Source organism: Acomys minous, assembly GCF_964271855.1.
Source record: "Acomys minous genome assembly, chromosome: 1".
NCBI classification, from domain to species: Eukaryota; Metazoa; Chordata; class Mammalia; order Rodentia; family Muridae; genus Acomys; species Acomys minous.
Genome location: NC_140483.1, coordinates 62,381,254 through 62,453,342, shown reverse-complemented (window position 1 = coordinate 62,453,342; position 72,089 = coordinate 62,381,254). Strand labels below are relative to the sequence as shown.

The window sequence follows — 72,089 nt, the reverse complement described above, 5'->3', positions numbered from 1 at the left end:
ACAACATTCATTGTATTTTGAAATCATCTTGAAGATGTGGAGGAAGGTTTTATAAAATACTCTAGTCCCAAGCACCATGAATACAGGCTATGCCATGAAAGTGTTAGTGACTCCCAGTAGTTGTTAAAATACAGCCAAAATTAAAACTTGCTGGTCCTCGTGGACCACTGTAATTATAGTGGAGATTCAAAAATTGCTTGTTGGCTCATTGAATGTGATTGAGATGAGCAAGGGTTCTGACACATAATACATCCTAAGGCTATATGTGGTTACTGGCTTCCTGTAAATTACCGAGTGGGTGGATAAATGAAAGAATAACTGGCTAGTTTAATCAGAGCATGTAGGAAACTAGAGGAGGTAGAGGTCAGTAGGACCTTGTGTATTTCTGTAAACAACTTCAGCAAGAGACAGTAGGTATGAACTGAGTGTAAGGTCAACTTTTCTTTGCCATAGAATATTCTAGAGTTTCGAGACATCGTGACTGGAAAGGCCATGGAAGCCATCCAGCACAGTGATTATGTACACAGACCCTGTAGAATTCAATGTATGTCAATGTTAGCAGTTTAAGAGAACTCTTAGACAATAATTTCCCCAGCTAAAAGCCTGAGTTCCAGCCCAACCTACCCAATGACTGTAAATAAAATTGAGGTCCAGAGAGAGAAAGTGACTATTCTGATCAGAATTCAAGTCAGGCGTGGCCGTGGAATTGGACCAAGCTTCCCTGATGCTGAAGGCGGTTGCCAGTCTTGCTTTCTATACTCACCCAGGACTTGGTTAGGAGGATGAATTTGTACCTCATTATATTGTGTTTCCTATTCCATTCCCCTGACTTCTCCAACCTCACACACCATAAAATTCCAATAGCTAATCTAACCCCACAGCTGTGCCACTTCATTAAGAAGTGGGAAATTGAAATTCTACCACGACTTCCAAATTGCCCATGCGCATGCCTGTCTGTGTGAGCAGAGTAGCAGAAAATGTCCTTACAGAAATCCATGTAATCTTGAAATGAGGACCAGCTTGTGGACAGAGCCCAGAGGGACATCCCACCCAGACCACAGGCAAGAGAAAAGAATACAGATTACATCTTTCCAGCTGTCAGGATAAGCAACCCTCAAAACAGCCATGGCAGTTAGCAGAGTCCAGGTGTCCATGACAAGATGCTGGTACAGAAAGCAATAGGGATGATGGAGATCAATGGATTCCAAAATTTGAGGAGGAGAACAAACCTGTAACTTCTTTCCTGAGCTGGAGTCAGTCTCTGGAGTTTTGTGGCAGAATGGGGCTGGCTCACCTAAATTCTAGGCAGGCCCATCTCTGCTTTGGAGAAGGCACTGCAAAGCAGGCATGTAGTACATTAGGTGGCACATCTCGGCCTGATGAGGCAGAACACGCTCATGAACAAGTGGCATCAAGCAGATATTTTACATAGAGGTGGACAACAAAGGACAAGAGAAGAGCTGCCAAGATGGCTCAGTTGGAAAAAGTGCTTGCCATAGAACCACGAAGAACTGAGTTTGATTCCCCAGAACCCACAGGCATGGTGGGAAAAGATTGCTGTCCCAGAGCTAGGAAGTAGATATAAGTGGATCCCTGGGATAATACTTCTGAGGAATGACATTCATGGTTGACATGTGTGCGTACATGTGAACATGTACCTACACACATATGTCCACCTATACATAAACACACACACACACACACACACTAAGACAGGACAACACCAAGATCTTCCTCCGAGCCTCAAAAAGACTCCAGGTCAGGCTGAGGCTCAAGTGACAGTATCCCATTTACACCACAGCTGAGCAACTCTCAAAGACAACCTACGCTTCTTTGACAATGAGACAGGTCAACTCCTGGCTACACCCAGCCTACCTCAAAGAAGATGATGAGCATCAATGAACCTCTTTTTGGAGATGGCTTTAAATGTGGCAAACAAGCCACTGGGCAAAATGTCCTCATTTCCGCTACAGACAAAAGTCTGTCTAAAAAAGGGCAAGCTTGGATTCAGGCAGAGTCGACGTCCAAACTCTGCTAAGACAGGGTAAGCAAGTCCTTAATAGTTCCTGCCTAATAAATATGTCTGTCAAATATATTGAGCCAGAAGGCTAAAGATGGCACTCCAGCATTATAGAGAATTTTGGGTGACTGATCAGGCAGCAAACTGTTTCTGTCATTTTCTCATTTTGGAAGCTGCTAACCTACACTCTCTATCTACTCAGATAATTAATTTTATTCCTTCTCAAGTCTCTGATGGGGTTGAAGAACAGATAATCTAGTTTTATAATTAAGCATAGTTGTTTAAGGGTTAAGGTCTTTTTATGTCTAGATAGATGTTTTAAGTTGATAAAGATTAGATATTGACATTCAGCATTTTAGACTCACCAAGATAGGAAAGATGTTTTCTTCAAGGTTGCCAAATACAAATAACCAAAAAACTATGAATGTAACATTTATATAATTCTTGATTGCTTCATGGTTCTTCTTGTTGTAGGTAGTTTATTGTATATATGTGTAATAATATAAGTGTATGTGTAAAAAAGAAAAAGAAATATAAATAAATAAAGACAACCCATTCTGTTTGCCATGGTTCATCTTCATTGTCAACTTGACTAGATTTAGAATCACCATGGAAACATACCTCTTCATTGTATCTATGAGGGGGTTTTGGAGTAAGTTCACTGAAGCAGAAGACCCACCCTGAGTGTGCATGTCACCACGGGTCGGAGTCCTGGCTGGAATAAAAAAAGAGAAAGGGAGCAAACACAGCCAAGCCGTCACCCCTCTGCTGTCTGACTGTGGATGGGATGTGACCATCTGCCTCCCACTTCTGTCATCATGCGAAGTATAGCCCATGACTTTAAGCTAATCTGGACCCTTCCTTCATTAAGTTGCTTCTGTCAGGCTCTGGGTCTTAGCAACTAGAAAAGGAACAAGTACACTGGTTATATAACTTGGAGGTAATCACTGGACTAAATTTTGGAACACAATCGACTTCCAAGGGAGCGGAAAATAAAGCCTTGCTCTCCTGGATATTTGCCCTTTTCTCAACATGCTGCATTCCCTAGGAGCAACAGGAACAAAGTCTGAGCTGTTCTAGGTTGTCCCCATTTTATCTCAGGAGGTTACGTCCCCAGCACATTCTCACTGCTCTGCAGGACTACATGCAAAAAAGGAGAGAACTGGGTCACATCGAGGTCACTTAGAGACAGTCCTACATGAACTTGCCCAGCATATCATCAATATTTCAAGGGAACCATAGTGACTTACCAGTGTGTTTCTTTCTTTCTTCTTTCTTCATCTTTGCTTCTGTGAGTCTCCTTAGGAATCAGGATTGTTCCAGCATCTCTACAAAAGAGATGGAAAAGGAGACCCAAACAAGCCACTGGGGTGTGCGTGAAGATGGCGACCAACTGCAAGTAACCTCATCTTCATTGGCACTTAACAGTATTGGGAGCCCATATCTTCTCCCACTTATGTGCACCTGTGTAGTTTACTGAGATGCAAGTGAGATATGACAGTGTATGGCTGTATCCTTAGCACTCTAGAGGCTGAAGTAACAGGGTCATTTGAGCTCCCAAGTTAGAGACCAGACTGGGTAACATAGTGGGGCTCTTTTTCAAAGTGGAAAAGACAGTACCCAAGGAAGAGAATGGAGAGGGAAGGAGGATAGGAAGTAGAGAAGAAAGAAAGAAAATATGAAGAGGGAAGAAAAGGAAGGAAGGGGGAAAGAAGGAAGGAAGGAATAGACTCATGGTTCTTCTTATCCAGGAAAAAAGTCCATCCTGAAGGAACATGGCAGATGGCCAATCATTTAACATGTCCTCCCCAATGCCTCTGACAACTCTGCAGGCCAATTACCCAGGATCCCTAGTCACACATCCTGCAGTAAAACATGAGAGAGGAAAGCTGTTCATGTCAGGGCAACTGGGAAAGAGAGACAGGAAGCAATGGATCACGGACAATGTACATCTTTCCAGGGCACACCCACACTGTTTCTGTCCTTCAACTGGGTACTACTTTTTACTTTCCTCCATTGTCCAATAATGCCATTATACTGTGAGTCCATCAAAGGGCCAGCCCATTGGCAATGTGACAATCCTCACATTCTAATCATCCCTCACTGCCTGTGTCAAACAGTCAGGGACCAAGCCTTCTCCACATGAGCCTTTCATGGACTTTTCATCGCCAAATCATGAAAACACCTGATACAACAACAGAAACTAATAGAGCCTTAGCCAGGTGCAGCCACTCTGCTGGATGGAGACATAAGGCTGCTAACTTCCCAGTATGCCTTACACTTAAAATGTCTCAGTTCCCAAACATGGCACTCCAGTGAAGTACACAATTTGACATGTGTTTAACAAGTAAACCTAGGTTCTAACAACTTGTTGAGGCCCTGAATACGTTGAATATCCCCCACCTCTCTGAATAGAGAGGCCAGCCGCAAGGTTCAGGAAGGAAGGCAAGTACAGGAATTATGTGGCATCATGGGAGACCAGCAAATGTGGAGAGCAGCCTGTGGTGGTTTGAATAAGAAGAGTGGTCCCCATAGGATCCATCGTCAGGGAGTGGCACTACTAGAGAAAGGTTCGGAGGTGTGGCTTTGTTGGAGTGGATGTGGCCTTGTTGGAGAAAGTGTGTTATGGGGGGGCAGAGGGAATGGGGGGAGCAGGGCTTGAGATTTGAGGTTTCAAAAGCCCAAGCCAGGCCGAGTGTTGCCCGTTCTTTCTGCTGCCTGCTGATCCAAATACGGAACTCTCAGCTTCTTCTCCAGCACCATGTCGGCCTGCATGCCACCATGCTCCCTGCCATGGTGATAATGGACTAAACCTCTGAAACTGTAAGCCAGTCCTAATTAAGTGCTTTTCTTTTGTAAGAGTTGCCATGGCCTTGATGTCTCTTCACAGGAATAGAAGACTGACTAAGACAGTTCATATTTCACCCGTCAGAAGTAAAGCCTTAGCTCACAATTCTGCAAGTGGGTGAAACTTTATCAGGAGAATTTAAGTAGTAGGGAGCGTAACTAGTGGGGCCTCCACTGCTGGTAAGGCTCCCAGAGCTCACTTACCATGACAATTTCTCTCTACTGGACTAAGGCACACAGTCCAGGCAAGCTGTTGCTTCACATACAATGGTCAAGGCTAGGAGGCCAAAAATCTACCTGGTAAGCATCCTAAGCCTTTTAGATGGGATATGGGAGCAGCCCATCTAGTTTAGAGGTGTCAGCAGCCTGCCCTATGCCTCCCTCTTGCCACCAACCCCTCCCCCAACTCTTTATCATCTCTCCAACAGCAAAGTTGTCACATCTTGAGTCAGGGTATTCCAAGCAAGCATAATTTCGTGTAGGTTCTCTTTCTTCCTCCTAAAATGTTCTCCCCTAGAGAGATGGCTTCACGGGCATCTCTGCTTTGTCATATCAAAGGCCATCAGAGGCCATCTCCAAGGCTGTTAGAAGCACCCTGCTGTTTGAGGTTGCAGCCATCCCTATCTGGATAGTCATTCTGAGCTCAGCATTAGGTGTGGGACTCCCTCTCCCCAGCAGGGCCTCTCTGCCTGACTCCATCTGCAGAGTGTCTTTAGACATAGACACCCCTGACCACATTTGATATAAGGTCCTTGACACAGCCCCATGCTAGCTCTCCCCTCCCTGCGCCTATATGATAATTGGGTTCTGTGTTCCTATTCATATGATAGGAACACGCTGCCAAATGTAAAACAAGCATCCTAAAAGTGCCTGGTTTCAACCACTTGTGAACACCTATCCTGGAAGCCCCCCACCCACCCACTCCCCAAGGGATATATACATCCTTTGTTCTCCCTCAGTAAAGTTGAACAAGCTCCCTGCAATGGTTCCTGGAATGTGTGATCTCCATCATGCTTATGGCCTTCCAAGCTCTGCCAGTTGTCTTCTGCTCCTCCTGCCTTAGTGGGCAGGTGGCCAACTGTCCCTCAGAAAGGAGGAGAACCACACAAGCCCATGCTCCTAGAATGGGTAGTGCCCAGCAATGTGTAGCTTCGAACAGTGGAAGCCAAACTTGTGGCAGTGACTTGAAAACTAATATAAGGTAGTACATACATAAGACTAGTAGGTGTGCATTTTAAAACAATGCTGAGGAAGGGTGGACCAAAGGTAAGCTTCTACACTGCTGGTCATTTCTCAAGGAAACTGAAAGGATCATCATATGACTCGGCTACACAACTCCTGGGAATTTACCAAATCTAGCTTATTGCAGCAGTAGTCACAATAGCAAAGCCAACCTAGGTGCCTATCAACAGAGAAATGGACAAAGAAAAAGATATATGTTTATTATAATTATTATATTTAACATCTAATACAACATATATTATAACATATGTGTTATGATACATTATAATGCATGTGTGTTATGGTATATACATATATGACATATAACATTTATAATATATGCCATATGTACATTCAATAAGAAACAAAACTGTCATTTTCAGGAAGATGGACATAGCTAGATAATGGTATTAAGTAAATTATCTCAGAAAGTTAAATATGGCATGTTTTGTCCCATTTGTAGTTCCTACATATTATATAGACACATAAAATCATGCATAATATGAGAATAGAACTGATGGGGCTGGAGAGATGGCTCAGTAATTAAGAGTATATACTGCTTTGACAGAACCCACATTGGACAGCTCACAACCACCTGTAACTTCTGCTCCAGGGGATCTGATGCCCTCTTCTGGCCCCCACAGGCAACTGCACTCATGTACACATGACTATCACGCAGATGCACATAATTTTTTTAATTTAAGATTGATTTTACAATCTTAAAAAGTAAATGTGAAAATATTTAGGAAACAAAGAGGACTAACAGGAGGAGAGAGAAGAGAGACAGTAGGAAGGTTTGGAAAATAATGTACTCAAGGGAATATATATACTTCTATGAATTTTTTTAATTAAAAATCTTTAAAGCAATAACCTAGAATTTTTTTTAAATTAGAAAAGACTCAATAACTTCCACAACTAAAACCACTGGAGCAAAGGGCATAAGGATTGGGAGATCCCTGAGTATGAATTCTTTTGCAGGTTCGGCTGGAGCACGATCCTTCCAGAAGGCACAGCTAAAAAGGAAAAACAAATTGACAAACTAGCGGCAATCATAGATTTCTCAAATCCCTGCAAATTGCTATCTAGCCTTAAGCTGGAGGATATTCCGCAGAAAATGCAGTTATCCTTGTAATCCTCTTTGCATAGTTTGTTCCAGCCACAAACAATCACGAGGAGGCATTGTCAGGCTCATTTCCTCATTCATCTGGATAGTTCCAGAACCTTCCTTTTACCACAGTGTTCACCCAGATCTTTATCTGATATTTATCTGATATGCATGCTAGCAATAGACTAATTGATATGGGCACCTCAAGGAGATCTCCAGGGACAAAGATATCAGAGACATCTGAGGCTCCCGCTGGCTGCCCTGCTGATAAGGATGCTGAGAGCATGTCTGTGAGGGCAAGAAGCCTCATTAGACATTCTGCACTTTGACTAATTTCCATCCCAGTGGAAAGGACCTTGCAGAAGGACAGACCACTGGCTTGCTGCAGTTTACAGGCCATAGCTACACCATGCCTCCCTGGCATTTAAATAGGGAAGACTCACATATAATAATTTTCTCTCCCTGAATAAGAATGAAGATCCATATTAGCCAAAAGCAAACAACCCTATTCTCATGAAGGAGTTTTCTTTTACATACCTTGCAGTTGCTAGGAGAGATATGAGCCAGCACCTCAGGTCCAAAGTAAGCCAGGATCAACAAGCTTCAAAGACAGATACTGAGGAATGCTGATCTTAGCAGACACTAGCATCAATTATGTGGTGTCTCTGGGTTCTCCAGAGTTACAGGCATCTGTGCCAGGACCTTGCTAAGACCCAGGGAAGCTGACATGTAAGAGAGCGAGAGCGAGAGAGCGAGAGCGAGAGAGAGAGAGAGAGAGAGAGAGAGAGAGAGAGAGAGAGAGAGAGAGAGAGTGAGAGAGAGAGGGGGGGGAGGGAGGGAGGGAGGGAGGGAGAGAGAGGGAGAGGGAGAGAGAAACTATATATATGAATATGTATGAATATGGCTATAGAGGCCAGACGTCAATGCTGAGCATTTTTCTTTTTATTTATTCTTTTCTCATATATTATATCCAGACTAGTTTCTCTCCCCTCTCCCTGTCCAGTCTCTCGCCCATACTTCACCCCGCCCACCCCCTGCCCCAATCCATACCCTATTCCTTGCTTCATCTCCTTTCAAAGAAGAGCTTCCAAGGACATCAACCAAACACAGCATAACAAGATACAATAAGACCAGGCACACACTCTCACATCAAGGCTTGACAAGGCAACCAAGTAGGAAGAAAAGGGTCCCTAAGACAGGCAAAAGCATCATAGACAGTCCCTGCTCCCATTGTTAGAAATCCCACAAGAACACTGAGCTACCCAGCCACAACATATATGCAGAGGCCCAAGGTCCATCCCATACAGGAGCCCTGATTCTGTGAGCCACTTAAGTCCCAGTCAGTTGATTCTGTGCACTCTGTTTTTGTGGTGTCCTTATCCCTCTGCCTCCTCCAATCCTTTCTTCCTCTACTCCTCAGGATTCCCCAAGCTCCTCCTAATGTTTAGTTGTGGGTCTCTGCATCTGCTTCCATCATCAGTTGCTGGATGAAGTCTCTCTAGTGTCTCTGATGATGACTATGCTAGGCTCCAAGCCCAGCACATCCTGCTTACAGAAGATGGCCAGTTCAGGCCCCATGTGCCCATTACTAGGAGTCTTCCCTAGTACCACCCCCATAGAATCCATGGAGTTTCTACTCAGGGCTGAGCATTTTGCTCAGTCGTTCTCCACCTTCTGTTTTCTAGACTGCTTGTTTTATTTTCTGGATGATTTGCTCGCATGTGTGTATATAAAGCACACGGATGTCAGAGGTGGGTATGAGATTCCCTTAAACTGTGGTTACAGGAGTCATGAGTGCTGAGAACTGAGCCCAAGGCCATCCCCTCTCTATCCTTGACACAGGATATCTCACTGAACCTGGAGCTGCAGATCCAGCCATCTCTGTGGACCTGCCTACCTCCATCTTCCCAGCACTGGATGGCTTAGGCTCCTGTTGCTGTGATAAAGCAATGTGACCACCAGCAACACAAGGAGGAAAAGGTTTATGTCAACTTGTAGTTCTACGTCACAGTCCACTATCCAGGGAAGTCAGGATAGGAGCTCAAGCAGGAATCTGGAGAAAGGAGCTAAAGTAGAAGCCACTAAGGGGTGCTGCTGATTGGCTTGCTCCTCATGGCTTGCTCAGCCCGCTTATTACATCCAGGACCACCAGCCAGGGGTTAGAAGTGCTCATAGTGACGTAAACCCTCCCACATCACTCTCCAATCAAGAGAATGACCCATAGGCCAATCAGGTGAAGGTATTTTCTCAATGGAAGTCCCCTTTTCCTGAAGGACCCTATCAAATTGGCATAAAACTACCCAGAACACTGAATGTAAAGGCATGGTTCACGGAACCTGGCTTTTTAAATGGTTTCTCAAGGATCCTTGTGCAGTAAGCAGTGTACTGACTGAGCCATGACCCCATCCCAGAACATTCTTATGTACTCTAAAGGGAACAGTCGCAAATGTGACATGTGACCCGTGTGTGTGTGTGTGTGTGTGTGTGTGTGTGTGTGTGTGTGATATAGGCATGCGTGTGTCCCATTTCAAGAAAATGAATGTGGGAGATTTAGATGTATGGGACTAAGTAACAGGGCCATTCACTTGCTTATGTGCCAGACAGAATGTCAGCCCATCCTCTCTGCTCAGGCTCATGGGTTCCTAAGAGCCGAGGACACAAGGGAGCTGGTCCACCTGGCACACTCAGCATTAGCATGGCACAGCTGTCGAGTCATCAGCGCCTCCCGTCCCATCCATCCTATTCCTCCTGTGCAGCCTCAGATAGAAAGAGAACAAGGCTGCTAGCAAAGCGACACAGGCGAGGGTGGGGCTTCATGGACTGAAGAGCTGCCGAGCCTGGGACAGAAAGGTGCGGCTCAGCTACTGATCCACTAGAAATCAATGCAGAATGAACAAAAAGCAAGGGGCCCTAGAGAGAATGAAGCTCATGGAGGGGGTGAAGGGTCGCAAACGGGGAGCTGCTACAGGAAGCTACAAGTTCAAGAGTCTTCAGGAACTCAAGAGCCAAGTGTCAAGTGTGCTCCAGAAAGTGATAAGCGAAGTGAGAGACAGAGTAGAAGGAAGAGAAAAGGAGGAGAGGAAGGAAGGAGGGAGGGAGAGAGAGCGCAAGCTCTCGTCTGCTTTCTATTGCTGTGATAAACACCCTGATCAAAAGCAACAACTTGGGTAGGAAAGAGTTTATTTCATCTTAGTTTCTAGTCCATCAAGAAAGGAAGTCAACGCAGGAAATCAAGGCAGGAACCTGGCCGCTGAGCAATCTTAGACCAGATGAGCCATATAGCAGAGACTCTTCAACCTGTTAAATTTCTGGCAAAATTGTTCAGTTGCAGCTCTCATGAGTCATTACCCATGCTGGATGGGCTGCCTGTGATGCAGAGACCTTTCAGGGGGCCCTGCTTCTTTAAGTAACCTCCCATTTCCTGTAAGCGGTTTCAATAAACTCATTGCTTTCCAAGTTGAACTTTAGTGATATCATTACCTTAATCTGCTGTTGGCTTCCTATCTGGGGCAAGAAGACATGTGTTCAAATCTCCCCAGAAACAGCATCTCATGAGACTGTGCCCCAGTTTGAGGGTCAGCCATTTCTCCAAGGAGACCTGCATTCTTTCATTGGAAAGTAGTTAAAAACAACAACAACAACAACAACAAGTTCTCAGGTTGGGAAGATAGCTCAGTCAGTAAAACACTTGCCTTACAACCAGGATATGTTAGTCCCCAGAGGCAGTGAGAGTACACACTCAGTGCTGGAGGGGACAGAGACAGGTGGAAGCTGAGGTTTACTGGGCAGCCCCTGGAGCCTACTTAAGAGATCCACGCCAGCGAAGAACCCTGTCTTTAAAACAAGGTGATTCACACCTGTGGTCATTTGAATGAGAACTACCCATCCCCTGTAGGCCCATGTAGCTGAACATTTGGTCCCAAGATGTGGCACTGTTTGAGCAGGTTATGGAATCTTTAGGAGAAAGAGCCTTGCTGGAGGAAGCAAGGCATTGTGGGTAGTCTCTGCCGCTCTGTAGCCTGGCTGCACATCCTGAGCCTTCTCTTTGCTTCCTGTGTGAGTATGAAACTATGATCAGCCAGCTTCTTGCTTCTGCTGCCATGCCTTCCCTACTTGTCACTAGTCCCTTCCCCCATCATACTGGAGTCTGGAGCAGCAATGCAAAGCACACCCAGTCTTCCCTAAGTTGCTTTTTCGGTCATCATATTTTATCACAGCACCAAAGGAGCCACAGAATTCATGAAGCACCTACAGAAGACTGGCAACTGAGGTTGTCCTCTGGCCTTCACACACACTCACACATATGTTCCTGCACATACAGGAACACACACACACACACCAGAGTTTAAAGAAGAAAAAATATATTTCATTATCACAACTACATATGTCCCTCTTGTCTCCAAACTAATGTGCTTCAAAGGTTTAAAGCAATCCAGGAAAGACAGCAACCTAAAACCTGCCGCAGGAGCCAGAGGGTGGAGATCCCTTTCCCCAGAGGAAGAGAGCATGCCTGTGAGCAATCCTTGGATGATGCGAATTCTATCATAAGAAAGGAAAACTTAGAAGTGGGACTAAAGGTTGGCTATCAGAAATCTGTCCTCTGCTTTCTGGTCTTCTGCATCGTTGGAAGCAGAACTTTAAAGTCAGACACCATGGAGGAGTCTTCATGAGCATGGGCAAGTGACCACTTGTTCAGAAGGCAGGCCAAGAAGGTCCCTGCTGTCCAGTAGAAAGGGAGGGTCTGTGTGTAGATCCTTGGGCTGATTTATGTTGAGAACCCTTCTAAAGTAGCTGCACACACACACACACACACACACACACACACACACACACACACACACACACACACACCCCTATCAAAGATAACTAATTCTTGGCTGTACAGTGGAAAAATGGAGAATCTACACAAACACCTTCCCTTGCTTGGAATGAGGAAAACAAGGACCCCCTCAGCTCAGTGGCCTCCAGGTGAATGGTGGCAGCTGAGGGTGCCAACAGAGCCCATCAGTAGCAGACCCACCCAGGTACCCAGTGAAGAGGCAAAGGAGCAGAGCCCACCTGGCCAGGGGGGAGTAGACTAAGCTTGCATTTCCCCTGTGCCAGTGCTTTCTGTCTTCTGCCCATCTTTTTTTCCTCTGGGGATCAGCAGTAAAGTTTTTAAAGCAAGCAATGGATCCTGAGTTTTTCTCTGATGCTTCAATAAAAGGGTACAAAAAATTAAGGGGAGCACAGAAAACTGTTCATTAGCTTTTGGGGGTGGTGTCCCAAGGGCAGGGGAGGTGGCAGTTTCTCCACATCAAGTAGAAACAGCAGGAAGAGGTGCTGGGTATGATCAGACCTACCGCCTCATCTGAAAAGAATGAAGAACTCTCTCATTCCCCTGTCAGAAACCTGGGCTTTCACATCTAACACTCACTTATTAGCTGTGACTTGGCAACTCATCTCAGAGTCTCGGCTTCCTTACCTTTGAGATGCAGCCACTGCCAGGCTATTATTAAAGATAATTGGGAGGAAATAGGCAAGGTATTTGAATCAGAGTGCACACTCTGCAAAGGGCCTTATCAAAGAATATACTATTTAGTACCTGCAAAAAGTCCTACCAAGTGCATTCTGGAGGCAACACTGATTTCTACCTCCCCCTGGCTCTCAGTGTGCGTGGGGACAGGGATGGGGTGCACATGTGTGTGAGTGCATAAGGGTAGAAAACAAACTTGGGTGTCGGTCTTCAGACACCATTTACTTTAGTGGGGTTTTTTCAGAGTTGTTGTTGTTGTTGTGAGTCTTGGTCTTCCATTGTTCAGGAACTTACCATTTATGCTAGACTGGCTTGCCCATAAGCCTGAGGGATTCTCCATCTATGTGTTCCCAGGACCAGAATTATAAGAAAGTGAGGTTCTGGGGATTAGAACTTAGGTCCTCAGGCTTGCACAGCAAGCACTTGACCAACTGAGACATCTCCCCAGCCCTCACTTCATCAGTACTCCTTTTCATTTTTACATTTATGTATTTATTATGTATCTATCTATGTATTTATGCATGTGTGTACACACACGCCACAGTGTGCATGGGAAGATCAAGAGGACAATCTGTGAGAGACAATTCTTTCTTTTTACCAGGTAGCTTCTGGAGTGGGATTCATGTTGTCTGACTTGGCAGCAAGCACTTTTATACGCCAAGTAGGCTTGCTGGCCCTTCGTCAATGCTGTTGGTGGCATCCTGAGATAATAAGAGAGAGACGAGACATCTGCCAGTTTTTCCAGAATACTGGATGGCCGATGATGAAAAGGAGCCTTCCAGGGGGCAAGATGCTCCTCTGCTGTAACAAAAACTCCCCTACAATACTTAACAGCTATAACTAAGATGCTTCCAAGCCCCTCCCTTCTTCTTTAGCCCCTATTTGGTCAGTGACTCCAGAACCGTACAAAATGAAACAAGTGTTTTCCTCTGCCTTATTTCTGACCCCTGCTCAGTGTGTGTTGATGGACAGTTACTCCTTCTTTCTTATGTTGCTTCAGTTGTGATGACAGGCTTTCATCCCAGACAGCAGCACAGCACACCTGTGTCCAGAAAGGGTGAGGTTACCCCCTGCCATGGTCCCACATGCTGGATTCTCAGCCTCCCCCAGCCACCCACTGTCAGCTTGTGTCTGCAAGCAAAATGGATCATCTTTGGCAGGACTCATGAGCCACCAATTTGTCGACAGTCTTGCCTTTGAAGGAAGGACGGCGAGGGTGCGGAGAAGAAACACGAGTTCCATTTTTCAATCCTCTGGGGTTTGATGTCTGTTTCACTGCTGTTAAGATTTTTTGAGAGATAGCGAGTGCCTGAGAAAAATACTGTGGGCTCAACAGAACAGTACAAGCCTGTTTCCATAGCAACTTCTCAGATAAGGATGATGGTTCTACCCAGCCTAGAGGGAAAGGCAATAAAAGTGAAATATGCTCAAAATAAATCCTTTCATGGCCGTACTTTTTCCTTAAGTATTTAATTTTTATGTAACTTGTGCCTGCTTATTACACAGTCCAACTCTTTACATTTGTTTAATCTGTGGGCTCATTCTCGTGTGTGAGCGTGTGCCCCCAAATGCCACTGAGCGTGTGTAGAGGTCAGAGAACAACCTTGGGTGCTATCCCTTCCCACCTATCTACTTTGAAGCAGGGTCTCTTGTTGGCCATTACATACACTAGGCTCCTGCCCACAGCCATCTAGGGACTAATCCTGTGCTGAGGTTAAGTGTGCACAGCACACTACCACATGCAACTTTTATGTGAATTCTGAGGACCTGAACTTGGGTCTACGCTCTTTTGTGGCAAGGGTCTTACCCACTGAGCCATCTCCCCAGCAAGCGTAGCTTAGCTCTTACCATGGGGGTAATAACATCACACAATCCCTTATTTTTTAAAGAGCTTCATAAAATGCAAAACTACACTCTAATGCACAACACTATATTGTGGTAGTTCCCCATGGAAAGAGATATATGGAGACCACCAATCAATGCCTTTTGGGTGGACAGTGGTGAACTGTATATTCATTGCTTTTTATATACAAATAGAGGTCGCCAAACAATAGCAAATAACAAAATAGGACAACTACAACAATTTGCTGTGATAAAAAGATGAATATAGTCTCTCTAAATATTTGTGTGAGTGTGTGTGTGTGTATATATATGTGTGTGTATGTGTGTGTGTGTATGTGTGTGTATGTGTGTGTGTGTACATTTGAATGCTGATCTCACAAGCCTAGCCTAAATGGCCAATTGGAGACCTTGTCACACACAAAAAAAACCTGGACATTATCTGAGGGACATCCAAGGCAGTTCTCTAACCCTGAGATGTTTGCACAAACACATGGACATGTGCACACATAGTCACACACCTCATAAATGTATGTTTCATGAATATTATGTCTTAAACATGATAGTGACAACAGCAATCATCTAAATGTATGCATAAGCATGCTTTTTTTTAAAAAAAGAAAAGTAAAATGAAAGACAGGTGCTATCTCAAAGCAGTCCACCCAGGTGGACACATGTGAACACTTGTCCCACATACTTGGACATCTCAATTAGGGTCTTTGCATCAAAATAATTCTCTCATTTAACTGTAGAGTTCTAGTTAGCTTTATGATGCTCTCTCATACTAAAAAAAAAAAAAAAAAAAAATCTAAAACATGACCCTTTTCCAGCCTGGCCTGCCAAGATCTACTGACATGAGCTACTTACATAGAAAACTCCAGGCCACCATATTTGATCACTTCGCCTTGGTGGGGAGGCCTTGGTGGGGGGTGGCACTCAGAGGAAGGATGAGCAGGCTACCAAGATGAGACTTGATAGACTGTGACCATATGGTGGGGGGAAGAGGTCCCCTTCTGTCACAGACCTAGGGGAAGGAAATAGAATGAAAGAAGGAGGGAGGGAGGATTGGGAGGATACAAGTGAAGGGATAACAATTGATGTGTAATCTGAATAAATTAATAAAAAAATTTTTTAATTTTTTTTAAAGAAAAAAGAAAAGAAAACTCCAAGCCAGCCTGAATCCCTTATCTCTTCACTGGCCTCCCCTCACCACCACCACCACCACCCCGCCCCTGTGACCTTCATCGGTCTTCTTTGTTTTCAAAAGGCATTGTAACAAGGCTGGCAGGTCAGAGCCAGACCTGCACAAGGCATCGTTGTGTTTCTGACTAGGAGCCCTGGCATCTCCACGTGGCCACAGTTGTCCTAATGAATACAGTTGAATTTCCACCAGGAAGTGTAGAGCTCAGAGACCGAGGCAGACAATTCAAATGCGCACACGCACAGTAGTACATCAGTGAAGAAAAACTGCAAGACACTAGACCCATGTGCCCAGGACTTCAACGACTGGAAGCCCAACCTAGACCCCTTATCTTTTTGTGCGTGTACACATGTGCATGCATGTGTGTCTGCAATCCTTTGTAAGTGCATGTGTAAGACCAGAGATCCACTTCACGTGTTTTCTTCTGTCACTCCATACTTTATATTTTGAGAGCCTGTGACTACTGGCTGTGGCAGTGGGCTAGCCTCGAGCCCCAGGGATTACTCTGTAGCCGCCTTCCCTGTGCTAGGATACCACACTGGGCTTTTCTGTGGGCTCTCTGGGATCAGACGTGGGCCCCTGTGCTTGAACAAGCTCTCTCCACACACACTAAGCCACCTTCAGCGCATCACCTCTCTGTTGATTCCAACTTACAGCATGTGGTCTTTGAACAAGGCAATTTAGGGAAATGATCAAACAAGTCTGTTGTTTCCCTGAGCTATAGAACTTAGCAGGATTACTGCAGTTCTGGGGAAAGAAAATCAGTTGCTATGACCTTATTTTCCCCTTTCCTGGAGCCCGAAATCATCCCTACTTCCTACCTTTTCCTCTGTGAAATAATTTAATCCTGTATGGGCAAAAACTACCTTGTTAAAACCCCAGCACTTGTAGGGCTGATAGCTCCTGTGGGGGATTAGACACAGGCAGAGGAGCTGTTTATGCCCAGCGAGTGGATTAAATTCCTGTAGCCACAAGCAATCCTTGAATCAGCAAATTCGGGTTCAGCAGCTGTCAGCTGGTAAAATGCTTGTTAATTGGATGACCAAAACCATCTGCAAAATGAATTTGCTTCAGCTAGGCACCAAAGCCGATGCCATTTTGGAAGAAAACTGTTGATTTTATTTAGGTTGCTATCTGTATGCTAAGCCTGCTCCCAGGCTCGCATTTAAATTTTTACATGATAAATTCAGGCCTGATACATGTGTACAAGCATACACTGCCTCTCTCTCACACAGGCTCTTCATAGACACCAGAAGTTATTCAGAAACTGAGAGAATTCCTGCTCTAATTTCTTAGCTAAAAGAAAACAAGTTAGGGGGCCCGGCAAGATGGCTCAGTGGGTAAAGGTGCTTGCTGCCAAGCCCACCAAGCTATGTTCAACGCCCAGATCCCACACAATAGGAGAGGACTGACTTCAGCGATCAGTCCTCTGACTTCCAGAGGCATGTCAGGCTACATGCATTCACACACATAGCATAAAATCAAGTCCACACAGTCATGAAGCCACATAGACAACTGATCGTGACGCATCATTTAAGAGGCAGACAAAGGCGCATTGGAACAGAAACACTGCTCGTGGGTGCATGGTGCTGGAGAGGCACACGGGGGTCTCATCACGTTAACTAACTTCTTCCCCAGGAGACAGACTCACCCAGGCTCAAGGAACATCCTGGGATGCCGCTCATGGAAGAGGCACCAGAAAGGATGCAGAGGAGTGGCGAGTGCTGGGAAACCCTGCCTTTTGGACCTAACATGGAAATCACAATCATGAGCTCACACAAGTTGTGTACCTGCACAAGATCAGGCCAAAGCCTGCCAAAATTCCCAAATGGGAATGGGTAAAGAGTGGGTCAGACCCAGTCCTGCTGCCCAGAAAGAAGTCAGCTCTCTCCATCCCTTAGTCATCCAACATTTATTGACATCTTATCATGTTACTGGTGCAGTGTGGGAATTCAGCAGCAACCAAAGATTTAGAAGAAGAGGAGTGTGTGTACACACATGTAAGTTTAAACTTACATGTGAATGTGCAAGTACGTGAAAGAAAAAGATGGTACATTAACAAGCTGTCTTATTACAATATAAGGAGCGGTGTAACGGGGCCAGGTGTGTGGCTCAGTTGGTAAAGTGCTGCATCAGGCCAAAGCCGTGGGCTCTGTCCCTAGCAGCATACAAACCAGGTGGGGGAGGGGGTGCACACCTGCAGTCCCTGCACTTGGGAGGTAGAGGCAGGAAGGTCAGAAGGTCAGGATCATCTTTACCTGCATAGAAAAGTGTCCTATTGTGAGAGCACACCAAGAGCTGCGGCATCAAAGAAAGGAGTGATTAATTCTGCCTGGAAGAGAGGGAAAGGTCTGAGGCTGTTTCTTGAGATTAAAAAAAAAAAAAGTAGCCTGAGCACAGTGAAAAAAGGAGACTGGGAGACCAAACTCACAGTTCTTTTATTATTATTATTATTATTATTATTATTATTATTATTATTATTATTATTATTATTGAAAATATATTTTCTCATACCTGCCCCTAGTGTCCCCTTCTTCCACCCTTCCCAGTTCTTCCTCACCTGCCCTACCTTCCAGATCTACTCCATTTCTGTCTTTCATTAGAAAAGAACAGGCTTCTAAGAGATAACAACCAAACAAGATAAAAATAAAGTATAATAATTTGAAACAAAAAATTCATATCAGCCAGGCATGGTGGTGCACACCTTTAAACCCAGCACTCAGGAGGCAGAGGCAGGTGGATCTCTGTGATTTGGGGCCAGCCTGGTCTACAAAAAGAGTCCAGGACAGCCAGGGTTCTGTTACACAGAGAAACCCTGTCTCAAAAGAAAGAAAAAAAGAAAGAAAGAAAGAAAGAAAGAAAGAAAGAAAGAAAGAAAGAAAGAAAGAAAGGGAGAGTGAGTTTCATATCAAAGTTGGACACAGCAACCCAACAGGAGGGAAAGAGTCCCAAGAGCAGGCAAAAGAGTCAGGGGCCCACTTGTTCTATAACCAGGAGTCCCATAAAATTTCTAAGCTAATAGCTATAGTACATCTGTAGAGAACCTGTTATAGACCCATGTAGGCCCCGTACTTCCTGCCTCAGTCTCTGTGAGCTCATAAGCACCGTGCTTAGGTGGCTCAGAAGGCGGTGTTCCCTCATCCTCCACCCCCTCTAGTCCTTACCTAGTCTTTCTGTCTCCTCTTCTGCAGGATTCCCTAGGCTCTGAGGGGAGGCATTTGATGGAGAGCTCCCACTTAGATTCTCTCCTCATAGCGTCTGTCTGTGTGGGTCTCTGCTTCTATCCCCTTCTGCTGCGGAAGGAAGCCTCTCTGATGATGACTGGATAAGGCAATGATCTATGAATATAAATATCATTAAGAGTCATTTTATTGTTTTGCTTTGTTGTTGTTGTTTTTTTTTAACCAGTTGTATTTGGTTTTACTCTAGGTCTTGGGGGCTATCTAGTCTCTGGTTATCAGTCACCCAGGCAGAGTCAGGTATGGGTTCCATCTCCTGGCGTAGGCCTTAAGTCAAATCAAACATTGGTTGGCTACTCCCACAAAATCTGTGCCACCATCACCCTAGCATGCTTTTCAGGCCAGACAGATTGAAAGAAAGTCAAAGTTTTTGTGATTGCTTTCTTGTCCATGTTTCTTTTTTTTTTTTTTTTTTTGGTAGCCTGCAGAGTACCATCCCACACCAAAGAGACATAGAACACAGGGGTGAAGGCTCTAATGAGCTGAGCTGTGTGGATGGTGACCTCAGCAACGAGGTCCCCCATTTGGCAGAGAGAAATCTTTTGTCTTAGCATCACCCTGGGTTGTTTGGAGATTTCCATGGGACCCCCTTGGCCAACAGTTCAATTGAATTCAAGCCAGACCCGCCACTGCAAGACTTACCTGGCTCTAACAGATAAGCAGTTGAGACACAGAATCCCCCCATCATTAGGAGTCCTCATTAGAATCACCTCCATAGATTCCAGGAAGTTTCCAGCAACCCGGTGGCTGGGCTGGTGTCCCAGTCCTACCACTGGAAGCCTGGTTACAGGAGGAATTCTCTCTAGGGTCACCCTCATAGGCTCCAGAAACTTTACACTGCACTAGGTTTGCACAAGGCTCCCCGAATACCCTACAGTTCGTCTTTGCTTCCTGTACTCTTTCCCTCCATACCTCCTTCCCCCACCTGATCCCTACTGTTCCCATCCCCACCCACCACCAGTAACCCACAAAATCTATTCTGTTTCCCTTTCCCAGGGAGATCCCTGTGTCCTCACTAGAGCTCTCCTCCCAGAGCCCTCCTTGTAGGCCTCTCTGGGCCTATAGATTGTAATGTGATTATCCTTTATTTAACAGCTCATATCTACTTATAAGTTCATACATACCATGTTTGTCTTTCTGGGGCTAAGTTGCCTAGCTCAGGATGATTTTTTTTTCCCTAGTTCCATCCATTTGCCTGCAAATTTTATGATGTCATTTTTAACAGTCAAATAATACCCCATTGTGCAAACGTACCATATTTTCATTATCTGTTCTTTGGTTGAGGGACTTCTAGGTTGTTTTCAGTTTCTGGCTATTATGATTAAAGTTGCTCAGGAACGTGCATAGTTGAGCAAGTGTCCTTGCGGTAGCAAGGAGTGTCTTTGAGTATATGCCCAAGAGTGGTATAGCTGGGACCTGAGGTACATCGATTCCCAATTTTCTGAGGAACTGCCATTAATTTCCATATTGGTTATACAAATTCACACTCCCATCAGCAATGGAGGAGTGCTCTCCTTCCTCCAAATCCTCACCAGCACGAGTTGTCATTTGTGTTTTTTATCTTAGCCAATCTGAAAGGCATAAGAATCTCAAAGTAGTTTCGATTTGCATTTCCCTGATGGCTTAGGATGTTGAATTTTTCTTCAAGTATTTCTCAGCCATTTGAGATTACTCTACTTAGAACTCTCTGTTTAGATATGTACCCACTTTTATTAGAATTATTTGGGTTTTTTGATATCTAGTTTCTTGAGTTCTTTATATATTTTGAATATTAGTTCTCTATCTGATACAGAGTTGGTAAAAATATTTTCCCATTCTATAACATACCACTTTGTCTGTTTGACAATGTCTTTCACCTTACAGATGCTTTTTAGTTTCATGAAGTCCTATTTAATTGTTACTCTTAGTGCCTGCCCTATCAGTTTTCTGTCCAAAAAGTTGTCTCCTGTGCCAATGTGTTCAAAGCTAATCTCTCTCTCTCTCTCTCTCTCTCTCTCTCTCTCTCTCTCTCTCTATCTATCTATCTATCTCTCTATCTCTCCCCTCTCTCTCTCTTGTATAGCCCAAGCTCTCCTGGAACTCTCTAGACCAGGCTAGCCTTTATCTCAGAGATCTGTAAATCTCTGCCTCAAGTGCTGGAATTAAGACGTGCACCACTACACCTGGCTGCCCACTTTCTTTTCTATCAGGTTCAGTGTATCTGGTTTTACATTGAGGTCTTTGATCTACTTGGACTTAAATTTTGTGAAGGATGCTAAATATTCATCTATTTTCATTCTTCTATGAGCAGACATCCAGTTTGACAGCACCATTTATTAAATATGCTGTCTTTTTCACGTGTGTATTTCCAGCTTCTTTATCAAAAACTGGAAATTCATAGGTGTTTGGGTTTATGTCTGTGTCTTTGATTAAACTCTGTTGATTACTGTGTCTGCTATTATGTCAACACCATGTGGTTTTTATTACTATAGCTCTGTAGTATACATTGAAATCAGGGAAGATGATGCCTCCAGAAGTTCTTTAATAGTTCAGAACTGTTTTAGTTATCCTGGATTTTTTTTAAGGTGAAGTTGAAATTTGTACTTTCAGGGTCTGTGAAGAATTGGGTTGGAATTGTGGTGGGGGTTACACTAATTCTGTAGACTGCTTTTGGTAGGATGGCCATTTTCACTATGTTAATCCTATTGATCCAGGGGCATGGGAGATATTTCCATCTTCTGGTATCTTCTTTGATTTCTTTCTTCAAAGACTTGAAATTTTTGCCATACAAATTTTTTTTGCTTGCTGGGGTAGAGTTACCCCAAAATATTTTATATTATTTGAGGCTGTTGTGAAAGGTGTAAGGTATGGTTTCCCTGATTTCTACTTCACTCTTTCACATCATCTGGCAACAGCGATGCTTTGACTTCTTCCTTTTAAATTTACATCCCTTTGACCTTCTTTAGTTGTCTGGTTGCTTTAGCTAACATTTCAAGTACTATATTGAATAGATATGGAGAGAGCAGACAGCCTTATCTTATTCCTGGTTTTAGTGGAATTGCTTTGAGTTTATCTCCATTTAATTTTATGTAGGCTACAGGTTTGCTATAAACTGCCTTTATTATGTATAGGTGAGCCCCTTGTATCCCTAATCTCTCCTAGGTTTTTATCATTAAGGGTTGTTGGATTTTGCCTAAGGCCTTTTCTGCATCTAATGATATGATCCTGTGAGGTTTTTTTTTTTCCTTTCAATTTGTTTATATGATGGATCACATTTACTGGTTTTGGTGTATTGAACCACCCCTGCATCGCTGGGATGAAGCCTATTTGATCATGGTAGATGATGTTTTTGATGTGTTCTTAGATTTGGTTTTTGAGTATTTTATTGAGTTTTTTGTTTTTGTTTTTGTTTTTGTTTTTGTTTTTGTTTTTTTTTGTCAATGTTTATAAGGAAGATTGGTCCGAAATTCTCTTTCTTTGTTGAGTCTGTGTGGTTGAGGTATCAGGGTGACTGTGACCTCATAGAATAAGTTTGACAATGTTCTTTCTATTTCTATTTTGTGGAATAATTTGAAGAGTATTGGCATTAACTTTTCTCTGAATGTCTAACAGAATTCTGCTCTGAAACAGCCTGGCCCTGGGCTTTTTTGGTTGAGAGACTTTTGATTACTACTTCTATATCCTTAAAGGTTATGGGTTTATTTAAATTGTGTATCTGGTCTTGATTTAACTTTGGTGATATGTATCTTGAAAATTAACTGTTTCTTTTAGATTTTCTAATTTGGTGGAATCTAGGTTTTTAAAGCATGGTCTTATGACTCTCTGGATTTCCTCAGTGTCTTTTATTATGTTTTTCACTTCTGAGTTTTTAAATTTTGATATTCTCTCTAGGCCTTTTTGTTATTTTGAGTAAGGTTTGTCTCGTTGATTTTCTCAAAGAATCAACTCTGTTCCATTGATTTCTTGTATTGTTCTTTTTGTTTCTACTTTGTTAATTGTAGTTCTTGGTTTGGTAATTTCTTGTAATCTACTCTTCCTGGGTGTGCCTATTCCTTTTTGTTCTAGAGCTTTCAGGCGTGCTTTTAACTTGCTAATATGAGATCTCTCCAGTTTCTTTATGAAGACACTTAATGCTATGAACTTTCTTCTTAGCACTGACTTCTTTATGTCCCATAAGCCTGACTGTGTTGTGCTTTCATTCATTTCCATTGAATTCTAGGAAGTCTTTAACTTTTTCTTTATTTCTGTCTTGACCCATTTTTCATCCAGAAGTGAGTTGTTCAGTTCCAAGAGTTTGTAAGCTTTCTGTAGTTTCTGTGGTTGTTGGTATCCAGCTTTAATTTGTCGTAGTCTGTTAGGATTCAGGGAATTATTTTAATTGCCTTGTATTCATAGAAACTTGCTTTGTGTTTGAGTATGTGGTAAATGTTGGATAAAGTTCCATGAATTACTGAGAAGAAAGTATATTCTTCTGTGTTTGGGTGAAATGTTCTGTAAATGTCTGTTAGGTCCATCTGAGTTATAATATCTCTTAGTTCTATTATTTCTCTGTTTAGTTTTTGCCTGGATGCCCTGTCCATTGGTAAACATGGAGTACTGAGGTCACCAACTCTCAGTTGTGAGGGGTTAATATGTGATTTAATCTGTACTAGTGTTTCTTTTTATAAACATGAGTGCCATTGTGTTTAGGGAATATATGTTAAGAATTGGTACTGGTGGATTTTCCCTTTGATGAGTATGTAGTATCCTCCATCTCTTTAAAATTAGTTTTGGTTTGAAGTCTAGTTTTTAGATATTAAAATAGCTAAGTGAAATTGCTTCTTTGGTCCAGTTTCTTGGAATATCTTTTCCCAACCTTTACCCTGAGGTAATGTCTATCCTTATATAGATGTATTTCTTGGATGAAGCAGAAGAATGAATCCCATTTTTGCAACCATTCTGATACCCTGTGTCCTTTTATTGAGGAATTGAGACCATTAATATTGACAGATATTTTTGTTGATATTTGTGGTGGTAGTTTTGGTGGTGGTGGTGGTGGTGGTGGTGGTAACAGTGTGTGTGTGTGTGTGTGTGTGTGTGTGTGTGTGTGTGTGTGTGTCCCTTTATTTTGTTTTGCTGGTGTGAGATTATTTCCTGTGTTTTTATGGGTATAGTTTTTCTCCTTAGGTTGCAGCTTTCCTTCTAGCTCTTCTGTAGGTTGGATATATATAGATAGTGTTTAAATTTGACTTTGTTATGGAATACATTACCTCGATCTATGGTGATTGAAAGTTTTGCTGGGTATGGTAGTCTGAGCTGGCATCTGTGGTCTCTCAGAATCTGCAGCACATCTGTACTGGGCCTTCTTGTTTTTAGAGTCTCCTTTGCAAAGTTAGGTTTAATTCTAATAGGTCTGCTTTACATGTTACTTGGCCTTTTTCCCTTGTGGCTTTTTAATATTCTTTCTTTGCTTTGTGTGTTTAGTTGTTTTTTATTATTACTATGTGGCAAGGGGGCTTTCTTTTCTGGTCCAATCTATTTAGTGTTTTGCAAGCTTCTTTTACCTTACATTTATCTCCTTCTTTAGGCTAGGACATTTTTCTTCTATGATTTTGTCAAAAATATTATAAAGGCCTTTGAATTGAAAATCTGTTTCTTAAGCTTGGTATTCTCATTATGTTCCAAATTTTCTCATTGTTTGTGATAGGAACTTTTTATATTCTACATTTTCTTTGGCCAATGTATCTGTTTTTTCTGTTATATCTTCAATGCCTGATTCTGTCTTCCACATCTTGTATTCTGCTGATGAGGTGTGTCTCTGTAGTTCCTGTTCTAATTTCTAAATTTCTGCTGATGTTGGAACAGAGAGACAGGAGAAGGTGTGTAAACAGCCTACTTGGTTTTTTGGCAGGTGTGCTTGTGGTTTACCAGGAGGTACTTGCTTAAATTGGGGGCTGGGGTACAGTGACAAGTGGATGGACAGAGATTAGGAGGCAAGGTCTGTGAGATCCACAGATATCAGAAGGGGAAGGGAGGCTTCAGCTGATGTTCTGTTGTAGTGCTAGGAGTGAGACTGAGGGACTGGGTCTAGAGAAGCCTCCCAAACTCACATTTCAATTCAGGAAAAATCCATCCAAGCAATCCCTAACCCTTTCCCCAAGATGGAAAAGTCCTTTATTTGCATAGATTTCATAATCCATAAACCTGTCTTCCCACACTAATCTTCCTGCCCACAGCCTCACCTCTCAGGTGAAGGTCAGCAGAAAATCTCAGGTTCTTCAAAGACAGAGAATTGCCAAAACACCACAATATGGTCACAGATGCTTTCCTTTTAGCTCCCAGGGAGCACACAGCCAGGTAATCCCACATAATACCCTATACTCTGATTCAAAGTCACTCAGCTCCCATCTGTTTGCCACCTAGGGTCAGGAGGCCATGTCCAACCTCTTCTTAGTTTCATTTTCTACCCATGACTGCTCTATGCGAAAAAGTGGCTGTTCTGGGAACCTAGCCAGAGAGTTGTCATGCTATTTTTTTTAAGGTATAGTAATAAAATATAACAAGACAAACAAAAACAATCAAGGTTAGACAAGATAAACAAATGGAAGGAGAAAGTCCAAGAGAAGGCATAAAAATCAGAGACCCACCCAAGTTTCCGCACTTCCAAGTGCTATCAGCTAATTCAAACAGATTAATTAAAGACAGTACGCATGTGGACTGCTTTTGTTTTCTGGCCATATTTAGTTTGCTGGCCGTATATGCTTTAGAGGGAGCTGAGACGCACCCTACATCTTGGAGAAGCTGCACCCCTCATTAGCGTCGATTTAGCAGTGTATCTTGTGATAAAGAGAGACACTGTGGTGATGTTCTCACAGGGAAACCAAGCAGGCAAAGTTTCACCTTCAGAGGCTACCGTGGAGAATAGAGAAAAGATACTCGCATGGAGAACAGAGCGATGAGATGGTGACCTGTCTGTCAGACGTAGGAGTTCCCTCTGGCCATACCACCTAGAAACTGAGTTCAGCTGAATTCCAGTTCCAAGTGGCATTGAGTAGCTCTGACTGACTCCCAGCATACATTTCACCTCTTCAGCCCTGCTTAGAAGATCTGTTTTCTCTTCCCACAAATTCTGATTTAGATATTCCCAGAACTTAATCCTTGACATGATTAAAAATTAAACGTTTTTTATCTTCTGTGGTGATTATTCTTGGAGGTCAGCTTGGTGGGATCTGAAATTGGCTAAGAGACATTCTTCTGGGTAGATCTGTGAGGAGAATTTCCAAGAATTCTAGACAGAACTAACTGAAGAGGGAAGGCCTTTCCTTTGTCTCATGGTTGCCCAGTTATAAAGACACCCAATGAAAAAGCAACACTGTGCTTGCCTACCTTCACCTCTTGTTGGTGGTAGCATCTGCCACTGCTGCTACTGCTCTACCCTCTGATGACTGCAGACTCCAGCTGTTTTGACCTTTCAGCATGGACTAGACCACTCAGGAATCCTTGAGGCCTTCAGTACTAGCACTAAGCAGCTACGCTGTTCTCAGTCCCTACTGTGTGCAGCCGGCCACTGTTGGACCGCCCAGACCATATCACATGAGCCAATCTAGAACCTCTCTTTGTGATAGACAGCCACTCATCAGTTGTGTTCCCCTAGAGCACCCAAGCAAGTACAACTCCTCTCCCCATCCATACTTGCTTGCTGTCACCCACCAGTGCTCTTCCAGCCTCTGACCTTGGCTGCTCTCTTTGCTGAGATGGACACTTCTGCCTCTAGGCTTATCCTTTACACCAGATTCAGAGAAGCTCTTTGTATGACAGTGTTATTTATTCTTTGAGAATTGCTTCATGAATTTCATACATTAATAAAATAAATTTCAATCATATGCATCTGCCCTTGCCTCTCCAGCTCCTCCCACACCCCTTCCTTAAATGCATGCTTTCCCTTGTTTTTAATAACCCACGTAGTTTGACTAGTACACTCTATACAATGGGTGTCAGGCCTTCCAGTAGCGCATGAGATACTCATCATGGGAGTTCACCCCTAAATACATTCTCCCTCTCCTAGCAGTCATAAACTGTCCCTGGTTCCTCAGCTAGTGGGAGATTGGAGCTAGTGTGCTTCTCCCTGTTCAGGACAGGATGCTGACTGACTTGATCTCCTGCAGGTCCTGTATAGGCAAGCACAGTGGGGGTGATTTCCTGAATGTATTTGGCCAGCCACATTGAGAAGACACTGTTTAAAAGTCCTCAGCCCTCCTCGACCTCTGGCTCCTCACAATTTTTTCACACCTTTTCCCTGGATGTTCCCCCAGTAAGCCTTGGAGGAAGGAGGTGTGATACAGATGTCCCCTCTGTGACCATGCATTCCACAGATGCTCTGCAAGACTCTCTGCAAGTTAACCAGTTGTGAGTCTCAGAACTAACTGCCGTTCGCTGCACAAATATGCTTCTTTGATGGGCTTTGAGAACTGCATGAATCTATGGCCACAGAAACTTACATGCATTTAGCAGGCCATCTGATATATTGCATGCATCTAGCAGGCCATCTGATATTACATGCATCTAGCAGGCCATCTGATATTACATGCATCTAGCAGGCCATCTGATAATACATGCATCTAGCAGGCCATCTGATATATTACATGCATCTAGCAGGCCATCTGATATTACATGCATCTAGCAGGCCATCTGATATATTACATGCATTTAGCAGGCCATCTGATATATTACATGCATTTAGCAGGCTATCTGATATTACATGCATTTAGCAGGCCATCTGATATATTACATGTGTTTAGCAGGCCATCTGATATTATACGCATTTAGCAGGCCATATGATATTACATGCATTTAGCAGGCCATTTGATGTATTACATGCATTTAGCAGGCCATCTGATATATTACATGCATCTAGCAGGCCATCTGATATATTACATGCATTTAGCAGGCCATCTGATATATTACATGCATCTAGCAGGCCATCTGATGTATTACATGCATTTAGCAGGCCATCTGATATTATATGCATTTAGCAGGCCATCTGATATATTACATGCATCTAGCAGGCCATCTGATATATTACATGCATTTAGCAGGCCATCTGATATTACATGCATCTAGCAGGCCATCTGATATATTACATGCATTTAGCAGGCTATTCGATATTATTTGCATTTAGCAAGATAATAGTATTCGGTTCACCCTCTAGCACTGATGCTCTTGAAAGCAACATTCTACTTGACCATGAAGACAGAAGTCTGTGCCCTTGCAGTGCCCTGGATTTTGCCTCTCTCGCAGCCTTCACTGTGCATTCACTTGTCTACTCAGAGCCCCTTAGAAAAATGAGTGGTTCTGCATGCACTGCAGCTTCTTTGGTATCTAGCCCTGTACCTTGTTTAGTAAATAACTGTTGAATAAGAAAATCTAATTAGTGACAGCCATTCATTCATCTTTGCTAAACACGTATAATCAACCTCCGAAGATCCTTTGTCTTCATTTCCTTCTGCTAAGCTGGGCTCATAAATCAATGACCCGCCACTATATGTTCTCTCCCAGTTATTATCCCGTGATGTAATTTGTGCATTGGAGCAAAACTTGTCTGTGAGGATTTTCTTGCACTCAGCCTGTGCCTCCTGACAGCAGGCTGCCGGCTGAAGAAGAAATGTTTACCTGGAGAGGGAGGAAAAGGTTACAATTTAATTCAGTACCAAGTAGATTTGCTAGGATTGAATTCTGCTAGACATTAGACCTTCCTTAACAAGAAGGCTTCTCTGTGTCCATCCAACCCACGCCCAGCAGCCTCCTGGTGTGGCTGTGCATCGATCCGGTTCGCACTTTCATGAGAATGGACCTTTCTGTCGCTCATTTCCAGCCTCCAGCCCCTTATCTCTGATTGTCACCTCATAGAGCACTGGTCTGGGTATCTTGCTCTGCCTGCATGATGACACATTTGCAATGCATTGGCATCCTGAACCTGACCTTGGCAACGGGACTGGAGAGTGAAGGTGAAGATGAATGTGACAATTATTTCTACAAGGACATATAAACAGCCTGAGTTGCCTGTGTTAACCATGGCTGCAGAACTTGTGGCTGTCTTTGCCCCGAGACGCTGCTCCTTGAATTTTGAACAGTAGCAAGTAAGTGGAAAGTATTCTGTGAGATAATCATTTATAAAATTTACTTACAGAAGCAAGTCAGGATTCATCTCAATGGCATCACAAAATGCAGGCAGCATTGGAATCTTCTGAAGAAAATATAAAGAAGGGATAACCTCCCCCAAGGTCATAGGTCAGATGCTAATATAATTATGGGGAGGCTTGGAGCCTTGATTTGCTTGTCTGTAAAGTGGCAATATTCATAAGAAGGATTGTAAACTGGATACATGAAATAAGATTTGGCTGCACTTATATTGACTAAGAATTCAACCCTAGAGAGGGATTACATACACACAAACACACACACACACACACACACACACACACACACACACACACACACACACATACACACACATAGCAGTGTAAAAGTTGTAAGCCTGGTGTAAAGCCTTCCAAGGCATGGTCTGTAAAGAGAAAGTTTAGGAAATGAGAGATATAGACTTCTTTGAAAATCAAAATGAGGGGAAAATATTAAGCCCCACAAATAAAGGAAAAGAAGATTGAGGCGCTATCAGCGATCGTAATGGAGACGGAGACGCCTATGAAGCTTCCGGCAGATGAATCAGACATTCCCCACAGAGAAAAGTACTTAGCAGATCTCTAGGCATGAGAACAGATGAGTAGAATTGGAGTGTTTGGGGGCCTGGGGTGTAATTACCTTCCATTTCCCATGAAACATCAATAAACACTGTGCACACAGTAATCTGGTGTGAGTGGCACATTGCCAAGGAGAGGGAAGGCAGGTGACCCATGGCTGTGGGCGAACAAACAATCTGGGCAGCATCCTAGCATCCCTGAGGACGAGTTATCATCCCAGCATCCTTGAGGACCAACCAGCATCCTAGCATCCCTGAGGACCGGGCATCATCCTAGCATCGGCAATGACCAGGCAGCATCCTAGCATCTCTGAGGTCTGAGCAGCATCCTGATAACTCTGTTGAATCCTGAACCTAGGAGCAGTAGCAGAGTCTAGCAATAAGCTTCAGAGTTCCCTTACAAGGACCGTAAAACAGGACCCATCATCTCACTTCCCTAGCTCCAGGCTTGTCTCTGGAACTGCTGGCGAAGCCCATCTATAGCACATGGGCAATGTAAGTTCTCTTACTTTGGAGGTTCAAAGGATTAGTGAATATCTGAAAATCTGGAGGATCTGTGCAGGCCTGGGTTTCAATGACATCTTGTGGAATCCTCCTACACATCTGTAGGAGTATTAAGTTGGCAGTAAAGATTCACCCTCACTGGACGGCACGAAGGAGGAGGAAAACAGATACCTAGTTCCTGAACACAAGCAACAGGGAGCCTGGAGAGATGGCTCAGTGGCTAGGCATGCTTGCTGCTCGTGTTGGGCAATGGCCACATCAGACAGCTCTCCAACGCCTGTAACTCCAGCTCCAGGGATCTTCTTGTGGCTTCCTAGGCACCCACATGTGCATATGCACACTCACATTCATGCAAATAATAGAAATAATAAAATAAATCTCTGTTTTTAAGTAAAAATAGATGCACAAACTAAGCACAACCTTGACCAAGTCCCTTAGCTCATATGGGCTGACTTTCTGTTACTAAATAATAAATGTGTCTGCCCTGTCCCATTTCCCTGGCTACACTGTGACAAGGGGAGAGTGAAGTCACACATGTGCAAACCCGTCAACACTATAAAACAAGGCATGTAGGGAAGAGGGAATTCTTGGGCCAGCACAGTGGCTCAGAGGGGTTTGCCACCAAGCCGGATGATAGCAGTTTAGTCCCCAGGATCCGTATGGTGGGAGAGGGAAGTGATGCCTGCAGGTTGTCCTCTGACATCCACATACATACCATGGCATGTGCACACTTACACACATACATGCACACATGTACATCAAACGAGACATCAAAACAGAACTCTGACCACACTTGCACCAGCCCTCCCAGAAGCCATCACCTAGGTGTGGGCAACCAGCCTGCTTGCTAGCAATCAGAATGCTGCCTCTAATTACTGCTGCAGGAAGCCAATGGGTCCCATAGCAACTGGCCTCAAATCTCCAGCATTTGACTAATAATTGACAGCTTCCCTAATCATGGCCCCCACTTCTAGCTTAGGATCAAGCAGAGAAATTAAAACATGCTCTCCCAGCCAGTTCCATTAGGCTGCCCCATTTGTAGTTAGCCTGTCCCAGCTTCCCCAGGCTAGGATCTGCCAACCAGGGGATGCCTGAAGCCTCCTTACTTTACTCACTAGATGGTGCCCACTCTCATGCCTACCTCTGGGTCTCCTGTGAAATGCAAGTGACAATGGCTGACTCCCCTTCCTCAGCACACTGTGAATAAATAACCTTTCTCTGGTCCTGCCTGGTGAGCCTTCATTAATTTCTACTCTCCTTTAGCGGAGCTCTGCTACAGGGCTCTGTAAAACTATAACTACGGAACATGACATTCCAATAATTAGTAAAATATAAGGAATTACATTCACTCTCAGTGGCTAATGTTCATACAAATCATTCCATCAAATTCAAGGGAAGCAAAAGAGATGGTCTCGAGGCCCTGTGTGTTTAAGCATGGATTTGGATGGACAGCTGAGAGAAATACTTTTAAGACACATTCTAATACAGCTCTCTCAGTTTGGCACTCCCTGCCTCTGGGCTTCCAGATGCTGGCTCTTGGAGCTTCAAGGAGGGGCTGCCTCTCAATAGGGCAATGTCAAAATCAATCCTGGTTTAATAAGCGGCTTGAAAACCCAATATTACCCACCAAGAAAGGAGCATCCAAATGTGGCTGAGCATACCAGGAATGAAGACAAGCAGACAGGATGGTGGGATCCCCTCCCCCAGCATTTGTGGGGAGAAGGGACAGAGGGCTGAGCTCAGGCGCAAAGGGGCCCGCTCTTCTCTGGAGAGGCAGGCAGTTTAGAAACATCTAGATAGACATGGAGACAACAAGGAAACAAGACACTGCATCCAGAGGCATGGATGTGTGCCTCCCCATGGATGTGATATAGAAAAACCTATGTCTCCAATGTGCTGAGTTGACCCATGCCCAAGGTGCCTATCCTTGGGTAGAGACCATTAAAGAGCAACAAAGGTTAATGGGTGGTAGGTACAACCCTACTGTGACGCTTAGGGTTTCGGTTTTGGTTCTCTTGTTATTATTTATCAGCACAAGCTAGAGGCATCTAGGGAGAGGGAACCTCAACTCAGAAATTGTTACCATCAGACTGGCTCATGGGCCTGTTTCTAGGGCATTTTCTTGCTTGATAATTGATGAGGGAGGGCTCAGCTACCTGTGGGCGGTGCCATCCTCGGGCAAGAGGGTGTATAAGAGAGCAAGCTGAGCAAGCCATGGGGCCCAAGCCAACAACAGCGTGTTCTCTGCTTTCATTTCTTTTTGTTTGGTTGGTAGGTTTTGGTTTTTCCAGACCAGGGTTTCTCTGTGTAGCCTTGGCTGTCCTGGGTTCCCCTTTGTAGACCAGGCTGGCTTCAAACTCACAGAGATCCACCTGCCTCTGCCTCCCCAAGTGCTGGGATGAAAGGCGTGCACCACCATGCCCAGCTTCAGTTGCTACTTTGAGTTCTTCTCTGACTCGCTTCACAGTGGGCTCTAAGGTATAGGATGAGCTAAACCCTTTCCTCCCCACGCTGTTTTTGGTCAGGCTGTTTATCATACTTTGAACTATTGCAAGCGGGAAGGATGGTCCCCCACCATCTGCAAGGCTCATCTTCATTTGTACCCACTGACATGTCCTACTAGGCCTTAGAGAGTAGGCTCGTCAGCCACGGTGGCCCAACACAAGTCCCATGTCCTGAAAGTGAGTCACAACTTTAAAATTGGATTTAAAAGGTGAGCACCCAGGATGATGATGTAGCTCAGCTGCTGGCTTGAACAAAAATTTCAGTTTGCTCCCCAGCACTGTATAAATAGGGCATGGTGGTACAGGCCTGTAATCCCAACACTTGGGAGGTGGAGACAGGCAAGGTCAGAGAGTTAGAGAACATCTTCACTGCATCATGAGTTCAAGGCCAATCGAGTCTACATAAGATCCTGTCTACAAATAAATAAATAAATGCCTCAAATTCAAGATGAAAATGAATTAATGTAGGAACCTATATCTGCAGCAGTGAAGACCAGCATTTCACACTATCTGAGCACTTCAATGGTTCCTATACCAATCTCACATATACTAGCCCCCTGTCCCATTGCACTAGTGGAGTCACTAGGGATGAGAGAGGCCAAGGCTCTCACTTTCCAGAGCTGTACTTCCCTAAACTCGAAATCGTGTGTGTGTGTGTGTGTGTGTGTGCAGGTACACACACATGCGCACATACACATGCACACACACGTATACACACATGCATGCACACACACACACGCATACACACACGCATGCACATACACACATACACACACAGAACAACAGAAGTAGAAAAGGAGAGCTCCATCACATACAGGCTCAGGTCAACATCACCAACCTGAACTGCATCAAGACCCTTCTGGTGCTGATGATTCCTAAGGCCTGGGTCTCCTAAAAGAACCTAGATGCAAAATACACCAAATCAGGAATATGCATTTCTGAGCACATCTGAGTGTGGCAGAGATAACACCTCACTCTGGTGGATCTCTGTAAGAGCACATGTCTACACACGTGTGTATTCATCCCTTAGGGGGAGGGAGAATCATTTTATTTTTAATGTACGGCCAATGGTAGTTTTCCCACACTCTCATGGACAACCCTATATCCACATATATATGGGTAGCACTAGCTTTGACTTAGTGGGTTAGCAGAAAAAACAATTATTTTAAAGAAGCCTTATTGGGGAGGGGGGAACTTGCAAGGAACTGAGGGGATGGGGACTAGATGTAACCATGTTTCATTGTATACATGTTTCAACTTCTCAAGAATAAATAAAAATTATTATTTGAAAAAAAATAATTGCCTAGCTGATTAGGGCACAAGATCGTCTTAGATTAAGTTAAAGAAGTTAAGCTATTAGAGTTGAGATAGGATAGATATTGAATTTCATTTGGGAATTTAGACCCAACAAGACAGGAAAGACAATTACTCCAAATGAGACGAATGCATGTAACGTGTATGGAACTCATTATTCTCATGATTGTCACATGGTTCTCCCTGCTGTATGTAGTTTGTTTTATACATGTGTAATAAAATAAAAGTATTTTAAAAAACAAAAAAATAATTGCCTCTTTCACTTAGAATTGGCCAAGGAAGAATCTGATGCTATTCTGCCAGCTGTACCCAAAGTTTTCATGCTCTGATGACAGGGTCTGCTGGAACCCACCACACTCTCACTTGTCACTCAGCCCTTCAGCCTGTCAAAGGTCCATCTCATCTCTGCCTACCTCCTGCTCCTTCACAGAAGAAACCCTCACTCCCTGGGGACCACTCTACCCACACACTGATGGCAGACCAGTCATTAGTGTACACTACACCTGTCCTCTGTCCTGTTGCTAGGACCATGTGATATGGAGCCTTGTGAGAGAAAACCTTACTGCATCTCAGAACTGGCAGAGTGGAGAAAAGAGATTGAACAGGCCGCTCCTGTGGCCATGCTGTCTGTCTCTTCACTGCGGTTTTGCTTTTTCAAAGCAGCTGCATGCACTTTTCAGCTACACAGGAACAGAACTGTCTCTTGGAAGTAGGCCTTGCCAGCATTAGACAATGAGCAAGCATTTATAGACTCTTATGCCTAGTGGAGCAGGAAGATGGCCCTTGGGTTCCTGGCCTCACTTTGGCAAGATCTGTCCCTGGACCCAACCTCGGGAGCATAGCCATGCTCATCCCTATTTGACTTCATGGTCTGTTCCTGTAACAGAATGCCTGAGGCTGGGTGGTCATATAAAGTCGTAGGGTGAAGGAGAGAGATGGCTCAATTAGCAAGTATGAGGACCTGAGTTCAAACCCTGGTACCTACGTGGGGAAGAAAAGTGGCAGGCACCTGAGGACAGCACCTGGGGCTAACCCCAGTCTAGTCTCCCTACATATGCACACATACCTATTTATAAGTGTACTTACACATAAATATGCAAATATTTACTCACACATAAATATATACATAGAGATGATTTTAGCCCATGGTTCTGGAGGCTGAGAAGTCCAAAAGAGGGTCTCACAGTGCTTAACTACACAGCAGAAAGTAGAAAAGCAAGCAGGAAGTAGATGTGGTTTGGGTTTCTGGTTTTGCTTTGTTTGTTTGTTTGTTTGGGGTTTTGTTTTGTTTTGGGGGACAGAGATTCTCTATGTAGCCTTGGCTGTCCTGGAACAGGCTTTGTAGACCAGGCTTGCCTCAAACTAACAGAGATCCTCCTGCCTCTGCCTCCCCAAGTGCTGGGATAACAGGCGTGCACCACCACCCCAAGCTTAGATATGTTATTATAACAACTCAGTCTCCAGAAAACAAATCCAGTCTCGGATTAGTGAGAACTTACAGACCCTATCACCCAAAGTCCCTCTTAAAGTCCCACCTTCCAGGACTACCATGATGTCAATCAATTTTCAGTGAGACTTGCGGTGGCTAAACCATGTTCATACCTTTCCTAGTTAGCTTCAATTGTCAACCTAACATATCCTAGAGTCATCTGAAGAGAATGGAGCCTGAGTTGAGGGATTGCCTAGATCAGATTGGTCTGTGGGCAGCCCACTGTGGGCAGCATCATTCCCTGGGAATAAGAAAGCTGACTAAGCATGAATCTAGAAAACAAGCCATAGAGTGAGCCTCCTCCACGGGGTCTGCTTCACATTCCTGTCCCAACTTCTCCCAGTGATAGAAGGCAACCTGGAAGTATAACCAAATACACTCTTTCCTCCCCCTAAGTTGCCTTTAGTGGGGGGGTGGGGTTATCATAACAACAACAAAGCTCGAATAATGCCATAGCAACCCCAAGAGGCCAGGGGCACGATGGGATAATCACAGTGTATCAGAAACCAGAGAGATTTGGTGACCAGGGGCTAAGTGACCATGTCAAAGACGAATGAAGACAAGAGATGGAAGACACCGTGGGAGCCTAGCAATGGAGTTTCTACAGTTCGATGGGAGGTCAGTAGAGGTGGTGTGCAGAGCAGCTCAGGGTACATTCACTGGCTCTGGCTCTGGTCTTCCTGCCTTGTTTTCACTTCCATGGCTCCATGCAGGGTACCAAGGCAGGGCCATGAGTGATGACCCCTTGGTACCTATCAGAATGACAAGGATGACACATGGAAATCCAAAGCAGGCTTTGCAACTATGGCACTTTTCCAGGCTGGAGAAACAGTTGGTGGCTAACCACAGGCCCATGGCCAAACAGAGACACCTGTCTCTTCTAGATGACACAGCCAAGTGCAGACATGTGGAGCCTATACCATCTCCTCAGACAATGTTCCATGGCTGCCCTGTCCAACAAATTAGGCAGCAGCCACGCATGGCAATTGGAATTCATTAACATCCAATTGAAAATGGCCAGTGTTAGATTTGCCTGGCTGCTCTGTACAAAACAGCTCTGGACAGCTATGTCACCAGGGGTGACTATACCACACAGGACCAATCCAAACAAAATATTTAGCTATCCATGACAGCCTAGGAACTATCAGTTTGGGCTTATAGTATTCTAAATATGGAAAACATAAATTCTTTTCAACTTTAAAGGCATAAAGAAACTAAGAGCTGGAAAGATGGCTCAGTTGGTAAAGTGACTTCCACACCAGCACGGGGAGGCACAGACTGTGGATGCGGGGCCCGCTGGCCTAATTGGAAAGCTCCTGGTCCAGTGAGAAAACGTGTCTCAAAAAAACAAAGTGAAGACTGATTGAAAAAGACACCTGCTGTTGATGTCTGGCCTCCATGTGAACACACACACACACACACACACACACACACACACACACACACACACATGCACACACATGTACATATACATACCGACACATGAAAAAAATCATCAAGCAAATATTTTAAATGGCTATAATATAAAAATTAACAACACAGCGGGAGAAACTTCAAGTTCAGGGCCAATTCAGCTGATATTCGTGTCCCTAAAGAAGTTGACTCGGCTTCCTTGATTTTTTTTCCCACTAAAGCACATGACGGATATGATGGGGACACGTGTGGGAATCACAGAAACAGCATCCCCGTCCTCAGGAAAGCTTTGAGCAGCCATTGCCTTTTTGTTTCTAGCCACAGTCTATACAGAGAACACAGTTGGTCATCTGTAAGTGGCGCTTGAGTAGCCTCTGCGGTAGCCTCCAGGCATCGCTCCCTCCTATGCACAATCCTAAATGTTTTGATAGCCAGTTGACTGCACTCACTTAAAACAAGGAAGGTTATCACACTGCCACAAGTGGAGACCTAAAATGTACCTGTCTTGTTTCGTTTCCATAAATCAGCCCTGAGGGGAAAAAGTTTTGGAACTCTGATGCTGGCAAACAACGCAACAGAGAAATGGCAACGGTTTGCACGACTCTCCCAGAAGCCACCTGGAGCTCATGAACAGGATCAGAAGCCGAGCATCAAAGGCAATCACGAAGAGCCTGCATCAAAGAAAAGGCAGAGGGGAAGATCTGGTTAGCTCTTGACTCTCTCCTCATTGCCTGTTAACCTCCTGAAACATGTATGTTCATGTACACACATGCATTTGTGCAAAGACACTCATATGCATACTAATAACTCACCCTGAAGCGCTCTCTCTCTCTCTCTCTCTCTCTCTCTCTCTCTCTCTCTCTCTCTCTCTCACACACACACACACACACACACACACACACACACACACATACACACACACACACATACACACACACACACACACACACACACACACAAATGATGTGGTGGAAATAGCTTGCACTCTCAGTCACTTCAAAGGACTCATAGTTGTCCATCAATCACCAGCTCTGACTTGTACATTTCTCCTGTGAATGAAATGATTCATTTGTCTAAAGCCGATTCAACCCCTTTGTCACTATGTACCTAACAATGATTGATTCAGAGCTCCAGGCTCTGGGCTGCATGGGCCTCTTTTTTGGTGGCAGCTTCCAAACTCCACCCCCAAAATGCAGTTAGTTGGAATTCCTGTAGAGGATGGTGCTCTGTGAGCTTCTCTTGAGGGTAATAGGACAACAGCGGAAACAAAGAAACGATACCACCCAAGTGTAGTTTGGTGAAGCAATGAGTTTCAGTGGGGTTAGTTACGGGAATCTAAGCAACTTACGGGCAGCTATACTGCTGAAGAAACGGCCCCTGTCTGTCTCTCTGTCTTTCTCTCTGTCTCCCAGCAAATGCTGCCGGTTTATAAACCTCTCGGGAGGCAAGGATTGTGAAATTGTGAGGTTTCCCTAAAGTTCTTTTCTTTTAATCTTCCTAACAGGTTTTAATTGGAAAGGTAGGCGGTTATCAAATACTCTACCTGAACTCACAGAGCTAACCAAGTGCTGGAATCAAAATAAGACTCCTGGTTGAACATGTCTTCAATAATAGAATATATTCTCCCAAGAAAGGAAAAAGGGAGGCTGAAATGTAGCTCAGTTTGAACAGCATTTGCCTAGCATGCATGAAGTCCTGGGCTCTGCCCACGGCACCACAAAAACCAGGCTAGGATGTCACCCACCTGCATTCCCAGCAGTGGGGAGGTGAAGTAATGAGGATCAGAATGAGAAGTTCAAGGTCATCCTTGCCTATAGAGTGAGTTCGAGGCCAGCTGGGGCTAGGGAACCCATCTACGTGAAGTAATGAAGGCACCCACGGATGGCAGGAAGAAGGGGCGGGGCGAGAGGAAACATCCTGTTTGTGCTTTCCCAATATCCGTCGAGTGAAGGGCATCTTCACGCCTGAGTGGAGAACGGGCTCCGCTGTAGACTTTAGAATAAGATCTCCTGTGCCTCGCTGCAGGCTGGACGACCTCCTGGGTTCCTCTGCATGCTGCAGAGCCTCTGCCACGACGCCAGGTGGGCAGTATTGATCACATTATTACTGGGTAACAAGCAGATCCATGAAGCAAGCGCCAGAACTAATTGGGTCTGGTTTGCTATAGATCTGAGTTTTCTGGCTGAGCAAATTGCAAATTGAATTAAGCCAGAGATGTAAGATGTTTCTGGAGTCCTTGGCGCAGTTGTGTTTCTTGAGATCTCTGTCTGTGAGTTCTGGGTCAGGAAGTTACCGAAGAGGTAAATTCTAGGTGCTTATTAATATGGTCTTTCCTTATACTAATAACACAAAGGGGACGGATGGGGCAATTAAATCAGAAACAAACAGTGCAGCCAGTCTCATTGGAGGCCAAGCACCCACTCATACTCCACACTGTCTATCTTTTCTCTCTGCTGTCTATTGGCAGCCATTTTTTGTTTTTTGGCTTTTTAACTCTTTTTACAGTGAATAAATTGATGCCAGTATTTGCAACTTGACATTTGCTTTCATCAAGCAAGACTACTCTTGTCAAATTCAGAAGGCAGCACAGGGTGATTTAGAAACATCTAACAACAAGGCATGGAGAGAGGCTTCCAGAAGCAATTTTGCACACAATTTTGAAGAACTTCCTAGAAAAATAATTGGGGCTGAGGGGGCTGAGGGGGCTGCAGGGAACAGCCACATGTACACACCCACTGAGTGGCTAAGAACCTGCCCACTTTTTCCTGAATGAACCCAGACATTGGGTAGGAGTGTCAATACGCCCGCCTAAACATTTGGTTTCCCTGCTTGACAGAGGCAATCATGCGCAGAAACTTTCACAGGAATTCTGAGTAAACGCATACTTTCTAAAGGAGGATATGAATGCTGCAAAATCCTGCTTTTCTGTATTATTCTGTCTTAAATATGTACGCGATGTCTGGAGTGGCAGCAGCCATCTTATAAGCATGAGACAACAAAATGAAGACCAGGAAAGATCAAGCACGTAAAGACGTTGCCCAGATAATGGTTGTTTTTCTCATTTGCATCAACAGCCACTTCTACATTAATGGGCCCTTCATTGGATTGAGCTTCTATTACTGGGTTTTCTATTGGCTTCATCACTGACATACACAGGAGACTTCCTGGATGGAGGAGGGTCTTATGTTGATTTTGCTTCCTTTTCTTCACTTGGCCCTTGTCACAGTACTGAGGAAGGTAAAGATGTGTGGGCAGAATCAATAAAAACAGGCTAACCCCTACAAGCCCTGCACACTCCTATAGGGAGCAATCTAGCTTAAAATGGAGACAGGTGGCCGGAATTGGCTTTCTTAGTTTCAAAACAATAGGAAATGGGTCCAGAGTAGCATCATCAAACAGAGAACCAGCTGGCTCCTCTGTCTGTTAGCTGAGGGCCTTCCTGGAGTCCTAGAACTGCAGCCACATCACCATTCTGAACTGTGTTGGTGTCTCACTCAGAAAAGCTTACTCTGTCTTCAGTGCAGTCTCCTGGTTCCAGTCTTACATCACTCAAGCTCTCAGTGTCACAGATGGGGAGAAACTCCTACCACACAGCCTCCAAGAGCAGCATATGCCACTCTGACACCTGTCAACTGTCACTATCAGGTATCCATAAGGCTACAGACATCCACTTAGCTGGGCTAGCATTTGCTTCTTAAAAATCACCCCAAACGGCTCACAATTAAACAGAATTCTCAACAGAAGAATATTGAATAGCTGAGAAACACTTAAAGAAATGCTCAACGTCTTTAGTCATCAGAGAGATGCAAATCAAAACAACTCTGAGATTCCATCTTACACCCATCAGAATGGCTAAGACAAAAAATTCAAGCGACACCACATGCTGGCGAGGATGTGGAGAGAGAGGAACACTCCTTCATTGCTGGTGGGAATGCAAACTAGTACAACCACTTTGGAAATCTATCTGGCACTATCTCAAAAAACTGGGACTAGAACTTCCTCAAGACCCAGCTATTCCTCTCCTTGGAATACACCCAGAAGATGCTCTAGCACACAAGGACATATGTTCAACCATGTTCATAGCAGCCTTATTCACAATAGCCAGAACCTGGAAACAGCCTAAGTGTCCCTCAGTAGAAGAATGGATAAAGAAACAGTGGTACATTTACACTATGAAATACTATTCAGCTATTAAAAACAAGGAACTTCTGAAATTTGTGGACAAATGGATTGAGCTAGAAATGATCATAATGAGTGAGTTAACCCAGAAGCAGAAAGACTCAAATGGTATATACTCACTTATAACTAGACACTAGCCCAAGGGGCATGTCCCATGAAAGTCTTCACTTACCAGGAAAGTGGGATAGAGGTGAGGACATCCTATTGGGACTCTAAGTGAGAGAAGTATGGGAGATTGGGGAAATAGAAGGATCCATAGGGTCCTAGAAAGCTACACAAAGAACACTGTGATGGGCTGATCTGGGCTGGGTGGTTCTGCTAAAACTATGGCACCAACCAAGGACAATTCGTGCAGTAAGCATCGAACCCCTACCCAGATCTAGCCAATGGACAGGACATTCTCCACAGTTAAGTGGAGAGTGGGGACTGACTTTCACACCAACTCTGGTGCCCCATATTTGACCGCGTCCCCTTGATGAGGAGGCCCAGTGGCACTCAGAAGAAGTATAGCAGGCTACCAAGGAGAGATTAGATACTCTAGGATCATATACAGGGGGAGGAGGTCCCCCTCAGTCACAGTCATAGGGGAGGGGGATTGGGTGAAAGCAGGAGGAAGGGAGGAATGGGAGGATACAAGGGATGGGATAACAATTGAGATGTAATATGAATGAATTAATAAAAAAATATATAAAAATCCCCCCAAACACAAATGTCTTAAAGGCCTTGTCTCTATGGTAGTTAATTTCAATACAGACAAGCGTTATAGTCATCTGGTAGACCAGCCTCTGTGGGTGCCTGTGAGAGAGTTTCTAGATTGCATTCATTAAGGTGGAAAGATCCACCTGAATGTAGGTGGCACTGTTCCATGGGTTGGGGTCCTGGACTGAACGCAAAGGAGAAAGTGAGCGTGAACTGATGGAAAGCCTTGATCTGGGAAAACCCCACTTCTGCTTACACGTTCAGGCGCATGGCTTGTTTGTGGCTCAAGGTATGTCCCAGGCCCAAAGACACCGAGGATGACAAGCAACATGGTGGCCTCCAAGGACATCCAAGGAACGTTCCACACCCGAAGCCAGGAGGTTCAAGCTGCATTGAGAGAATTGTCTCCCCGATGTGGTGATGGAGTTGAAAGAACAAGAAGCAGGAAGAATTGAGACAGACACGTGACCCTGATAAGTGACCCTCCTTTGGCTGAAGTCCCTTCAGGGAAACTGAAGCGAGGCCGTCTCTTTTCTGTCCTTCCTGCTCTTCCATTGAGAGACAGCGAGCAGACATATCCTACCTCAGTCACCTCACTAGCGCAGCTGGACAAACTGGAGCACCCCTACTCCCTGAGGAGGCCCCTCTCCCACAGTTCATGCTCATCTTAATTCCGTGAGATGTGCACTACCAAGGATCCTATTTGCTGGAGAATGAAACTTGAGGTACAGAGAGGTAATTTGCTCAGATGTCTCCAGAAGCAAAATCTTACAATGTGCCCATGAATCCTCAGCCGAATTGAACACGCGCTGACTAGGTGTGCGCATGCGTATGTAGGACAAGCAGTGGAAACTTCCACGCAGAGGCCATGTGTAACTGCTCCTCCCCTGCAACAAGAGCTTAGGCTGTGCACAGGGCCCCTCCGTGTTCAGCGGTGTTCAAAAGCTCTTGTCCGCTGTGGGTCTACTAAAAGCAAGCAACAGGTCAACGGACTTTTTTTTTTCTTACAACACAGGGGGTGTCAAACCCGGGGTGCGCATAGCAAGCGCTAAGCAAGCACTTTTCTTATGAGCCCTAGGTCTCTCGTGACAATTCAAGCTGGCCTTCAGCTTTCTATTGGCCTGCCTCCACCTCTCCCATGTGCTGAAGCTATAAGCACTGACCACCACACCCATCTGCACATGACATCTTAAAGACCCTCTGAAGAGAAGTTTACTGAGAGACATAGTGTCTCAAACACCACCGTGGGGATGCTCTCTGCTTCGACCCCCTCAACCGTTCAGTAATATGCCTGTTTAAGTTGTGTTCATGCTACAGCTGAGGACACTGGCACAGGGATGGTGTGACTTGCCTGGGTTCCCACAGGCAGGGCTCATCGGGCTACAGGACCCCAAGCTCATATTACATGGTGAGGTCAGGAGAAGAGGGCTTTCCTGGGAGAAGGAGGGGGGTTTATTGCATTTGCTGGGTTCACCTGTCAGAGGGGCCACCACACTTTGCAGTGACAGGCAGAGCTCAGGGAAAGCATTGCTCAAATTCTTCTTCGCAGAGTATAAATTGGCCCACGGGTTTTTTTTTTCCCCCGAGTGTTTATTCAACATGACTGTGTTTTAATTCTGTAATCGCATTTCCAAGCATTTGGCCTGAGAGGATAATTGGACAATTACAATGTATGAAGCAAGCTGTTTGTTAGAGACGTTATTACAATAGTAAAAACCTGGGGGGGCGGGGACCGAATAAGAACGGGAGTTTGCTTAAACAACTCAAGGTCTGACGGACCTACGTACTCTCCCACAGAAGCTGCCACTGTGAGCTGGTGCACTAAGGAGGGAGGTACCATTGATGGGAACATTTGCTTGTTTGTTTTGTTTGATTAAAACATTGAGGTTACTTAAAAAAAACAAAACAAAACATGAAGTTGGAAAGGGGCATGTGGGGGAGCTGGGGAAGGTACAATCATGTTCTGCTGTGTACATGTATGATATTCTGAAGGGTGAAGAAAAAGCTGTAAATGGGAGATTGCACACACACAAATAAAAATAAGACATTTAGTAAATGAGTAAAAGTTTTGAAAGGAACCTATTCAAGATGTGAGCAAAAATTATTTCTGACTTGTGACATTTTTAAATAATACTTTTCTTCCTGGGGACCAGCACAGTGGCCCAGAGATGAAGAGTGTTGGCCTTCAGAGGATCAGGGTTCCATTCCCGGCACCAACACAGTGATTCATAGCTGTCTGTAACCCCATTTTCAGGGCATCTGATGGCTTCTTCTGGTATCCATAGGCACCAGACATGCACATGATAGACAGACCGACATACAAGCAAAATGCTCATATACATGAAATTTAACATTTTAAAAAAACACATTAACTTCTATTACAATTTAATTCTTAAAAATGATATTCAGCTATTATTTTTTATTAAATGGACATTTAAAACATAATATTTGTCTTCATGCCTGTATTTTTCCTATAAAACAATATACTTTTGCACTTTCCTAAGATGTAAAATACATTTTTTCAATGGAGGACGCCTCTGGCATGCCTCTGAGGAATGAACAACCAAGATTGTATCTGAGTTGGCCCAGGAACTCCCTCCCACTCTCCACACCAGCAAACTGTCACTGAAATAGGTCCTGCCCTCTAAGTCAGGAGCTGGGGGAAAGGATAAAAATAAAAAAATAAAAAAAAGACGTTAAAAAGAGAAATGAACCCAGGAACCATAAAATCCTCCATATTTAGCTAATCATGAAAGCAAATGGAGCAGAAGTCATCTGACAACAAGTTTCTCCCTGTCACCCCCAGGAGGCCCAGCCAGTAGACAGGAAACCATGGACCAAGTCACTGGCATGATCTCAAGTCAAAGAGCCCAGTGACTGGCTCCTGGGCCAACCAGTAGGAAGCACCCTGCTTTCATTTGTCAGTGGCTGTCTTGGTGGCTGCACCTGGAAGCTGCTGTGCAGCCCTTCCCAGGCCTCTGGGCTCTTCACTCACCTGCATGATAGGGGATTAGACCCCAGAAACAAGATCCCCCACAGGGGCTTGCAGAGAAAAAGGAAATGTGACTGGTGACTGACAGCTTTTTGGAATGGCATCAAAACTAATTGCACATTCACCCGTTTCCCAGCAAGAGAGATGCTCTCCACAAATCCCCTCTCATAAGAAGCAACACCCACTCGGGAAGATGCATTCCAGTGGGTGAGGGGTGGTGCAGGGGATCATAGTAGGTCCTGGCCCTGGGATGGTTAACAGGTGACGGGCAGGGGAGGTTGGGGGGGTGGGGGGTGGGGGGGTGGGGGAGGGGGAGTCAGAGAGGAATCAGGCCTGAGGGAGGGTGTGGGAACCTTAACAACAGGCTGCACTTCTGTGGGACGCACACACCATGGGTGCAGTACAGGAGCAAAAGCCAATGGGTGTTTTTATAAATAGTTGTTTTATTTAGAAATAGTGAGATACACAAAAATGGGCGTGGCTATCATGAAGGAAGCCTTGCTTTGGGCAACAGACTTTCATGTAGCTCAGACTACCCTCAAATTCCCCAGTATCCTTAGGATGATCTTGAACTCCTGAACCTACCTCCACTACCCCAGAACCCCAGAGCTGGAGCTACATGCATGTACAGCCACTATAGGGATGGGATCACCCAGTGCTTTGTGCTTGCTAGGTCATCACTCATTAACTCAAGAGCTTTGCCCCATCTCAAGAATTTTCTAGACTCTCGGGCAGCTCACAGGGCATCTCCCCAGCTGTGTAAAGGAAGCCTCGTGTTGGTCGGGAGATGGTAAGCAAGGACAATATGCAGGCAAGAGCTTTTCTATGGTGTCCCTGGAAACGGAGAAGGCGAGGGAGGGACATCAGGCCCGTGGTTGGCTGCGTTGGATAATCACTGGGCTGGCCCTCACAGTCTGGTGCCTGGCTCCGGGTGATTGCTGGCCCTGAGCATGATGAGTCTAATGGAGAATGTGGAACACGGGCGCCTTGGATTGGTTCCCATAAAAGGCAGGTTTGAGTTGATGAAGTGACTTCTCCCCTCTACCCATGCTAAAAGGCCAGGCAGGGTTTGTAATCCCAGCACAGGGGAGGCAGAGGCGCTAGGACCTGTGGAGCTAGCTGGCCAGTCGGTGTAGATAGTCAGTGAGGCCCAGGTTCAGTGAGAGACCTTGTCTCAAAAAGCTAAGGCAAAGAAGTGATTGAGAATGACACGCGTGATGTCGACCTCTGGCCTAGACACACACACACACACACACACACACACACATACACACACACATATACACACACATACACGCACACACACACACACATGCACGCATGCATGCATATGAACACTCACATGTGTAAAAGTTAAGTCCTTTACTTTATATGAAATTGGCAAATTCTGCCATTGGGAGGTCTGTCCAGGATTAGCAATGTCCCATAAAAACAAAACCAAACAAAACATCTAAATTAAAAGATGTGTTCAGCAATGGGTTCAGTGGTGTAGGCCTGTAGCTTCTAGGGAGGCAGAGGCAGAAGGTTCAAGGCTAGCCCTTACCTAAAAATAAATACAAGTTTTTAAAGGGGCTGGGGCTGGATCTCAGTGGTAGACTGGTTGTCTGACATATATACAGGCCTGGCTTCCATACCCACTACTGGAACACTAAAACCAAGCATTTGCTGAACATATCCCATTGGCCACAACCTGCCACACAGAAGTCAGTGGCCTCAGATGATTGGCTAATTAACACACCAGCAAATCGGCAACATGTCAAGGGGGTTGGCCCAAGGGGAGGCCAGTGCTACAATAAAGGTGGCACCAGAAGTGACACCGGTTAGCGCACACTGAGATACCTAAACATCAGATTTGTCTGTCAGATATATTGGGACAGAAGACTGGGCCAGTGTTAGAGAGAGTTTTGGGTAACTATTCAGGTAGCAAACTGTCTTTGTAATCTTCACATTTGGGAAGCTGCTAACCTGCCCCACCTGTTTACTCAGCTAATTAATTTTATTCCTTCTCAAGTCTCTGATGGGGTTGAAGACCAGATAGTTTAGTTTTACAGTTAAGCTTAGTTGTTTAGGGGTGAGGATGTTTTATGTCTAGGTAGATGTTTTAAGTTGATAATGACAATGACAAGATATGATAGATATTGATTTACATTCAGAATTTTAGACGCACCAAGATAGGAAAGATGCTATCTTCAAGGCTGCCAAATACAAATAGCCCAAACACTATGAATGTAACATTATATAGCTCCTGATTGTCTCATGGTTCCTGCTGTAGGTAGTTTATTGTACATGTGTATAATAATATAAATGGATATGTAAAAAATATTTTTTTAAAAAAATCAGAGACCTGAATTCCCAGGCTTGGATTGTGAATCAACTCCAAGAGCCAATGTGCCAGGCAGAGGCAGCCACTTTCCCATTTCTCTCTGGGTTCATGCCACAGATAAAAGCTGGGATCTAATGAGTAACTAAGGCCCACAGGGGAGATGGGGTGGGGGGAGGAGCAGTAAGTGGGAGAGGCACTAGTTTGTTTGTGCCAAAACCAAATTCCAAGGACTTGGGTGGCCTCAGAGCCGCAGAGGCTGGTCAGGAAATGAGGCGTGCTTGGCGTGGAAATGTGTCTAGTCTACATTTGCACAACGACGAGGAGAAAAAGGCAGGCCAGTTCCTCTGACCTACTCCCCGCAGGGCACCCCTAACCTGTGTATACAGGGGGATGGATGGTATCATATCACTTCCTCCAGAGGCCCCCTAAACAGTGAGACTCAACATTTTTCTTCAAAGGAAGAGAGAGATAAGAGATTGCCTTCTGTGCTGTTCTAGGACACTCATAAAGGCTGGTGAGAACTGGTTCTTACTTAAACACTCACAAAGAGACAGACATCCATCTGGCCATCATGTCTGACTGACATCTGGGGTGGTCGGGAGCACAGCCGATGGCTCCCCTGAGCCACGGTGGCCTTATTTAATGTCCACAGGAATGTCTTGGCTGCGAGGGCCTCGCATCTGCCTGCTCACTCCATCTGCTAGCCAGACTTGTCTGCCAGACAGCTTCTGGGAGCCAGGAGGGTCCCTGGAGAGAGTCCCTGAGCACAGTTCGAGGTGACATTTGTTGCTGTTGGCCATGAGGGTCCCTCTATGTGCCTGGGTTTTGCTGGAAAAGGCTCAGGCTGGCTCAGACTGCCAGCTCCACTCAGCAAAGGAGAAGCCTTGTGATTCTAAGCTTCTCTGCCATTCTGCTACCTTAATGAAGGGCACCTGTCTGCTTTCCTGACCTTGCCTCCGCTCTCTTTAGAACACTGTAACACCCCCACCCCACCCCACCTTGCTCACCAGAAGAGGTCTTTTCCCCCACATGTTCCTAATCTGCCCTTCACTCTAAAAAGGCATATAGCCCCAACCTGCTATAAGCTACCTAAACAAGCACCTGAAACCCATGTGCCAGGGGGAGGCCCCTCCCCACAGTCCCCTTTGAGGGTACACCCACAGCCACCTGGAGGGCCCCCAGTAGACTTGCCTCCTAGTTCCTACCACCTCCCAATTGATGCTTTTCTGGGCACCCAGCCTTCAACATGCAGGCTCTGAGGACATGCCAGATCCAACCTCAGTAATTGGTTTGATTCTTCCAAGCGATTCAGTAAGCTATCACCCCCATTTTCTAAAGCCAGTCTCCCCTTAAACTGTGAGCTCTTGCCCCAAACACTCCCCACATGTCCCTTTGTATAGGCTGAGTGTCTGAGCCCCGAATGAACCTCCTCGCAGCTCCCTGCATGCACGTACCTACCCTGTAACTCCATCCATCCCACTTGCAGCTTAAACCCATGTCCCTACCCTGTGGTTGTCCCTACTACCCAGCTTTGGTGGTCCGGAGTGGCAATGTCTCTGCAATTATTTTCAGCTCTCTGGTGCCATCTACTGGAAAGCTGTGATCATGGGCTGTGCTGAAAGGACCTCTTCCCAGGAAATGCATTATGGGTTTTCTGTTTGCATTAAAATGGTCTGGAGTGCGGTGAAAAGGATTCATCATCCATCCTAGCCATGTGCCCCTCCCCTGAACCTTGATTTCTTCAGTGCAATGGCCACAGACATCTGCTGATGTTTGTTAATGCAGGTAATATTCTGGGTGGTGAAATTCCCAAAGTTGAGTAAACTATTTTTATTATATCTCAATGATAATGTTATATAAATTATTAATTTTAATATAAATTGATAATTTATATAACTTATATTGATATAAATGTATATATTGATGATTTATATAAAAATTTTATTACATCATGCTTGATATATGGCTTTCACAGCATCAGCACCACCTCAAAGTTTACTGTTCTATTTTTCAGCATCATGATCAAACTGTTACATTTAGCAATCAACAGCATGGGTGAAAAAGGGTCTACAGTAAAGCTCTTTGCTGGAATGCTTTCCACTTTCCACAGAACAGAAAATAAAATAACCTGTTATACAGTTAGTCACAAATGCACAGTCCTGGAGTTCTTTTTGCCCATGCACCTGAGTATTGTCTAAAGCCATGTCTTCCTGGCAGCAGCTAGCCCCTGCCACCACTGTGTTTGGCTGAGTTCACACATCTGTTGTAACCTGTAGCTTCCCGGTCACTTCTCTCGCTCTCCTCTCCTGCTAAGCTTTTTCTCCTGCCTGCCACATAACTAGACCCTCCTGCCACTGCCACAGCTACTGCTGCTGCTGGAACCTCCACAGCCACCTTGGTTCCATGATTTAGCAAAGTCCCGGCCTCCGCCACCACAAGGGCCAGAGCTCCTGCCTCCAAAGTCTCCTCCCCTCATTGGTCCAAAATTTGAAGATTGGTTGTTGTCATGGCCGAAATCATTGTAGCTTCCACCACCTCCAAAATCGCTTCTGTCATTACCAAACCCATCATAACCATCCCCACTGCCACCATATCCACCACCACCACGGCTGCCACCAAAGCCACCATGGCTGCCACCAAAGCCACCACCACCACGACTGCCGCCAAAGTCACCATAACCACTGAAGTTGAGTCCTCGACCAAAATTGTCGTTGCCATCCAAACCGCCTCCACGACCACCACCAGAGTTCCCGGAGCCACTCCGACCTCTCTGGCTGGATGAGGCACTGGCCATCTCTTGCCTTGACGGGGCTTTTCTTACTTCACAATGGTGGCCATTCACAGGATGATATTTTTGAATAACTACCTTATCGGCAGAGTCATGGCTACCAAAGGTGACAAAAGCAAAGCCACTCTTTTTCCCACTGCCTCTCAGTCATGATTTTAATCACTTCAGTTTCCCCATTACTATTCAATATAGTCTCGTGGGTGATGTTCTTCAGTGTCTTCTTTAATACCACCAACAAAAATCTTCTTTACATGGGCACCTGGTCTCTGAGAATCTTCTCTTGACACGGCTCTCTCAGGTTCTACATCTCTTCCAGCCCCCTTGTGTGGTCTTGCATTCATAGCAGCATCCATCCACTTCCTCCACAGCAGAGTATGTGGCAAACCCAAAGCTCCTGGAGCTCTTGGTCCTTGGATCCCTCATTACCACACGGTCAGTGAATGTTCCCCCGTTGCTCAAAATGGCTCTTCAGACTCTTGTGGGTTGTTTTGAATGCCAGCCCTTTGATGAAGAGCTTCCACGTCCATTCCAGTTCCTTGGGAGGCTCTGACTTAGACATGAAGGCAGGGCAATGGGAGCCTTCAGCGATGCTTCCTTGGCCACGTAAACCATCAGAGAGGAGTAAGCAAAGGAATGTCTACTGCTCCATTCTTAGTTGTGTGGGCCCAGTAACAACCCCTGCTCTCTCTCTCCCTCCCTCCGTCCCTCCCCCCCCCCCTCTCTCTCTCTCTCTCTCTCTCTCTCCCTCCCTCCCTCCCTCCCTCCCTCCCCCCCCTCTCTCTCTCTCTGTGTGTGTGTGTGTGTGTGTGTGTGTGTGTGTGTGTGTGTAGGCACATGTATGCCACAGCTTGCATACGGAGGTAAGAGGACAGCCTCAGGTGTCGGTCTTCACCTTCTACCTGCTTTGAGGCAGGGTCTCTTGCTGTTCACTGTGGCCTACTCCAGGCAAGGAGCCCCAGAACTTCTGAAGACTCTTTTGTCTCCATCTCCACCTCCCACCTTACCCTGGGATCAGTAGCATTACAGGCACGCACCACTCTGATAGTTAAACTTAAGTTCTGGGGTTCTGAGCTTGGGCCCTCATACCTGCACAGCTACTGCTTTATACACTGAGCCATCTTCCCAGCCAGGTCCAGTTCTTTTTGCCCCGCCCCTCACAATTGTCTTCACAATATAGAGGACTTTCTTCCTGTCCACCTGACAGCTCTAACCTGTGGCCATAGAGAAGCTAGACGATGCCTCAGTAGGTTCTAGACTGACCTTCCCTATTCCATCCACGCTTGCTCGGAGGACAGAAGGGAAGATATATCCAGGCAGTACTCAGTCCGGCTGGACACAGGAGTGTGAATAACCTAGCAGTCACATGGTTCCAGAAAGAACCTTTGATGGGTGGACATGTGTTCTCTCAAGTCACTGGCAATACAAACATAGGCATCCCTTTCCCAGTTAGGCTCCCTGCCAGGAAGTGGAAAGCAGCCAGCTGCGACCCGTGGCCCCTCAGCAATCGGATGCCCTTATTTCTGGAGCTTGTTCTAGCTTAGATTCCACAGCCATGAGCTATCCGCTCAGATGCTCAAGGAACAGCTACTTCAGAGCTTTCAAATAAAGCAAGAGAACGCATATCATGTTGAGTCTGGAGATGCCACCACTTGCTTCTCCCTGTTACCTGCCTCTGATTTGGCCTCTGATTCCTCTACTGTCCCTCGGTCCATATATGGAGGTAGCTATTGTACCTACATGTTTTCACTTGCTTTGTCCCACCAAGAGTTATTACTGTGACTATAAAAGCTGAACATAAACCGAAGCTCAAAGGCAGGAGACAGCACCACCCCCCCACCCTTCCCACAACATAACTCATTTTCTTTCTTAGCCTTCCTTGCAGAGGGTGACTGCATGACATAAGTGTGGTCTGAGAAGCAAGAGGAAGATAATGGCGGAGGTGGCGTGTCCCCCTAACTAGACCCTGCCTGTGGTGATGCACTGAGGAAAATCTCTATCACACTCAAATAGACTAGAACTTCTGCTGGAGCCCAGGGACAGAGTTAATAACACACCTGGAGATGACTTAAGACTGCTAGCCTATTGTGTTCTCAGCCTGATCACTTAAAAAACAATGCAACAATCAACCTTACTTGCCTTGAACTTTCCATGTAAACAACTTGTACAACTTAAGCTAACACATAGATGTAATCTTAAATTATGTGTTCTTCCATGCCCCTGGCATGTAATAACGTATTTGTGTTTGCATGTGTGCTGTGATAACCATTTCCTGGAAACAACAAATAGTTTGGATGCAGTCTTATAAGTGAGAATTCAGCATAAATGTTGAACATAACATGGATATTGTTTGATGAGAAATGAGGTTTGCCACTACTGCTTCTCATCCAGGTCAGTTGGGATGAGCTGCAGTCAGTGACCTTGGAAATGCCTTGGAAAACTGTTAAAGATTTCTGTGTTCTTCATCCCTTCCCCCGTGTCATGCATTCTGCAATGTTCAAAGAGAGAGAGAGAGAGAGAGAGAGAGAGAGAGAGAGAGAGAGAGAGAGAGAGAGCAAAACCCTTTGTTAGGAATAAAGAGGGGGGCAGTCCAATCCCCAAGACAGCATTTCAGCAAGCACAGAGGCAAACTTATACAACAGACAGACAGGAACCACAGAAGACACCCGAGAGTCAAGTAGAGAATTCAAGTCTGGCCTCACTCTCCATCAGCTGACGCTGGGGGGAGTGTGCCGATTTCCTCCTTAATGCAACACAAGTGTGCTATTGGCCCCTCTGGGTTTACTGTTGATGCATGTTGATGCACTCATAGTGACCACAGTTTGGTGCCCACGTGAGGTGTCTCCAACACATTCAACCTGTGCACTTGCCCATTCTTTTCTTCTTGCCAGAAATGCCAGTGAGCTGGCTGGAGTCTTACGACCATGAGACAGGTGTGTATGACCTCTCACAGATAATGGGGTGCTAACAGAAAGATAGAAGCTAGGCTTTTGGACTACGCTAGATTACCTTCCAGCCCTGTACTGACTATATTAAAACCTCTATTAGGTGAAAAGTAAAAAAAAAAAATCTTCACTTGAGTAAGCTATTATTTGATTTTTCTTAATACCTAATACTTGTAATTTAAAGTAAGCTCCAGCAGCTGGAGAGATAGTTAAGAGGTTTAGAGTGCTGACTGCTCTGCCAGATCAACATCCACAGGACCAGCTCACAACCACCTGTAACCCAAGGATCCCGCACCCTCTTCTAATTTCTGTAGGCCCCTACATGTGTGGGCTGCATGTAAGCTCACATAGGCATACACACGTACACATAAAAAATAATAACTGAGTCAAGCATGGTGACACACGCCTTTAATCCCAGCACTCGGGAGGCAGAGGCAGGTGGATCACTGTGAATTCGAGACCAGCCTGGTCTACAGAGTAAGTCCAGGACAGCCAAGGCTACACAGAAAAACCCTGTTTCGAAAAACCAAAACAAAAACTAATAACTGTTTCAAGTGAGTTCTAGAGTCAGTGAGATGGCTCGGTGGGTAACGGGGCTTGCTGCTAGCTGGTGGGCTGACCTCAGTCCCTGGAAGGGACATGGTAGAAGGGGAGAACTAACTCCTACAACATGGCCTCTCAGATCCACTTGGCATGTGCCCCTCAAATAAATAAATACTGTAATAAAATAAATAATTGGCTGTAAGCTTTCAGTGATTCAGTGAGACTGGGTAGGGGAAGAGTTAGAGATGAGGTTATTGGGGAAAGCTGCATCTGGGCATCTGGGCAGCTGCAGATATGTTCTTCTGCAGAAACTAAGACACTGGGGCACTTTTTTGCACCAGTTCACAACCTGAAAAGAGCCGATGTCACTGTAATAGTATTTGCTTTGTGATGTTGACACCTCTCCCCTTTAGTGGACTTTTCTAGAGGATCATGGGGGGGAAAAACACTCTAAAAGTAATATCTGGTCCATCATGATTTGTAAGGGGAAAATGGCCATCTTATTCCATCAATATGCCAAACATCTCATAAATATTCATAAACATGTGTAAGCTGCAGTGTGGAACTCACCTTGTGACAGTCCACTTCAAACTCTCTTTAAACTACGTCACAAATAAACTAGAACTCACGAAAATATAGGCTATCATAAATGCATTCTAGTAAGGGGAAATCAGATTGAGAAAATGACATATTCCTCTGGGACCATGCAGCCCTGATGTGGCTAATGCAGCCACCTGGGGAGACTATGCCGTCTGTCATTAAGGGACAACAGCCCATGAGGTCTTGAGCTCTGTGCAAAGCAGGGTCCCCAGTGGCATTGGATAGCCTTCACAGGCTCATGCATGTTCAGCCTTTTGACATCAATTCAACTTGACATCGTCATCTGCACAGTTCACGCTCCAGAAACATGCAGTTGAGTTATGATTAAATGGCTTGATGAACAGTTAATCGCACAAAAGAATATCACGACTTTTTATAGCAGTTGCTGGTTTTGGGCTGGGCTACAGCCATAGCTGTTCTCAGCCTTGAGTTGGACATAGCTTCCACCATGGCTTTCTTTGGAGGCCAAGGGCTTGTGGTCACAGGCTTCCAACAAAAGCCAGGTTTATTCACAATGCAAAGAATCTGAGAGAACCAACATTAGGATTCAGGAGGCCTTGGGACACTCAGGAATCCAAACACAGCTCACTGTTGACACTGGCTTCTACTCCGTCCCATTGCCCACTGTGTAAATCTGTCAAACTGGCCAGGCCTGTCTCCTTAAGGGGTTGGATTGCGGTTCTTTCCCAGCTGTTGAAGGTGGTAAAAAGGAGCCTGGATTTCTCCTACAGAATCCACAGCCTCAGAGCCATGCTGGTTCCCAAGACTAGAGCCACAGAACAATGAGCCATGCTTTTCCAGTGTGCCTTGACTTGTTTCTTTGAGACCAACTCACTCTTGCAACTTACACACTGAGTTTTCCCATCAGTCATTATGAGATGAGAGAACTTACTAAAACACAAAATAAATGGCAGAAACAGGAGCTATGACAGTATTAAGGACCCTCTTTGTGGAGTGAGGATCTGCCTTTTAATCAGAGAATCAGAGCCTGACAGCATATGACAAGAATCCAAGCCCTTGAGAGATAGAGGAAGAAGGATCAGGGCCATTCTCAGCTACAGGGTGAGGGCCATCCTCAGCTACAGGATGAGGGCCATCCTCAGCTACAGGGTGAGGGCCATCCTCAGCTACAGGGTGAGGGCCAACCTCAGCTATAGGGTGAGGGCCAGCCTCAGCTACAGGATGAAGGCCAGCCTCAACTACAGGGTGAGGGCCAGCCTCAGCTACAGAGTGAGAACAAGGTCAGCCTAGACAACATAAGATGTTCGAAACAAACAAAACTGTTTTTTTAGAGTATACAAAAAGACTCCCACTTTTAAAAAACATCTTTAATTGCTTTTAACTATGTGCATGTGTGTACATTTGTATGTGGGGAGGTTCATACATGTTCTGTAAAGGCCAGAGGCATCAGATCCCTTGACACCCGGCATAGGCACTGGGAACTGAGCAAACAGCACACTGAGCATGTCTCCAGCCTCCCCCAGACATTGAGTGGATGTACGGAGGCACCCAGACACCAGGAAAATATGTAACAGTGAACTACAAAGGAGTTTTGCTATGTGAACACACATATATCTTTTCCTTAGGGAAATGGGTTCAGGGACAAATAACATAATAAATAAGTGTGGCACAGATTTCATTAAATGGGAAATGTAGGTACTGCTTCCAGAACAATCATTCTCTCCTTTCCCGCCATAATGAATAGGCCTTATGTTCGTTTTCTCAGAGCCATCTGTTAATGCCTTGCCTTGCTCCAGGCCTGGTGTTAGAAGCTAGAAAGTCTAAATGAGTGGGGCTGGAATCCTGTCCTTACCTGGCAGCAGCAGAGACCCTGGAGCCAGAGTGGCCACTCGGGACACCAGCTCTGCCTTCTGTGACATCTCAGCCAACCGGAAGCTGTACAATCTTCTTAGGGACGGGACTTTGCATCTGCAAGATGAGTTTCACCACAGTACCCACTACATAAGGTTACCGTGAAAACTAATTGACTTATTAGCTGTTAAGCACTATAAAGTGAAGAATTATCAAGTGTGTATCAAAGTGTGTTTATTTTTTACTGATTTTATTTTTCATTTAGACACAATGTTGTTATTTAATGTGCAGGCTGAACTTGAAATCACCGTGTAGGCCAGGGTGATCCTGAATTCAGGATCTTCCTGCTTCAGCCTCCTGAGCACTGTGATTTTGGTGTGCACCACCATGCTGGCCTATCAGGTGTTTTAAAACAAGTAAAAATAAAGGTATACCCAGTTGACAGGCAAAACCAGGCACATGATCAAGTAGACCTAAAGGGGAAGGTGCCCCGATGCAGGGGAGTTCTGGATGCTCACAGGAGTGGATGGCCCCAATCAGGAAGTGGGAAAAGCTGTTCAAAAAAAAGAAAAAAGAAAAAAGACAAGAGTGTCTTAGACCCAGTGTCAGCCCTCCTCCCCATGGCCAGCACAGCTGCTCTGGGATCTGTATGGCTGAGCCAACTTCCACTTCAGAAAGGAGCTGTTATGGTGATCCCACTTGGAGACAACAACCAAGTTTCCATGAGAGTCTAGAAGGCAAAGTGCTCAAGAAATATTGGGAGAGGGGTTGAGGAGATGCCTCCACGGTTAAGAGCCCTTGCTGCACTTATAGAAGACTTGCCATAGTTATTTGGTGCCTAAACTAGGAAGATCACAACTGTCTGTAACTCTGGTTCCAGAGACTCGGACTCCCTCTTCTGGCCTCCACAGCAACTGCACTCATGTTCACAGACACAAATAAAATACGTAAGAGAAAGAGAGAAGAAGGAGGGGAGAGAGGGAGAGGTGGAGAGAAAGCACAACTGCTGGTGAAACCCAGACCTTACTAGTGATCTCTAAAGAGCTGTCTATCCAGTCCCTGCCTGAAAGAAAACCAAATCTGATGAGTATAGGGGAGTAGGGAACAGAAGCATCTTTCCTTCACTTCATACTCCTGCCTGTGTGGAGGGAGTTTTGGGGACTCCCAACAGAAACATGCATCTCACCCCTGAAGTTCCTACACCAACCTGTCAGCATCTGGCTCAATGCCTGCCTTCTTCCCAAAGAGCCAAATTTAAACAGAAGAGCTCTTGCAGACAGTTCAGCTCTGCTCCACAGCCTACCCCACATCCACATCCAACACCCCCCCACCTACTGCCTTTCCCCCTTCAGGTTCTTCTGTAGAAATTCCCGCACAAAATAGCTAATGTCCCAAGGAATGGATGGGGTCACGGGTGTGGGGGAGGGGAAGGAAGTGAGTAAGTAACAGTAGTGAAACAGGACTATGCACCGTTGATTTCTGTCGTGTCCCCCCAAACTCCTTTCCAGGGTGAACGAGCTGATCCTCGTCAGAAAGACGTGTTCCAGGTGGATTACAGCATTCTTCTGGAATTCGGTAATTACAGCACCACAAGCTAGGACCTGCTGACTATCCCCACGGAGCCTTTTGCCTTGGGTGCAACAGATTTACAAGACTCCCATACCCCAATAAATAAAGGGCTTGTTTCGGAGCCAACTTTGTTCACAGAGTTCTCCAAACACACGTTTTGCATGAACTCAATCACCAAAGCCCTGGGGCCTCTGCTCTGTGTCACTGTGGACTAGTACCCTCAACATTTTGTTTTTAACTGAGCTCAAGATCCACAGAAGAAGGAGCATGGGGCCACTCCCATCCCCTCCTGCCCTGGATACTGGAAAGCGTTTGCACCCTGGCCCCTTAGAGTATGCCTCAAGAGGGCAGTTGGCGAACTGTGATCATCGGCCTTGTGGTTCTGCAAATGTGATTCCCTGGCAGGTGCCATCAGCTTCACCTAAGCCTGGGCCGAACCCAGACAGCCATACCAAGTCAGGGACTCTGAAACGGGAGCTAGAAATCTGTGTTTTAAGTTGTTTTCATGACGGGGTATTTGTGGTGCTTGCCCCAGTTTCAAAGCTGGTAATACTAGCTCAGGGTTGACCAGAAGCCTATGGTTCCCATAGTGGCTACTCGGCTCTGCTGTTATACAGAATGAAAACAGCCGTAGAGGATATGTAAGGCTGGTCACCCGAACCTTCACCTTACCTACCTGGACATGTCCCTGGGACACAGACACACTGAAGACTCGGAAAAGATGCCCGACCTGTTGCACAAGCAGGAAACTAGGGTTCAAACGGGCCCTCCCAGGAGGCATTGGTCACTTTGTATCCACAGTATCACATTGTATCTAAGCAGGGAATGAGCAGGCAGCAGTTTGACTACCCAAGTGCAAGGCTCAGGCCCAGTGACTCTCTTCCTCCAAAAAAAGCTCTGATTCCTAAAGATGCCACAGCCTTCCAGAGCAGCACCGGCAACTGGAGGTGAAGTGTTCAAATACACGAGCCAATCGGGAGTCATTTCGCACCCAATCCACAGCCTCCAATAGTGACAAAGCACAGGTAACACGCAGGGAGAAGCTACTGATGGTGACAGAGGTGTGAAAGGACTAGCGTCTTGCAGTTATTGATTTATGGGTGACAAGCAGCTGAGCTGTCTCCGGGGAAACAGCAGCCCCCACATTTCAATGTTCAACACAACAATGTAACAACACAACAGGGGACCGTGGGATGAAACACTGGCCTCTTTGGGGGCATCTCTCTTCCTTGCTGGGGCTCTGGGGTTCGGTTGCATTAGTCTTCTGTCTGTACAACAAGCTTCCTCCAGGGTCACTGACAGACAGACACAAGTAGGCTTTGTTTTCTTCATGGTCAGAGCTGGGCATGCAGCTGCATCCACACCTAGAGGGGGCCTGACCTCTGCATGCCCAGATGGGAAAGAGTCACTCTGAAACCGGCAGTACAGGAACTTGGAACACTCACCACCTTGCACGGTTATGTCTTCCCTCAGCATAAAAGAGGGGTTAGTTGACACAAATGCCAAACACAGCCAAGGAGCTTGAACAAGGGGTGTTTTGTGAAGAGCCCTGCTATCACAGGGCTTGTAGAAAACAACAGTGTTAAACCCCCAAGCCCTCCCATCAGGCACAGAGAAACCCATGAGGTCAGAGCTCGCAGCACAGGCCTGTTCTATTGGGATCGCCTCTAGCCTGCCTGGGACCAAGAGGCCCTGATGGAAACAGCCAGAAAAGATGTCTGTGAAAGAAGATGATGGTGAACTAAACCACAGAACACAGAAACAGAAGCCAAGACTTCTGCATTTGGAAGTGTGTCCCCGCTGTCTGTCTTACCTTTTTCCAGAGGCTCTGCTCTGTCTCATGGATAGCGTACATTGAAAGGTCTCAGACGCAGGTTCAAGAGGGACACTGAGGCAGGCATTGGGAGTAAGAAGTGTATTAGAAGGGTTATTGATAGCACGGACACACAGACAGATAGGCAACAGCATGGTGGGGCTGTGAAAAGAGGAATCGAGGCCCATGCAGTTGGAAGCAGGACTCTCATCCTACAGATTTCTGAGCACAAGTTTGCTTCAAAGTACAGCCCTGAATCCAGGCTCTCTGATGCATGCGCAGGAGGCAGGGAAGGGGGTGGGGAGTTATATATGTGACCACCAATACTGCCTTTGATGTAAACTTACTTTCCCAAATGAGAAACTCTGGAGTCTATAATCTAAAATTCACAGATAAGGTCTTAGTGGGGTTCTGAATCCGTGAAAGGGGAAGGGAGATGCAGGGAAATTCTAACACCACATTCTTATACTGATCTCCTGCTCTCAAAAGCCTCCTGATCCATCCTTAACACTGTAGATAGCATTGGTCAAAGTTTGAGAGAGAGGAATCCAAGGAAGCCTTATCACACTCAGCTCACCCCCCAACCGCCCTATCTAGCCAGCATGTGATTTCGCTCACCATAGAAATCCCTAAATAGCACTGTCTGAACCTCCACAGTGTACCAGCCACTGGACAGTGGATTCACAAATGATCAACCTACTAGATGTAGCATCTGCCATTTTCATCAGCTCTATAATGATACTGAGATGTCCATATGCCGAGAAGAAAGCCAAGCCTGGACTAAGTGAGCACCTGCGCAAGGCTGCACAGCTAACGGTGACACAGTTGGAACCTGCACTTGAGTGTGATGACTCCACAGGCAAAATGTACCATGCCTACTGTGCTACCTTGCCTTCCTGATGTTCTTATTTTTACTCCTCACACTTTGAGAGGGCCTGCAATGGGTCGCGCATCTTCACAAGAAGGAGCAAGGCAGAGAGATATGCCCTCAGTTTGCTTCATCTAAGCCAGTGCCAAAAGGCGGTAGTAAAAATGTTCTTACTGAGCTCAGGGCTCACAGAGGTGAAAGCTATCGTGCACATGGTTGGATGCAGGAAGCTCCGGCAGAGGACATCGCTGACTGTCCCAAGAAGGAAAGTTAGGTGGCAAGGGTGAGGTACAACAGAAATTTCAGTCTGCCTTTCTGTGACATTTTGAAGGTCATATTCCCAATAGAGTGACACCAGGCTCCTGAAGCAAAAGAAGAAATAAGAGATAGACAGATGGTAGATAGATAGATAGATAGATAGATAGATAGATAGATAGATAGATTTAGAAAACATCAGATCAGGTGCTCAAGTCACTAAGTAGACATTGACTGTGGGAGCCCCTCTAAGGTAGCCAGCCTGAGAGTCCCAGGCAGAGCAGAGCAGGGTGTCCCCTTGAGTCAGGCTTTCTAGTAAAAGACTATGTGGGGACAGATAGAGATGACACCATCAAATAGGGTGCTCACAATACCCAGCAGAAACCAACTGGGGAAGTTGAAGCACTCAGTTGGAGTTCCCAGTTGAGCTTTCTCTCCATGGACGAGCATCTTAAGGCTGAGTGTCCAGCTCCTCCCTCCTCTGCAGACACTTTTCTGCCAGGGGATACCCAATAGTAACCACTGTTGGAAATGGCTCCCCTTCTAGCCGTTCTCAAGGATGCAATGCTTTTACTCCTGGGCTGCTTTGCTGTTCTCTTCCATCTCTGTCAGAGTTAGGAGGGCCGGCCAGCCCTTTTCTAAATATCAGACCTTGGAGGATACTTTGAGACAAATGGGCTTAGGTCTGAAATGAACCCCCATCTCTAGAGCCAGTTGCTCAGTAGAATCAAACAGCCAAGGACAATTCACCAGTATGAGGAACATTACAGCACAGGCTACAAACATCCCCCCTGGCTGTCCATAGCTGCTGCCATACTCACGCCTTTGAGCAGTCATTGGGTTCAAGGAACGATGTGGGGACACTGGCATCAATTGACCTTTTCCTGGAGAGATAAAAAAAAATGTCTGCTCATCCCAGATAGGCCACCAGAGAAAAATTATAAGGAAATGATCCCACATGAGTGTAGCCGGTGAATAATGGACTGTAACTGGGGTTATGTATAGGATCAAAGGTGAGGAGTTGGAGCATGAGCAGCTACACCACCATAGAGAAGTTGCTCTGTCTCCGAGGAACAATTTGCTGCCTGTATATACTCAAAGAGGTATGAGGGCCCCCACCCCACCCCTTTTCCTCCCCATCCCAAGATGGACTATTAATGGGGTCAGTCTTGTACAGGCCTCCTGTGGGTAGTCCCGGATGCTGAGATCAAGGAAGCACACCACGCCTAAGGAACAGTATTCCACAACAATTTATCAGCATCAACCTTCTCAAGGGTGCACAGAGAGGATGTGATCCAGGCTGAGAGAGGTGAAAGCAGCTCCTCCCTACACTCAAGGTGGAACAATTTCCTGGGCATCTACTCTATACCAGCACCCAGGGAGGGGGGGGGGACAGCAAGGAAGTAGACTGGAGAGCCGCCCTGTCTGCATTTGAGTTCTCACAAGGGATGACACTTGGCTATTAATATGCACATGGATAAGTCGGTCTGGGGTCTAGAATAGCATCTGTGGTGTGTACAACCTTGCCTATCCATGGCCACTGCCTGGGTCATCCCCACTGAGAGATACCCCTGAGCCAGGGAGGTGTCTCAGTGGGTAAGAGCACTTGTGGGCAACTGTGATGACCTGAGTTTGGATCCCAGCACTCATGTAAAAATTCAGGTGAGGCCAGTGCTCTGCAGAGTGGAGACAGGATGGCTATGGCTAGGGGGCTTGCAGCCTGTCTCCAAGCTAGCTTCTGTAGTTCACTGAGAGATGCTGACTCAAGAAAATAGTGCAGAGACTGCCAGAGCAAGGCACTTGATACACTCCTCTGTCCTCTGCCCATGGGCACACACATACATCCCCCAAATAAAACAAATGAGTGTCCCCATTGTCATTAATTCTAAGGCTTTCCACACCAGAACTTTCTTATCGCCACATAGGAACAGTGGCAGAGCCATGGATACAAAGTGAACTGTCACAGGACTTATCTATGAAGGGTGCCTGGTATGGAATTACCTCTCAGTTGATATTAACTCTAATGAGCCTTTGCTCCCACAGCACCAACAGTGAGTGTCTCAGAGATGAGCCAGTTGGATAGAGCAGCTGCTGGGTCCCCATGGTGACCTAATTCCAGATCTTGACACTGGCCATGAGCACTGAGCCACGGGGGCAGTTGGAGGGTAGCTGACCAAGGGGTGTTACCTTGACCATGTCTAGCCAGACTGAGCCAGGACACCCACACACGTTTGCTCTCGACTGGAATGGGTAGGCACTCAGTTCTGGCTGTGGAGCAGGTTCTTGGAGCTCATTCAACTGTGGAGAAATATTTAGATCTGATCTAAGCCACTCCAGATGGTTGGCTCTTGCAGTAGATAAACAGGATAAGTGAACTTGGTGTAAATAAAATTGTAATAAATAGTTTCTCTTCCTGTCTTTCTAATTTTTCAAAGCAAATGCCCTAAGTTTAAATTTCTCCTGGGAATCTCCTGGTTTCTGGATTTTTGGGTTAATAATTCATATTAACCCTCTCATATGCGTGTTATACACCTTAGTTATATACAATACATCTTAGAGGGTAGTGTTGGCAAGGGCTCCACTACATACTGGGCCACTGGAAACAGTCTCCATGAATAGAAACAGGACATTAATGTAGCTCTCACCTCAAAGGGGATAAGAGATAATTTGTTCTGGAGCCATAGATGAATGACCATGGCCTGGGACAGATTCAGATTTTTCCAAATTCTGTGTAATCATTTCACTAAATTTTTATAGGAACACAATGAAAGAAAATCATAAGTCAAAACACTTGTCAAATACATTGGTGGGAACATCAACTAGGCAAGTCATAGCAAAGTAAGGGAGATGTCTGTTATGGGCCTCAGACATTATCTGGTGGTGTCCTTTTGCATTGGTTGAAGCTAGTGGTTTGCTAATACATTTTCAAAGTTCTGACAGACAAGAATATTATGTCAGACACAGAGGTTGGCATTGAATGGCTTTTGGATACTAAAAATATTACCAAATAATTTGACTTTGGGTCTCATAGACTCTTCAACACGGGTGTGGCTTCTTTCCTTTCTGGGAACTTCAGCTCATAATAGTCAATAATATATCCACTCTTTTCCTATTCACTGACACATCGGAGCCCTCATTTAGCATGCCAGACCCTTAGACACTTAAGTTGGTCACAGATTTATTAGTGACACTTCTTTGTACATGCTCTCCCACATTAACAGCTGCCATCACTAGGCTCCAGACAAGTAGCAAAGAGGCTTACCGTGGCAAAGATGAGCCACTCCTGATCACTCCATCATTCTGCACAAACTGTTGCAGTTGTTCCTATAACCTTCTAGATAAACTTAAAAGGTATTTAGGTACTATAGTGTGTAATGGAAATGTTGGGTTCTTTGCAAACTCAGTTACATTGCGTAAATATGTTTTTGTTTTAATCCCATACTTGGGATTTTAGTTTGGGCTTTAGTTCATCTATAGCTGATAATTGTCTCCTGTGGGGTGTGGTCTTTGCCAGCTGGTAATGGCCTACCTCCTGTGCCATGGAGAAAGGCATAGTCTAAGACTCTGAGGAAGATAAACAGGGAACCCAGAGAAGGAAGGTGTGGCATGCAGTGGTGGTGTGTGACCTGTAGCAGTTTGGAGAGACCAAAGATGGATAGTGTGGCAGCTTCAAGACAGGAGAGAAACATTTCAATGCAAGGGCTGGGAGGAGACTGCTGTGTTTGCTCTTGATTGAGATTGGCATTACCCCAAAAGAAGCTAATTGACCCTAAACATTCAGAAGAAGTAAAGAGGTCTGCGTGCCCTTTTTTCCTAACCTTTTTTCTCTCTTACTCAGGGATAAGGGGTTGGTGGAAGGGAAGTAGAGGCAGTAAAAAACCCCAAATAAAATAGAGTTTTAAAAAAGAACATCAGCAGTGGTGGTTTGCTTGAGAAGTGCCCCCCATATGCTTGGGTATTTGAACACTTACTTCCTACTTGGTGGTGCTGTGTCAGAAGGTGGTACAGCACTGCTAAAGGAACCATGCCAGTGGGGAGCAGGCTTTAAGAGCTCATAGCCTCATCCAGTTCTCTGTTCTGTACTTATGGTTGAATATATGATCTCTTAGCACCCTGCTCCTGCAGCCATACGTGCCACTTGATGTCATGCCTTTCCACCATTGTGGAGAGCCACAGATAGCAGTGCCCCTTGCTGCTTCCCCGGTGCAATGCGTCCCTTATGCGCATGCGCAATGCGCCTTTGAGCGAGCCCCTTATGCGCATGCCTAAAGGCATAGCGTGAGGTGGCGTGATCTGAACGCACCAACCAAGAGCGACAACGAGGCAGTCTCTGATAGGACCAGGCACACTATAAAGGTTCTGTGGGAGCTTTTCCCAAGGTCACTCCGGTAGTCCAGGTTCCTGAGTAAACTGCGGCAAGAAGAGTTCCCGGTGTTGGTGTCTTTCCTGCTGGTCAGGGGCGGCATCGACACACCATGATGGACTCTTATCCCTCTAGGACCACAAGTCAAGATCAACTCTTTCTTCATAAGTCACTTTTGGTCATGATAGTTTACGTAGCAACAGGGAAGTAATTAACATAAGTGTATCTCCTCCAACTCCTAAAGCAAGCATTTGAGGTTATGTGGAAAGTATAAACAAAGTGAACCCTATTTTCTACTAAAGGGTTAAATGAGACAAGAGAAACATTATTTTTAAAAGAAAATTGAAAAAAAAATGCTATTGGGCAAAACTCCCTCCAGACTCTGCACTTTTATGAAACAAAGTATGTGCCCAGGGTTGCATGCGACACGACATGCAAAAACCACCTCTCTAAGCCAGTCTTGTAAGAACGTCAGGCTGAGCTCTGACATTCCCAGGGAGGCACAGGCGCTCTTTTGTCTTCGGAGGAAAAGCCCATCAGGACTCTCCTTGCTGCTGTACATGCCTGCTTGACCTGGCATGTAAAACTCCCTACCTCATCAAACACTTTGGATTGTGTGGTTATTTCCTTAGGAAACTCAGTTCTAACAGGTTGAGGCAGAATAAAAAAAATTTTTTTTTAAAGTCTCTACAGAAAGGCAACTTCATAAGCAAATGAGATAACATGCAAAGATGGAAACAAGAAACAAATCAATATGGCGATTTGCAATCTTCGAGCCGACCAAGGTGAGGAGACATGGATCGCCTGCAACCAGGAAGCAGAAGAATCATAAGATGTCCTGTATGTAGCAAGAACGGGGGTGTGAACATTCAATAGACTTAGCATATCCGAGGCCTTGAAACACTATAAATTAGATCCACATTTTTACTGAGGAAAAAAGAAAAGGAAGGAAGAAGGGAAGAAAGATGAGAGGAATGAAAAAGTAGAAGGGGAAAAGGTCAGGAGGAAAGAGGAAAGGTGAATGAAAGTAGGAAGGAACCGAGGGAGAGGGAGGGAGGAGAGGGAGGGAGGAGAGGGAAGGGAAGAGGAAGATAAAGGGACCCTAAGGAATTGAGCCCCATCCTGGGAAGAAAAAGGCTGAAGTCTGCTGTCATCCTGAGGACAGGCTTGTCTACCAGAAAAATGTCTCCCACTGTTCTCACTTACTGTCCTTTCCCAAGCTCTCAGATCATTCAGAATCTAGGTGAGGAGAGGAGAGCTGAACATGCTTTGTTTTCCTTTTAAAAATGGAGGCCAGACAGTGCTGAGGGATGGCTCAGTCATTCAGAGCACTTGCTGCTTATCAGCGGCCCAGAGTTCAGGTCCCAGCTCCCACACTGGACAACTCACAACCACCTGTAACTCCAGCTCCAGGGGACCCAGCAACTTCTGGCCCCTTCAGGCATATGCAGGCAAGTGATTGTATCACACAGACACACACACACAGACACACACACACACACACACAGACACACACAGCCAAAAGTAAAAATAAGATAAATATTATTTTATTTTTTTAATGATAGCAGAGGAGCTGGGGTGAAGTGGTGCTCAGTTGGTGAAGTGTTCATCATGCAGCATTGAGGATGTAAGTTCAACCCCACAAAGTCATGTGAAGAACAGATGTAGAGATGCATGCCTGTAACCCCAGTGCTAGAGACTCAGAGACAGACAATAACCGGACCTGGTCAAATCACCAAATCTGTAATCTCCAGGGTAAGAGACCATGTCAAAAATAAAGTGGAAAATTATTGAGAAAACACCTGAAGTTGACCTCTGGCCTCCACATACACGCACAGGCACACACACACACACACACACACACACACACACACACACACACACACACACACACGGCAGCAGACATCTTGTCTGGGAACCACCTACATCACAGCCAGTGTGACTACATCCACAAGCAGTGAAGGGTCACCTTCAGATTGGCTCCCTGTAGTGGCTATGAAGTGAGTGGCCCAGTTAAACAGGCCTCTCTCCCTCTAGCAGCTGATGACCTCACATGTCCATCCACTCCTCCCTTCTGCTGCCCCGTGCCATCAGGGCCTGGACACCCACCTGTCTTCACAGCACAGGCAAGCCACTGAGGTCATTTAGCCTCCTGTGGTCCTGCACATCCAGACAGGTGCACCTGTTACCCTTAAAGTTGTTTTCTGCTGAGTCAAATCCAAGTCCACACCCTGGGTGGGAGAGCTGACAAGCCAGCCTGTCCATCACTTCCGTTCTCTGCGGGAGTTTCATTCACAGTTAATCTGTGCAGGGCCTGCGAGGTCCTCTAGGGTTATCTCACACACACAAAGAAGACAGAGCTGGCTTTTCAACTGAGAATAGATCAAATTACCAGGGGGCTCCTTGGTCAACCAACTGCTCCTGCAGACTTCAGGCAGCCAGGCTGGTGGCTGGGTTCAAGTTCAATTAGCCCCAAGGAAACCTTGGTTCTCGGATGACAGCGGTGATAACCACTTTTCGCTCTGATGCTGTCCACAGCCACGGTCCAAAAAGAGCCGTCAGGTCTGCAGGAAGCTCCTCAGAGGAGAGCTTGTGCCTGCCTGCTGTAGCCTGCTCCTGGGATCATCTGCTGGAGTAGTTTCAAATGACAGAAATTGATTCCTTCCCAGGGCAGGGGAGATGGCTCAGTGGGTAAGTGCACTTGCCATATATGTATGAGGACCTGAGTTTGAATCTCCTGTACCCACAGGCTTGGTCATGTGCCTGCCTGTGACCCCAGTATTGGGGATGGAGACAGGGGGATCCTCTGGAGCCTGCAGGCTATCAGTCTAGTCCAGGTTCAATAAGGGACCCTGCCTCAAGGGAGCAAGGTAGGGCACGACAGAACAGGACATCTGATGTCCTCTATGGTCAATGTGTGTGTGTGTGTGTGTGTGTGTGTGTGTGTGTGTGTGTGTGTGTGTCTATATACATACGTACACATACACAAATCACACACATCCAAAAAGTATTCATTCCTTCATTGTTTTTGTTGCTCATTCACTCCGCAACAAAGCACTCAGTGGACATCCGTCCTGACTCCAGCTAGCCCCCTAGATCAGTGGTTCTCAACCTTCCTAATGCTGCGACCCCTTAATACAGTTCCTCATGTGGTGGTGACCTCCCCAGCCATAAAATTATTTTCATTGCTACTTCATAACTGTAACTTTGCTACTGGTATGAATCAGAATGTAAATATCTGATATTTCTGGTGGTCTCAGCAGACCCCTGGGAAAGGGCCGTTCAGGCCCAGGTTGAGAACCTCTGCTCTACTGCCTTTTCCTTTGTGTGTTCTTCAATACCTCAGTCACAGGGCACCTACCCAAAAGCCTTCCTTAAGTCCACCCTCCTGTCATGGCGTTCTGATCTGGTTTGCCTCTTTGCTCTCCACTCAGCATTAAGAGCTTGGTCCGGGCCAGGCCTCCCAGTAATAACTCCCGTGGTCCCCACATATGCATAATGAGCTGCAGGCAAGCTCAGTGATGACTGAATGGGAAAGGAGATTAGCAATAAAGCAACGTCTTAAGGAACCATTTGTAGCTCATAAAAAGAACCGCCCTGTGTGTACCATACTTCAAGTGATATTTACATCCACTCTTGCAGTATAGGACATGGAGTGTGGCCGGATCAATGTCATTGATCTGGGGAAGACAATGAAAACAGAGTGACTCTCAGTGGGCCTGGGCCTCTGGGGTGGGGGGTTCTAGTGCCCTGTCTATTGCTGTGATAAAATGCCCTGGAGGAAAACAGCTTAATGGAGAGAGGGCTTATTTTAGCTCACAATTCCAGGTTATGGCCCATCACTTCAGGGACGTCAAGGCTGCAGGAACTTGAAACAGTTAATCACACTCACTGTCAAGAGCTGAGAGCTGCCTGCCTGTGCTCAGCTCGCACAGCAATGACAACAACAATCACGCCAACGATGACAACGAAGATGACAATAATTTAAAATTTTGATCAAGAGAATTATCATTACTGACTGTCAGATCGCACAGCACCTGTTCCCTCCACACCAGAGGCTCATTAAATCCACAGGACTTAGGAGATGTGTAGAACTGTGTTATCCTCCGCATTCACTGGCAAGGACTGCTATAACAAAATACCACAGACAAGGCGACTGAACAAGAGAAAAGCATTTTCTCGCTGTTATGAACACTGGGAGTGCAGGAGTTAACTTTCTAGCCGTTTCTAGTCCAGATTCTTTCTTCAGCCTGTAGATGGCAGTCTCCTCCCTGGAACCTGTGTGTCTGTGGTCCCCCTCTTCCCACAGAAGTGTCATCCCTCGTCCTGTTGCTCTACTTGACAAAATCAATTTACGGAAGGAAGGGTTTCTTTGGACTGGCAGTTTGAGGACGCAGTGCCTCTTGGTGAGGAAGGCATGGCAGCAGGAGTGTGAGGCAGCTGCTCACTGTGTGTGTCTGCACTCAGGACCTAGAAGGCGATAGGAAATGTGACCCAAAGGCCCACATTCTGTGATCTCCTCTCTCTCTCTCTCTCTCTCTCTCTCTCTCTCTCTCTCTCTCTCTCTCTCTCTCTCACACACACACACACACACACACACACACACACACACACACACACACCAGCCGGGAACAAGCATCTGGACATGTGAACCTACAGGGGAATGTCTCACATTCGAACCCACAACATATGGAACCCAAACATGTGAGACTGAAGGTCATAGCAACGATTTGATTTAACTTTGTTATCCCCTAAAGACTTCAGCTCCAAGTAGTCTCCATCTCAGGTACTTGGTGTTTGGATTTCAAAGAATGAATAATAGGAAGGGCCTGGGGACGTGGCTCGTCTAGCACACGCAAAGCCCTGGGTTTGCTCCCCGGCACGGCAGAACCAGGCATGCTAGTACACCTCTGTAACTTCAGCACTGGCCAGTGGAGGCAGGAGGATCAGAAGTTCGCGGTCATTCCCAGCTTCACAGGGAGTTCAAAGCCAGCCTGGGCTATATGATGCCCGCCCCCTACTGTGTGTGTGTGTGTGTGTGTGTGTGTGTGTGTGTGTGTGTGTGTTGTGAATACTGTGAAGGAAGAGGCCACAATTCATCTCCCAATGCTTCCTTTTGCATATGAGGCTACGAACCCAGAAGCACTCAACTTATCAGTACTACATTGCATGGCCCAGTCAAGACTTGAGCCCAGGTCGCCATGGCTCTCAAGTTTCCATGTTCAGCTGCTATACAATGGCCAAGAGCTAACTCTATATTCTCTGTCCCTTTCTCTCCTGTCACAAGTCACCCCCAAAAGACCTGATTTCCTTGCACTCTACATGACAAATTGGTAACTTCTATTTTCACCTTATGACCAAGAGTTGTGTGTAGACCAGAGTAAACCAGCCTGCTCACTCGAGGGTCAGATCTGATCTAGAACACTTGGCACCAGCTGAAGTCTATCCATAGCAGATACCGCCAGTTCCCTGCCTTCCATAGCTTGGCCTTCCTGGTGCGAGGCATGCTTGCAGGTCCTAAAGTTACTACAGGAGGCTTCCCAGCAATATCCATTCTGTTCATTAACCCCAAAAGATTACACAGGGTAGATCACCAACTTCCTGTCAACACTTGGCTCCTAAATCTAACCTAAGTCTAACAGGTGTTCTGACAACCAGTACATGATACACACTGCATGAAACGGCAAATTTAATTGCTCCAAATTCTGGGAGTACCCCAACCATTAATTCTAAATAGCTGCCTTCCACCATTTGTCTCTTGAGAAAATCAATGCCACTCATGGAACTGAAGGGAAATGGGGAGCTATGACAATCAAACCTTCCCACCAGATTCCTTTCTTTCCCTAGAATTAACAGCATGCCAGAAATAATAGGAAAAATACCAGGAACAAGGTAGAGAGGTGATTCCGTGGTTAAGGCACATATTAATGTCAGAGACTAGCACAGAGTGTCCTTGGGACTGATAACCATAGCCCCTTATGGTGGGAAGAGTTGGGTTCTCAAGATCTATAGCTACCCGGAAGCCCTGACCCTAAGCCATAACTGATTCTGCCAAGCACGTTCCTGAGTTTAGAGAAGGAACTGTGTTCTGCCTCCATATATCAGATCCTCAAGGAAAACCCTGGATCAGGGTCAGGCCAGCGCTCAACAACCGAGCCCAGCCAGTGCAAAGTTGCATGTGGCTCAGATTGCATGGATGCAAGCTGTCTCTCTCCCTCCACCGGGAATTTTGCATTGGACACAGTGATTACCATCCCGCTGTGACAGGGACTTCAAAGCACCAATTCTTGTCTCCATAGGCACACACATAGGAGCACATACCCCCCTCAGGCATACAACACACACACACACACACACACACACACACACACACACACACACACACGTTAAACTTAAAATTGAAAACCAAAGTAGGACCTAGTCAATCTCTCTATTAAGCCATAGAAATTGAAGGAGGGAGAAATAAATATTGAAATCCATAGTTAATTCCAGAGCTCTCCCCAGCGAACTACAGCAATGAGCTCATTTTCAGAGGCTTCAAGGCCAATTTTAATAAAATAAACAAAGAAAGGGATTATGTAAATATAACTCATACACAGAGACTGACTCCGGAGGTACCAATGGGAGCTAACCCAGATGCTCACTCAGGCTTGACGTGCCCTTGCCAAGCCCTTAGACTTTGTGTTCATAAACTCAGCTGCTCATTCAAGACCTCTGGGCTTAATGCAAATTAATTAAAGTGCCATGCACCTAACTCATTTGACCATTATTGAGGTTTTAAAATAATTAAGTGTGAAGGCAACTGATTAAACCCTTTCTGAGCTGTTGTAGCTGTTTATGAATTATATAAGTTCCATATTAATGAGAGTCCTCGGTGACTGCAGATTAGCTGGGGGGATATTCATTAAGAAGGAATGAAAGGTGACAGTAGCTGTGACATCCTTTTGTCTTCCACTCACCGACAGCTTTTTGGGAGCTCCCTGTGAAGGCAGAAAAGTAATATACTTTATAGCACTTTACGAATACGATACTAATTTCATCCCGTTGCATCCTCCCGCTAGTCCTGGGAGTGTGGTGGGCTGCTGCTACAGCCTTGGTCTTATAACAAAAGAGATGAAAGCCCCAAGAATGGTGCATCAAGAAGGCCAGGAGTAGAGTGAGACGCCCTGGCTGGCTGACTCCCTGGCCAGGGTCCTTCCCTCTGAGGGCTTTCTCTCTTACTGTGGCAAGATTTCCTTCCCTGGAGAGATGTAAACTGGCCCCTCCTCAGAAAGTTCCTAGCACAGATATTATCCGCCAAGGAGCAGCAGGGAAACCAATGAGCTTATTAGATGGCGGAGTCATCTGGCCCTTTTAATATTATTATTACAAGCCCCGATGGTTGACTTTAAATGTCAACTCATGACAGCCTGAAGCAAAAA

The 72,089-nt window shown here is 45.5% G+C and overlaps 1 pseudogene across 1 annotated transcript; it reads right to left on the bottom strand.

Annotated features, from left to right (window-relative positions):
- Nucleotides 1-49,399: 49,399 nt before the first annotated feature.
- Nucleotides 49,400-50,462, bottom strand: LOC311591565 (heterogeneous nuclear ribonucleoprotein A1-like; annotated as a pseudogene). The gene has a single exon. The product of its transcript is annotated as a heterogeneous nuclear ribonucleoprotein A1-like (transcript).
- Nucleotides 50,463-72,089: the final 21,627 nt, after the last annotated feature.